Raw genomic sequence first — 72,089 nt, 5'->3', positions numbered from 1 at the left:
ACAATTTGCTTGATGAATTCAATGTATTTTTAATCCGAGTGTAAAACTCTAAGGACAGCCAAGGTGCTGACTAGAGCATGAAAATAGAAATGAATGCTCGACTAGAACGACAATACTTAAAACCCAGATATCACTCTGACACCTGAAGCTCTCCGAGAAATAAATGTGTGTATGTGCATATATAAATAAAATAATTCACAAATGTTAATTACTCTGCATACCAAACAAAAGAGTTGGTAATTCACAGAACACTGTATTTGGAAGGACCCTTAGAGAACATTAAGTTCACTTCCCCTCACTTCTCTCCTCCCCCATTTCTTTCAACCTGTCATTTTATTGTTGTTATTCTGTGGTGTCTGACTTTTTGGGTTTTCTCAGCAAAGATAATGGAGTGACTTGCCATTTCCTTCTCTAGCTCACATTGCAGACGAAGAAACTGAGTTAAACAGGGGTTATGTGACTTGTCCAGGGTCACCTAGATAGTAGGTGTCTGAATCTGGATTTGAACTCTGGTCCTCCTAACCCCAGGACCAGAGCTCTGTCTGATGTATCACCTAGGCGCTCCATTCATTTTATAGTGGAAGGAGTCGAGGCCTTAGAGAGGTTGTTTTCTGAAGACCAAGTATTTAAAATGTTCCCAACATATCTCTCTGTTCCTATAAAGTAGGACTTGAGTTCAAATCCAGTCTGACATTTGTGTTGCTTGTGCCATCTGTGATGTTGAGCAAGTCATTTAACTTTTCTGGACCTCAGTTTCCCCATCTATAAAATGAGATTGGAGTTCTCTGAGATCCAAACCTTTTGATTCTAAAGCTATGAACCTGAATACCTTAATAAACTTATTGAAGAAAGGAGCATTGTCACTTTAATCACACATTTAAAAATTATATTTTATCAAATTAATAACATTTATGTAGTGATTTAAAGTTCCCAAAGCATTTTACTTACATAATTATCATTTAAGCCTCACATTAACTCTGTGAGGCTGAGGCTAGAGCTATTATTTTTCACATTTTATTGATAAGGAAACTGAGGTACACAAATTTGCCCTTAAGCAAAAGGCTACTAAGTGTCAGAAATAGAATTTGAACTCAGATCTTCTCATCATTACATTCAGTGCTGTTCCCTAAACCATGTTGTTTTTCATTTTCTTTCCTTTTAAAAGAATGCTGGGATTAAAGGGAAAAATTTTTTTTGTATTCAGAATTTTCAAGATTAAAAAAAAAGAAAAAAGAATTTGTAATGTATTCTCTACCCCCACTCCCATACCTTTTTAGAAGCTATTTATTAGTTTGTTTTTGTGAACAGACTAGAGCTTTAAAAAATGGTGCCAACTCTCAATTATTCAGGAGCTGATTATCCAGATTTCAGATTATTCCTGCCCTGGCTTCTTGCATTAATCTCCTACTATGGCTGCCATTTGGCTTCTTCTTAGTTTCTCCATCAGGCTGTTCAGGGAGGGAAGAAAAAAAAAACCCTCAAATTGGCCAATTTTATCACTTGTTAGCTGCTCCAGTAAAAGGTTTCATGGGGGAAAAGGTTGAAACTCCCAGGTAAAATGCAGTTTGGTGGTGTTACTTATCCATGTTCTCCGTGAAAGCATGTGAGACCACCAATAAAGGAAGAAGAGACATTAATGGCTGATCTAAAATGCTTACTTACATCACATGAGTATTTCATTTACCAGATTCCCTTGTGTGAGCAACCTGGGGGGCTTGAAAGGTGATTATAACTCAGACTTCAAAGGGCTGTGATTTTGAAGGTGTGGGTGTTCCTTTCCCTGGTGGAGAGTCTGCACCCCCTCTGATGCTTTAGGGAGCTGCTGTGCTCCCCACCCCAAAAAATGAATCAACCAGAGACCAGCCTGTAGTGAAAATAACTCCTTGCATTGTTATCTCCATTTTATAATGAGGATTTTGAAACTCAGAGAGTTTGGGTGACTTTGCATCAGCTGGCTGGAAGAGTGGATAGAGGACAGTTCCTGGAGTGAGGAAGATCCAAGTTCAAATCCAGCCTCAAATACTTACTAATTGTGTAACCCTGAGAAAATCACTTAACCTCAAACCTAAACCTCAGGTTTAGGATTATACCCATTGACTCCAGACCTGAAGCTATATCCACTGAACTTTCTCTGCCTCCAATTTCTGCCTCAATTTCTTCATCTGTAAAAGGGGCATAATAATAATAATAATAATAATAATAATAATAATAGCAGCTATCACTCAGAGTCATTAGGAATATAAAACAAAATCTTTGTAAACTTTGAAGTGCTTTATAGATATTATTATTATTATATCTTGGACTCTTTGATCACACCACGTTGCTTCCCCTCAAATGCTTTCTCCCTACTTCTTGCTTTTGACATGAACAGCATGAACCTAAGAAATATCACCATTTTCTGGGAAGAAACATTGTACTTTTACCTCTCTCAGGTCCAGAATAAAGGGAAAATGAAAATGTTTCTTGAGGCATTCTCTTGTATCATGCAACGAGCCCAGTCCTTTGTCCATTGAGAGCAATTGTGAAGTTACATCCATATTTATAAATTATCCCAACATCTGAGCATAGTTAGAGTAAAAGAAAGAAGAGTCCAGAAAGATTTGCAACCCAACTTGGCACTATTGTTTATTACACCCCTTTAAGATAGGTGCTACTATTATCCTCATTTTACAGTAGGGGGAACTGAGGCAGATAGGTGGAGTTTTTTGCCCAGGATCACACAGCTAGTAAAGTGTCTGAGGCTAGATTTGAACTCAGGTTTAGGATTATACCCATTGACTCCAGACCTGAAGCTATATCCACTGAACTTTCTCTGCCTCCATTTTCTGTGTGGTACCTTAGAAATGCTTTAGGACTCAGAAAGTGTTGATTTGTTTGTTAACGTCCAGTTAAAGGGAGAAAAAAAATAGGTGCTAGGTGTACGTGTTGTGTTGCATCTCATTGACTTAAATTTCAGTCATACTAAGTAAAAGGCAAGTTCCTCCTGTGAAGCATAAGTATATTGTCCTGCTTCATGACTTTTTATGTAATATTTATAGAACTGGATTGGCTTCCCCTGGTCCCCCATTTGAGGAAAGTTTTTATAAGAGCCCATCTTTTCAATGGTATCCCTCTGCTTGGTGAGGCACTATTGATTGAGTGGACACCGCTTACTGTAGCTGTCTTGAGCTGTCAGAAGCAAAGCTTCATGTGATTGATTTTATAGAGCACCTTTTATACTGGAGAAGTCCCAAAGCACTTAACAGAGCAGCGAGTGAGCTTGAGGCTGATAGGGATAGTACAGGCAAACACGGCGGAAATCACGCGCACAGCAGTAGCTCACATAGCTTTGGAAGTTTAAACTCCCTGAAGGAGCTGGGGGCAGGGCCACCAACATTCTGTCTTGACTTTATAGAGTCCCAGGGATGAGTAGGGCTGTGAAGGTCATCTGGTCCAGCTCTCTCCCTAAAAACAGGGACATGTACACCACTCCAGATATTGGCAGGCAATCAACAAGTAGGGGGTGAAATCAAAGTTCCAGCTTCCCTTCTTTCCAGGCTTCCTCACCTCCAAAAAAAGAATGTGCCCAGCACTGTATGCTAATTATTTCCCCAGTCTTTCATAATTTCTAGAGAAGGAGATTCTGTAGTCTACTTGGCTAATGGTTAAGTACAAAGAAAACAGCCATCTCATTGATTCCCAGGAAAAGAGAGAAGGGGGCACTTAAAATGTTTCCTCATCCGAAGGAGAACACATTACCTCCCCACTGTGATACTGCCAGGGCATGGGCCAGGGAGCTTTGACTCCAGATTGTGGTATGGTGGTGAATTGAAGGAAAGGAAGGGAGCAGTTTGTATTCCATTTAGAAAATTCCACTCACTTTCAGTGATCCTAAATGGTTCCCTGGACTCTCTCTCTCTCTCTCTCTCTCTCTCTCTCTCTCTCTCTCTCTCTCTCTCTCTCTCTCTCTCTCTCTCTCTCTCTCTCTCTCTCTCTCATTCTTTCTCCCCCTCTCTTTCTCTCATTTTTTCTCCCTCTCTTTCTTTTTCTCTGCCTTTTTCTTTCTTCTTCCCTCCCTCCCTCCCTCCCTCCCTCCCTCCCTCCCTCCCTCCCTCCCTCCCTCCCTCCCTCCTTCCTTCCTTCCTTCCTTCCTTCCTTCCTTCCTTCCTTCCTTCCTTCCTTCCTTCCTTCCTTCCTTCCTTCCTTCCTTCCTTCCTTCCTTCCTTCACTTTTCTTCTTTTCATTGTATTCCCAGTACTTAACATAAAGCCTGACACAGAGTATGTTTTTAATATAAGCTTTCTGACTTAACTATTAAGTACTATTAATAGGGACTTAAAATCTTGCTGACTTGACTTCACTAGAACAATCCTTTCCATCTTTGAATCTATGATCTTGAGTGTAAGCAAATTCAGTCTATCTAGAAAACCAGCATGGTATAATGGAAGAACAAATGATTGGAGGTGAGGGTTCCTCTCAAAGCCAGACTGTTAGCTTCTGTCTCTTATTTGGGGCAAATCATTTCCCTTTGGAGTCTCAGTTTCTTCTTGTGTAAAATGGTGAGGTTGAATCAGATATTCTCCAATCTTCCCTCAAAAATTATACTCTTTCCCTCCCTGTCCCCTCTTCAGGTTCTGGTAAGTAAAACCAAGCATCTTCATCTCACTTGGAAGGTTAAGTATTGATGGTGAAACAGACACAATGGCATCCAAGCTTAGGAGGGACACTCCTATCAAATGGCAAGGAAATGGATTTGAATGGTGTACCAGGCACGGAGAAAGACAACCCAAAAGGTTAATAACAGAGAAAGGGAACGCTGGGAGAAAAGAAGTGGGGATTGCTGAGAGGCAGCAAGAAATTATAAAAGAACTGGTTGAAGCCAGATCTGTAGTGAAAGTTGACTATGATTTTGGGGTCTCCAGAATTGCCTTTGGGGCCCTTCCCTGATAGTTAAAGCCTTTTTATATTCTACTCCTATTTATTTCCCATTTAAAGAAAATCTATAAGATGCATTCTTTGCAATGGCTTCTGGTGGTTTATTCAAAGAAAATCCCAAGAAATGGTAGCAGTTTAACACCTTCTCAATAAGCAATGAACTTGAAATAGATCATACTAATTAGGTAGATATTGAGTAGATCTAGAAAATCAGCCAAGCTGAATTCTATAAATCCTCCTTAGAGAAAAGTGAAGTCCAGATCCATGGCACTGCAAAAACCTTGCTTAATCCCTGGGAATGGAAACCAAGAAACTATTATTGCACCTGCCCCAGTGGATTCCTACTAACCTAAGGAGAAGGTGCTGGAAGAAATTTAAGGTAAGCAGGTCTCTGAATAGAAAGACTTTCAGGGAGGAGAGGCCACATGGCAATGCTATTCAGGGAGGCTTTGTAAGGCCAAAGGAGAGGAAGTTATTCCCTTGGAGGGAATGGTTTTTGGAAAACAGAAAATCCCTTCAATAATACAGTATGTGAAAATCCTTTTAACCAAAATGAATTACAATAAGTCTCTCTGTTTGAAGGCTTCTTCAATATTTTACAAATCACACAATCATCTCCAGCATTTGGCACAAAGAAAAATCCAACTACAACCCTTACGGAACATTAGTGATATCAAGATAAGCGACATCTCTGGAATACCAATGAAAATTCCCCATACCTGCTGCTCATGTTGATGAAAATGGGATGCACATTGTTCATTTTTTCCTGTTAAAAATGGAAATCTGTGTTCAGGTATTCCTGGAAGTTCTTCGGGTTCATTAACAAGGTCAAAATCAATGTTATTTTACTGTTTGGAATCATTTTTGGCGGAACAATGAAAAGAAACCATAGTAGAAGTAGTCTTAATATAATCATTTTCTTTTCATTGTTCTTTATGGGAAAATAATTTGGCCCGAAATTTAGTGGTCCCATCAGGGAGGTGATATCTTTAAAAAGGTGGTCTGAAGGACAGGTTTTACTGTACTTTAATAGGCTTATAGATTAATATAAATCTTAATATTCATAATCTTTACCATTCCTTTTCTCAATATCTGTTCCATCTATACATCTATTTGTAATGTATGTTTCAAACAAAAGATATACTCGATTTTTATGGAATATCCTGATGGTGCAATGGGGACAGCCACTTGACCTAGATTCAAGAAAAAGCCAGGAGGTCAAATTTATGGATACTTGCCTATTGAAAACAACTTTTAAACCAAAAGAAGACTGCTGAGGATCAGGGCTGCCTTTGCAGATTTGACATAAGGTACTTACTGGTTGTGTATACCTAGGTCATCAAAACAAATATGTATTAATTAATAGTGAAAAATACTCACTGTGTGACTGAAAAATTAACCAGAGAAAATTCTATACTTCTCACCTTCAGTTTTGATTCTCTAACCAGGGGCATGAAATGTTTTTAATATATAAACATCACACAAGAGAAAATGAAAAGTAACTGCTAAATAGAAATTATTTTGTTGGGGGTTGGGGGGACAGAGGGAAGGAGAACATGAAGGTATGTGGTGATTACTGCATAGACCAATTTATGTGGACTTCTTCCTACTACTTAGAAAATTGGTATTTTAAAATAAGAAAATCTAATTACATGATTTTGCAGCTTTGCAGTGTTATTTTGCCATTTCATATTTTTCCATAATAATAGAAATAATAACAACAAGAATAATAGCTAGCACTATCTCAAGGTTCACAAAGCACTTTATGATTATTATCTCATTTAGCTTCTGAAAGAGTTAATAGATTTGGATAGAATTTGAGAGATGTCCAATGGATATCGGGGTATACCTGTAAAGTCAGTTTGTGGTTCAGTCTGCCATCTTGAAGCAGAGTGGCTTTCGGGTTTTTGGATGGTCAATCTGTAAGTTTGGATTGGATTTCAGTGAATTGGGCTATCAAAATAAAGGTGACACAAATAAGTGATTATGTTGAGGAAGGTCTACTGTCTACTGAATTCTGGTTCAGATGTAAACAGGACCACTAAGCCTCTAAGGTCCCTTCCAAGTCAGAGATTCTGATTCATTGAGGAAAATAAAAGAGTGGAAAATCCCACAAGATGCTAATAGTACTTCTACTAAAGGAGATCATAGAGATGATGTTATTTATAGGGACCTCACAGAAACTTTTTTCAAAATAGATCATTTTAGAAGAATTCACAGATTTTTATATTTTATTTTAATTGTAATGGGAGAAAGCATATATTGGGAATTTATTACTAGAAAAAGGGAACCTTTTGGAAGTTGTATTTAAATAACTACATTTGGCCTAGACTAAGAGAATTATGAAATAGAAAACTGACCTTGGAGCCAGGAAAATCTGGGTTCAAATCCTGCCTCTGATACATACTGGCTGAGAAAGCCACTTAACCTTTCTGTGGCCTGGCCAACTCTCTTAAGACTTGAGGTTGCCAGAGAGGAGAGGTACCAGTCTGGACTGGTAGAGGGAGTTTCTTCACTGGGAGTTCTTTAGACCCATAAAATCTCAGGTCTAGTCTTATCTATACTTGTAGAGGCAGTTTGACTAGTAATAGATGAAAAAAAAAAGCTCTAAATCCATTAAACTGGGGGCAAATTAAGCCTGGAGTCAACTCTCTAAGACTAGATATTTTGGAGAGGTATGATCTAGACTGGTGGAGAAAGTTCCTTACCCCAAATGGAATCACAGGTCTGGTTCCCAAAATCCTCAAAAACAAAAACAAAAAAACCCCCTTCATCCATAAATCTGGGTTTTCCCCCCCTATAAAACTTTTTTTTTTTGAAAGAGCAATAGTTTCAGGAACATGGTGGTACACACTGGTCATCTCTCTTACTGAGGAGGCCAAGGCTAAAGAATTTCTTGAGCTCTGGTGTTCTGAGTTGCAGTAAGGCAGGGACAATAAGTCTAGCACCAATATACTGAGCCCCAGGACCTTGGAGCCACCAGGCTGCTAAAAGAGGGACAAACAAGCTCAGGTCAGAAACAGAGCATGTCTGAATTTCTGTACTGGTCTGTAGTAGCCACTGAACATCCAAGACAGGGAGATCTGGGCTCAAAAAAAAAATAAGTGGTTAAATATGATAATTATTTAAAATGGATGCCTTCAAAATAATTAGTTGTTAAACTATGATTTTTGTTTGTGTCCTTATGAATGCGATTCTTGCAGCATCTACTTGGCTCACTTCATTCTAATGACTTTGATCTCTTTTCTCTCCTATAATTTTACCCTCCCAACTCAATGGGTTCTCATTATTGATTGTTATAGCTCTCATGGCTGTATGTGTGTATATAACACACATATATATACTTATACTACATATAGATCATGTAATATAAGATATGACATATATAGAATATACTTGTAAACCTATAAAGCTATATATGCTCATGCACATATAAAATATATACCCACACATTTCTATATATACATGGAATATACATGCGTACATATGTGTATACAGACCTATTTTTCATCATTTGGTTTTTATGTTTAAAGGTTTGGGTTTATCTTATATCTCAGCTTACCCTGAAGATAGGGAATAGGAGTGTGTTCCACAAAGGTATGTATGAATGCTTGTAGCATTTTCACTGAGTATTAAGTTTCACTAAGTTTTTTGTATTCTTTAAGAGGTAGAAGATGCTAAAGTGGTAAGAAAATAGATCTAGAGTCAAGGAACCTGGGCTCTTGGGCACACTGGGCCTCTCTGGAACTCAGTTTTCTTCTTTATAAAGTGAGGGAATTGATCTAGATAAGCCTTCAGGTCCCTTCCAGCTCAAAATCTAGGATCATATGAAAATATTCACTGTTCCAGGATTCTTCACCATGGAAAGTTATGGAATCAAGTTTTGCCTCTGACATTTAACTGACTTTCTAAACCTTAGTTTCCTCATCTATAAAATGAGCTGGAGAAGAAAATGGCAAACCACTCCAGTGACTCTGTCAAGAAAATCCCAAATGGAGTTATGAAGACTTGGACATGACTTGAGCAACTGGACAACAACAAAAATGTGGTGACTTTTTTTTAAGGTTCCTTCATCATCAGTCATCAGCCTGAGGTTACATAGAAGGACCTAAGAAAGAGAGCTAACTTGGCTTTGAGATTTGTATGACCTATTAGTGAAGAGTGCAAAGAGCTTTGCAGTGTCCCTAGTATGGGCTGATGTCAGTGATGGCGAACCTATGGCATGAGTGCCAAAGATGGCACACAGAGTGCTCTTTGTTGGCAAGCAGCCACCTTTCTTACATCTCTCCCCCACCACACCCCCATAGAGTTCATTACTAGAAAAGCAGAGGGACTCCCCCTCCCCCTCTCTACTGTGCCTGACCACATTTTTTCACACCATCCATTCCTCTGCCCAACAGTCCAATGGGAGCATTTCCTCCCTTCCCTATGTGGGATATGGGGGAAGGGTGTCCCCAGCACTTGGTGGGGGGGGGGCACAGCATGTGGTCTCTAAAAGATTTGCTATCACTGGTATAGTGTCTTTTATTTGAAAAGGATCTCACTATATTTCAAAATGGATTACAACTCCATATAAAAGAGATTATGTCTATTGTGTGAGGACACTGGATGATATGGAAAGTGCTGACCATTAACATAGAAAGTCAATCCTTTGGTCAAAGTAACTGGTGAATATAGGACTGTCATTTGCTTGCTAAAAGAATTTAACAGTGATTTATAAATAAAATAAAGATATCTGTGGAGTATCCCAGAAATTAGTTTTTCTTAAATAGAATATTCCAATCAATCTCTCTCTCTACATATATATTCTATACATATAGGATATATATCCAATCAATCTCTATGTATAATAAAAATATATAAACTTGTATTTTATGAGCCACATATTAATTACAAGTTCTTCATTTCTACTTCTACTGCTTATCAAGGATCCCCACCCAGTAGAGATATTCTATCAATCAATAAACATTTATGAAATATCTACTAAGTGTCAAGTGCTGTTATAAAATTAACATTTTCTATTATAAAATTAGTGTTTCAAAATGTACATTCTTTTAAAATGTATATTTACATTAATTATAAATTCCAAATATTTATATATGCATATATTCTTCATATTTGCATATTTGTGTTTTAATTTTACATTCTTTTTTTTTTTTAAGCCCTTACCTTTTGTCTTGGAGTCAATATTGGCTCCAAGGCAGAAGAGTGGTCAGGGCTAGGCAATGGGGGTCAAATGACTTGCCCAGGGTCACACAGCTGGGAAGTGTCTGAGGTCAGATTTGAACCTAGGACCTCTGGTCTCTAGGCCTGGCTCTCAATTCACTGAGCTACCCAGCTGCCCCCTTTACATTCTTTTTAAGAGGAAGGCATGAAAGGTATGCAGCTATATGGAGTTCAACAGCTCAAATGCCTTCTGCAACATCTTAGTGGCTAAAATGTAATGTCCCCTGAAGAGAATTGTTGAGTCATTAGGTAGAAGAAAAATGTAAAGTCAATTGTTTCCTCATCTGAAAAAATAAGGGGGTTAGGGGGCAGTGAATTGAGAGCTAGGCCTAGAGAGGGGGAAAGGGAGATGTCCTAGGTTTAAATCTGGTTTCAGACAGTTCCTAGCTGTGGGACCCTGGACAAGTCACTTAACCCCCATTGCCTAGGTTTATTACTCTACTGGCTTACAACCAATACATACAGAGTATTGGTTCTAAGGCAGAAGGTAAGGATTTAATTTTATTTTTAATTTATTTTTTAATTAAAACTCTTACCTTCCGTCTTGGAGTCAATACTGTATATTGGCTCCAAGGCAGAAGAGTGGTAAGGGCTAGGCCATGGGGGTCAAGTGACTTGCCCAGGGTCACACAGCTGGGAAGTGTCTGAGGCCAGATTTGAACCTAGGACCTCCAGTCTCTAGGCCTAGCTCTCAATCCACTGAGCTACCCAACTGCCCCCTGAAAGTAAGGATTTTAAAAAAGGGTGTGTGTGTTTTTTTTTTAATTAGGGGGTTAGATTAGACAGTGTCTGAGGTCTCTTCCAGCTCTAGATCTAGGCTTCTAGGATCCCAATGTAAGTCCTTTAGATCGTAATACTGATAATCTTTCTTGAATGTTCTGGCATCCTCTAAAGTGGTTTAAGACAACACCAATGAAGCCAAAGGCTATTGGTTAAAGAGTTCAGCAGATTATATTTTACACTGCTCTTTTTACTGTGGCCCTTCCCATTTCCACTCCATTTTCATTGTTTTAGTTTACAAAATTATTTGATCCTGGCCCTTTTCTGAGGAAACTTGTTTTTAACAAAATGGTGGCTTGGCCTTGGGTTGGGCAAATGAAACAAACCAGAATCTGTCCGATACTCGACCAGGCTTTCCTGAAGCCTGACCCGGCTTATCCCACCAGTGTTCAGGGCTCTGTGGTCATTGACACAGTACCCCTCCCCCGCCCATCTCAGGCACTGGCTTTCCGAATCTGCATGAAAATTGGGAATTGCCAGAGCAATTTGCCATTTACCCACTGGCTCTCCATGCCTTCTGTGTTTTGATCAATAAAAACTTAAATCTTTTACCCAGTTTGTTACAACCTCTTCTAAGGCATTATATTCTCCCTAATCTTTTCAAGTTCTGGTTGTACAGTTCCCCATTTTCAATGATATTCATTTTAAAAGGTTAACAAACGAGAAACTAAACCAACCATACAAATAACAGCCAAAAGAACAGTTTCCAAAATGTGTTGCTGTAGCGCCGTCTCAAATTTAATATTCAGACGGAGTGGAGCTAAAGGCCACCAAACCAGGTGGATAAAATAGTACAGCATTTTATGACTCATTCTTAAATGAAATCTCTTAAATATTGCTAATGAAGCCAGTTATCCTACACAGGCCTGTAATGCGCCCTTTCTAAGCTGGTTCAGTTACATTTCCCTGTCTAGCAATTTACCCCAGGCCCCTATTAAATGAATTATCACGGCTCCTAAATCATCTCTGCGGGGTTTCCTCTAATCCCATCAAGACACTTACACTCCCTTTCTTCCCTCCTAGAGACATAATGAATTATTATTTCATGGGGAGCTGTTAAAGAGGCCCCTTTGGAAGAGTATAATGTGTGAGGGGGTGGAGGGGAGGGAGGATTGAACTGTGCTTGGTGAAAGCTGTGGTAGGTACATTTAGCCCTGGGCTGCTAAGGATCATAACAGAAACAAAGGCCAACCACACAGCCAACCGCTGTCCCTGGTGCCTCCCCCTCCCCAGGGAATAAAGTGGATTCTCCCACTTGGCCCCCGGCAAGAAACTCTCTTCCTCCCAACTCCGGTGCAGCCAAACCCCCTTCTCCCTTGTCCTCTGCCCTCTGGGTTACCCTCCTAGCCAAGGAGAGTAAAGGGAGAAAGAGAATATAAATGTTTTCCTTAACTGGAGGAAACACCACTCTCACAAACCACTTGCGGAATCCATTAAGCTCATTTATTAAACACAGTTTGCTTTGTGTGACTAAGCTGAACTGAGTAATGATTTTTTTTTTTAAACCAAAACGTAAATAGAGAAAGGCAAGGGACAATAGCGTCTCTTATTTTAGGGACCGAGGCTTTTCTTCGGCAATCTGGGGGAGTTCAATAGATTTGATGCCCAGAGTGCAGGGGGAAGGCGTCAGAAACATTTATTCCGACAGATTGCCTTGGAACGATCCCAGCTACTAGTCGGGGAAGGATTTCGTATCTGACAAAAACTACTAGGAGAACTAGGAGAGCAGTCTGGCAGAAATGAAGTACAGACCAACATCTCACATCACATACTAAGAAAAACCCCAAATGGAGTCTGGGACTTAAACACAAAAGCGGACGGCGTAAGCGAATTGGAGAAGTAAGGAAGGGATTACTTTTCTGATGTAAGGACAGTAGAAAAAGTCATGATCAAATCAGGGATAGAGAAGATATCAGAAAATAAAATGGACAACTTTGATTTATTTGGAATAATTTCCCATGGTTCCATGATTCATGATATTCCCCCCCCCCCCACCCAGCCGACAAGCAGTTCCACTGAGTTATATGTGTATCATTGTTCAAAACCTACTTCCATGTTATTCATATCTGCAGTAGAGAGATCTTTTAACCTCAAAACCCCAATCATATCCCTATTGAACTACGTAGGTTTGTTTGTTTTCTTTGTTTTTGTTCTCACAGTGTTTCCTCTGAATGTGGATAGCGTTCTTCATCATAAGTCCCTCAGAAATGTCCCGGATCATTGCATTGCTGCTAGTAGAAAAGTCCATTACATTCGATTGTACCACAGTGTATCGGTCTCTGTGTAATGTTTCCCTGGTTCTGCTCCTCTCACTCTGCATCAATCCCTGGAGGTCGTTCTACCCCAAAAATAATAAAGAAAAAGACAACTTTGATTTTAGAATATTTAAAAGGCTTCGCACAAACAAATCTACGAAATGTAATCCAAAATTTCAGAGGACCAAAGATGAGGCACCTGCTTCTTGACAGAGAAGTGAGGGACTTAAAATGTAGAACAAAACATGCATTTTTGAACATAGTGTGGGGGTTTGTTTTGCTTGACTATGTGTATTTGTTGTGAAGATTCTATTTTCTTTCTCTTCTATTGTTCAGTGGAAGGGGTGAGAAAGAGAGAATGCCTATCAGAAAATAAAAAAACAAAAACAAAAACACAAAACACAAAAAACAACATAGTCCCAGATCACATTAGCTGCCTGGTGGCCATTGACTCATGGAGCTTCTACTCCCTTCAAACCCTCAGCTCTTCTTTTAGATAACTGCTGTCCAACTCTTCTTCCCCATTCCTAGACTTTTAAAGTTACTTTTTAAAAAAATTAAAGTGAGATTTTACATTTTCCCCCATTCGATTTAATTTAATTTGGTTTGGTCTGTTAAGATCTTTTCAGTTCTTTGGATTTGATGTTAACCTGGCATGGCTGTCACCTGGCATGTTGGCTATATGTTCCAGTTTCAAATTCAATAATAAAATTCAGTAATTGCAAATTCAATAAGCATGCTGTCTATGCCTTTAACCAAGTTACTGGTAAAACAGTTGAACAGCACAATTCCAGTTTCAGATCCCTGGGATATTCCACTGGAGTCATGAATATCTAATATTAAAGATTATATTGTGTTTGACTATTTCAGTTGGTTCCAAATCCATCTAATTGTACTATTATTCAATTCATATCTCTCTATCTTTTCCAGAATAGAATGGAATATTTTATCAAATAGCAGCTAGAGGGTCTTGGGCCTGGAGTCAAGAAGACCTGAGTTCAAATTTGGTCTCAGATATTTATTAGCTATGTAACCTGGGGCAAGTCACTCAGTTTCCATCTCTGTTAATTACCTGTACTGTAAAATGGGATCATAATAGCACCTACCTCCCATGGTTATTGTGAAGATCAAATGAGATAGTATCTGTAAAGTGCTCAGCATATTTGGTGCCTGGCTCTTAATAAATGCTTGTTCCCATTTTCTTCCCTCTCCTCTAGGTGCTTTGCTAAATCTAGTTAAATTCTATCTATTACATTCCCTTCATCTATCAGGTTAGCAAACCTCTCAAAAACAAGATTTAATCTGGCATGTCTTGTTCTTGATGAGATAATGCTAACTATTTACTAACAAAAAATATTTACTAATAAAAAATATGTTCTAGTAATTTGTTGGGAATCAGTCAAACTCATTATCCTATAATTTGAAGATGATTCTCTTCTTTTAATAAATTAAGACATTGTCTCTTCTCCAGGGCCACAGTTCTATTTTCTCCATAATCTTTCAAATAACTTTGACAGTAACTCAATGCTCACATCTCCAGGTTCATTCAGACTTGAGATTTCATTGATTTGAATTGATATAGGACAGCTAGGTGCTCTGTTATTGTTGCCTTCCTTAAATATTGCAATAGCTATTTTTGTTTGTAATTGACCATTTGACAGGGAAAATAGAAGCAAAGGAAGCATAAAACAGGATGGATCTTAGATCCATCCAAAATACCAATTATTCATTCCCTCTTTGATCCCTTCTTTCCCCTATATAGCAAAACAACAACAAAAGCACCTTAACCTACCTACACCCAAATCCTTATTTTACTGTTCTTAGGTATTCTAGGGCCTTGCCATGATTTTGTATTTTCATCTTTGCTTCCCTGCCCTTGCTTCCATCTCTTATCTACATCTTTTTTTTTTTTTAATCTGTACCTACTTGCTGCATTTGACACTGTTGGCCAACTTTTCTTCCTGGATTTTCTTTCCTTTTTGTTTCCCACCCTTATTCTTCTTCTACCTATCTTTACCCCCCTTCTCCATCTTATTTGTTGCATCATTATATATAACATACCCCAAACCATGGGTGGTCCAAGGCTCTGTTCTGGGCTCCCTTCCTTCCCCTTGGTGACTTCATCAGTTCTCATGTATTTAATTACCATCTCTATCTCTTAGATATATTGATTCAGACCCATTCACTCTCCTTAGTTTCAGTCTCAGAGGCACCTTATCATATTCAAACAGAACTCATCTTTTCCTACAAACCCATTCCTCTTCAATGCTTTCTTATTTTGGTTGAAGTTACCACCATTTTTCCAATCTTTCCTGTTGGTAACATTGGTATTATTCTCACATCTCCACTTTACCTCAGCCAATGTGTCAAGTCAGTTGCCAGATTTTGATATTTCTACCTTCACAACATCTCTTGCATATGATCCCTTCTCTATTCACACAATAACTACTTTAGATGAGGTCCTAATCATCCCTCACCTAGATTGTTGCAACAACTTCTAATGGGTCTCCCTGCCTCAAATCTTTCCCTATATTCTATCTATCTATCTATCTATCTATCTATCTATCTATCTATCTATCTATCTATCTATCTATCTATCTATCTATCTATCTATCTATCTATCTATCTATCCATCCATCCATCCATCCATCCATCCATCTATCTATCTATCTATCTATCTATCTATCTATCTATCTATCTATCTATCTATCTATCTATCTATTTCCTCCATATAGTTGTCAAACTTGATTTCTCTTGGTTTCTCACAAAGAGCATTTATTATCTCCCTGCCTTTGTACTCACCACCCCCAAGGCTAGAGTACATTTTCCACTCATTTCCACCTCAATATATCTTTTTTTTTTTGCTTTTTTCAAGACAAAACTCAAGCATGATCTTCTACAGGCTTTCCCCAAGCCCTCTCAATTCTCTTGCCTTCCCTCTTTTAATTATCCTGTTTATCTTATATATACCTTGTTTGTACACATTTGTTTGCTCATTGTTTCCCCTAGATTGTAAACTCCTTGAGGAAAGGGATTGTCTTTGGCCTCTTTTCAAAGCCCCAGCAGTTAGCACAGTGCTTGGCACATACATAGTAAGTCCTTAATAAACACTTGGTGATTGATTAATTAAAATTTAAGTCGGCTACTCAAGGTTTTATGCATTCACATGAGTATATTCAGATAGCACACTTAGCTTTTCCTCTTCATCAGAATTGTTTCCCTTTGGATTATACTTTTCCAAGTTGCTGAAAAACATATATACTTTCATTCATAGGAAATAAACCCACAGCATCACTATGCATATTAATTTGCTGGTAAGGCAAAAAGAAGTGAGAATAAACTAAAAAATATAAAAAGCAAATGAAACTATATCTTCTTTGTATTTTCCTTGTGTCAGTCTTTTATGACACATGATTTCTTAGTGTGCTTGATCTGAATCCTACACAAATATTCTTGTATTCTAGGGATGTGAGAGTCCCAGGGAAAACATTGAAGGTGCTTGACATACTTATCCAAAAGAAATTAGACTACATGGGCAAGTGCTGACTGATAAATAAAATTTTGTTTTCTGTGCATGAAAAAAACCCCCAATGTTTTTATCCTTATGATGATCACATGGTTATTTAGATTTGTCTCTATAGTTCTCCCACTACATAGCTTTTTGGTAATATGTTAATTAGTAAGATTAATATCCAGTATATATTATATTCTTAAGTACCATAGAGAGCAGATTCACTAATAATAATTGGCTGTTTAGTAACTTGCATCTAAAGAAGGATCAATTTGAAGGGAACACGGAATGGACATAAAAATAAGTAAATGTGAACAATATACAACTGGGGAGCATCTTGCAGGATTTCATGTCCAATTCCCAGCAACTACCAATATGGGAAAAGTCCCATGGGAGAGTTGGACTTTTTGAAAAATTTAAAAGAAGAGGAAGAATGCTCCGATTTTAGCTTCAACCAACACTGTTTAAGATCATGCTTTGCACAGAGCACTAGACTAGACCCTTGAGGAGATTTTTCTTTTCTTAAATTTTTATTACTATCTCTTCTTTTTTATATCTTCCATTTTATAATATAGCCCTTCTTTTTCTCTCTGTGTAGAGAATCATCTCTTATAACAAAGATTCAAAAAGAAGGAGGAGGAAGGGGGAAGGGAAATGTAATTCAGTAAAAAAACAAGCAAACCCATCAACTGAATCCTCCAGAAAATTCAGTTTTCGAGGATTTTTGAATGGAGCCATGATTTGATCAGTGTGGTCACTCCCTCCACTGATGCAAATCTCAACCCATATATACTTTCACATCCTATATCATCCTTGTCCACATCCTTCCATAAATTCTTCATGGGAGAATTGCTTCATGTACTATAAGCCTTTCTTGCTTTAAGTCTTTTAATATTTCATGAGCACTAGTGCCACACTTAGCACATGCAAGTGTGTATTTCTTATCCCCAACTCTTATTTCAGAACTGCCTCTCCCCCTCTTTTTTTTTTCCTGGCTATATGTGTCCTTGATAATATCTTTTAATCTGCTTCTTGTGCAAAAGTAATAATTAGGAACATGCAGGTAAGAGACGGGCTTTGAGAATTTCATGAAGCTGAAATGCTGGGAAGTATAGTAATGGACAAGTCTAATTGTATTTAAGTTTTATTCTGAATTAATGATTTAATTAATTGTCCTTTTTGGGTGTCCTTCCTAATCCAAAGAGAAACTGTGACAGTGGAACCTTGTTCCTTGGGTCATTTTTGCTTTTAAATCAGGGCAGCTAAGCCAGAGGAGATGACTCTGCCTTAGATTATTAAAAGGACCAGAAAGAAAAGTATTTCTTTTGGGTCCCTCCATTCCCCACTGATATGCTTCTTCCCCCCCCTCCCCAAAGTCCCTTTACACAAATTCAAATCTTTTCTTTATCTTTTTCTGTTTTATAATACTAACACGACAGAACGAGAAGAACTGAAATAGACCTAAGAAATCATTTCAAAGGGAGTAATAACAAAGTCAAGATTTGAATCCAGGTCATTTAACTCCATGTAGTGGTATGCTGCTGTTAGCTATAGGGATGAAAATGATCAATTGACTTGGCTTTTAGGGGCCTCAGGCAGTGAGCTAAGCCCTTGTTGCCTATTGAACTGATGACTTTTCCTTAGTGGTTAATCACTTAATGAGTAATAAACACATTCCATTGGTTAAGGAGTTACCTCTGGCTACTAGATTTTCTAAAGAATCTTTTTTTCTGACTTCCTTGGCTCCACCAGAGGAGTTATAGAGGGGAGAAAAATCCACACCCCATCCTACAGCCCTTGCTGAAGCGAATCCTGCCTCCATGGTCTGATTTGGAACTCCTGATCCTTTTCCGCAAAGGCTATAGATCAGAAATATTTGATCTTACCAAGATGAGCCTCTGTGTTCAACTGTTTTGCCCATACAAAAGGAGAAGCTGTGAGCTTGGGGAGTGGGAAAACCCAGGACATTTCAATGTCCTGATGATTTATTACCAGGGCCAATGGAAATATTGCAGACCACAATATCATTTATCATTTAATTATATATCTCACAGAAAAATAAAGTCTATGACCATGAAAAAAAAATGTGGGCTGATCCTTGTCTTACCCCCTTCAAGGAATGGGGCCCAGCTCTAACCCTGAAGAGCCCTTGTTGAGCCTTTGTATTTCAGTAGTAATTATAGATAGAAGGCTTTTTTCTATGAGAATATTTTTTTTTCACCCACTTCCTTCCCCATGGCATTTTTCTCAACTGGTCTCTTTCTACTTTAATCATGATCTACCCTGCCCCACCATTTCCATGTTTCTTGTTTTTATTTTTTGTATTCATTTCTACCTCTGGAGGTATCTTCAAGAATTAAACTTAGAGGTTAATTTTCAAGTTAAACTTGGAAAGGGATGTTATTTACAGGTCAGAAATGAAGACTTGGCACCAGAAAGTCAACCTGGCTTCTAGCTCAGGTATTTTCAAAGAGTTTGAGCAATTCATTTCCACCATTTTTTATTGCATGTGCCAATCTAGTATCCTGGTAAACATAGCAGCTAGCTCAGTGATTAGATCACAGGACTTGGGATCATTAAGACCAGTGTTCAAATTTGACCTGGATTACCTACTAGCTTTGTGACCCTGGTCAAGTCACTTAATCCCTCTATACCTCAGTTCCCAAGCCCTCTAAGGTAGAAATTATAGTAGTGTCTATCTCAGGAGGTTGTTGTGAGGACCAAGAGAGTTAATGGTAAAGTGCTTTTGCAATCCTGAAAGCACGTTGTAAATGCAAGCTATTAAAGACATAGAGATATTGTGATGAGACTTAAGATAGAAATGCATAGGCATTGCCTTTGCATTGTGGTAGCTAGCTCATTCCTACAAGAGTCAGAGAAATGACAGGAAAACCGTGATTTTTAAAAAAGCAAAGATAAATGTTTTTCAGTTTGGGCTATCAGAGGTTGGATAAACATTCCTATAAATAATCTCTCTTTAAAGGACTTATGTTTTTTCAGTCTCACATACCAAAGTAGAACTTCATTAATGTCATTTGCTACAATATGGGTCCAGATAATTTCTAGACTGCCAAGTCAGAGTCAAAGTTCAAGCCACCATATGTTGAAAAGGCAGGTCTAAAAAGCCATTTTCCCAGTTGCAGAAGCCATGGTTCCTTGGTTCCTTATGTAATTCCATGTTTTAATGAATGCATTTGGTAGAAGCTTCTTTTCCCATTGGCTTTTCATCTCCATTTGTAGCCATGTTTGGCTAGAACATGAAAGTGAGAAAATGATCCTTTGTCCCAGTAGCTCTTTGCTCTGGTCATAACACTAAAACACCAGATACCTGATTTAATCTGTGCCCCCCCCCCCCCAGTAAAAACGACCTACTGCGTATACAATAGCAGCTTTCCTATGATAATCTTAAAGTCCTTTTCAGGTAATGTCATTAACGGTCCCCTTTCTAATGACTGAAACTAAAGAACCAACCCAATAGGAGCCCAGTCAGTGAACCAAAAGTCAATGTGGTAACAGAATTCAGATTCTCAATCCTGGATCCAAAACAGAAATTTTTTAATAACTGAGTTCTTTGTTTTCAGACATAAACATGTAACTAATTAGTTCGGGGGGGGGGGGTGGTGGAGTTTCCAGATATTTTCAAATTTAGTCCTATCATTAAATCACTAAGATCTATTCTTTCTGTTTCTCTGACAAGAGTGAAGATGTTCCCCCTCTTTTGTTTTTAGCCTCATCTTTAGAAAATGCTATGGAAAATAGGTTGTTGTTGTTTTTTTTACTGTATTCTTTATGGCAAGTATTGCATCTTGCCCCTTAGACTTTACCCTTAGAGTTATGGCCAGTGTGTGTTACTTATTCTTTGCTGGTAGAAGGGAAGATCCCTGATTAGAACTAGATCACTACCCCCTCCTTCCTTTAAATCCAGAAAAAATAAGATGAGGTTTTAGTTCATGACTCTTTTTTTAACCCTTAACTTCTGTCTTAGAATTAATAGTATTTATTGGTTCTAAGGCAAAAGAGCGATAAGGGCTAGGCAATGGGGGTTAAGTGACTTGTCAAGGACACATAGCGAGGAAATATCTGAGGTCAGATTCGAACCATGAGCTCCTGTCTATCTGTCTAGGTCTGGCTCTCTATCTAGTTACCTCGTTGCTCCCTGGTGTATGACTTTTAATTGCTTACCACTATTATTTTCTAATGCTATGACATTGAACATATTAAATTACTTGCTGTGCTTTTGAACATCAGTTAATATTTGGAAAAGAATATCAGTATGTGAAATTTTTGGAAATGAATACTGAATTTCAGAAAGTTCCATGAAAAAGAATCAATTTATGCATCTGGACTATGTGATTGGACAAGTCACTTAACTTTTTTGTACTCTAGTCAATTCTCTAAAACTGCAAGCAGCAGAGAAGAGGACAGCCTTCATTAGTAGAGTGGCTTTCTTCATGTGGAAGTTTTCAAGATCAAAGATCTGATCACTAGTTCCCTATCCCTATGTGATAGTATAATAAAAGAGAAATTAACTGAATTTGCTCTAAGTCTGGTTGCTTGATCTTCTGAGGTGTCTGGGTATGTATCATCAGCACACATACATACACCCATCCATCCTTCCATCGATCCATATATACACATATACCTCATCAGGTTTTGTACATATATATATATATATATATACATACATATACACACACACACACACACACATACAAGTACATATTTAAGGGAACTAGATGGCACAGTGGATAGAGGGTCAACCTGGAATTAGCAAAACTCATCTTTGTGAGTTAAAATCCAGCTTCAGATACTTACTAGCTAAGTGACATTACTTAACTGTTTGACTCAGTTTCCTCATCTGTAAAATTACTGGGGAAGGAAATGACAAACCACTACACAACTTTTGCCAAGAAAGGTCACTAAGAGTTGGACTCAACAACAACAGTATCTATCTATCTATCTATCTATCTATCTATCTATCTATCTATCTATCTATCTATCTATCTGTCGGTCTATCTGTCTCTCTTTATCTCTTCTCTCTATCTGTCTGTCTGTCTAGTTATCTAATTAGGGTTTTGCTTTTTTTTTTTAACCTTCTACTTCCAAGAAATTTTAATACTATGTTTTTTGTAAGTGAGTACTAAACAGTCTTCTAGGTGATGACAGTAATTGGAAATGGCCATCAATAACTACTCTTTCCTCAAGTTATTCAAACTATGATAACAATATTTGATTTTTATTCATTTTACTATTCCTCTAAATGAATCAAAAGGATAAAATAGTACTTTCACATATTAACACTATTCAAATTCCAGCTATTATTATTGTTTTTGTTGTTGAACTATATAAGCCATAGGAAAAGATGTCTTTTCCAGGACTTCTCTCTCCGTCTAATATAAAGAAAGGAATACTATATGAGAAACTGAGCAGAGGCTCTGGTGAATCTAGGTGAACCCACTCCTTTTGGGGGATGAACTGTCCAGTGAGATGAAGGAACTTGTTCATGTTTCTAGCTAGTCATTTGAAATTATTTTCAAGGTACAACATTATGACTCAATTTACCTCATTTAGGGAAGCATTTCTTTCAGGAATGGAGTTCATTTGAACTGGCTTTATGATAAGTTTTCTGTTTATTCCTCAAATTCAAGAAAAATAAAACTCAATTCTATTCTGATTGTGATGGGCATGTCCAATGTTACTTTATGCTGACACCTCAAGGGAGACCAAGAAGAATGGAAGAGACTCTATCCAGTGTTAGTGTCTCACTACTATAATTTCAAATTTAACTTGCTTTTCTTAAATGTAACCAGCCTTATCTCCAGTCCCATCACTGGCCTGTTAAGTAATTTGCAAAAAGCTAACAAAGTCTGGCTACATCCTCATAGCGACTGTTTAAACCCATTACTTTCTCTTTTAATCAAATCACGATTGTGTCAAAATATACCATTCTGGCCATGAATCTCCCTGGCTTGTTACAGGTCACCGGTTGCACCTTGAAAATGTTTGCTCTCCTAAGCGTCTTCTCTCCGGCCTCCAGCTAAATTGCTCAAGACCAGACCTGATCATTTTTCTATACACATAGAACTCTAATTAACATAAACAGAGAAGCAAGGAGATTCTCAACAGTAAAGAAAGAAAAAGGAGGGAAATGCTTTGGTTTAACAAATTCTTCTGGCATCCTGGGACTATAGTCAAATAGGGATTTACATTTTACTGCTTCTGGTTCTGCTTTTACAAAAAAGAAAAATCCAACCAGCACCATCGCATGGAATTTCTTTCCCCTGAATTACAGAGAGATTTCACCCCCTCATTCTTTCCCACTTTTAGAAATATTTTATCTAAAACTGCCAGAGGACCAGGAAGGGAAACAGTAATTATATTTAAACAGCCCACAATTCACTAACATAAAATATTTGTACAGGCTCTTAAATGGGAAGCTAAGTGCCAGGGGCTATTTTCATTGTTTAATGTATTAAGTAAATAAAAATGTATCTAAGATGTGGACATGCAATTAGTTTTGAGTTATTTATCCTGGAGTTTGTATGGTTTAGAAAAACTCCATCTTCTTGGCTGATGCTGTCCTAATGCATTTAACTTCAGCCATCAGCTATGATTAAACACCTGCTGTTGTGGGGAAACAAAGCACACTAATCCAATATGTATTTCTGACATCTTAAATATCACCCAGTCCCCTGACATCAGGCACAGCTTTTCAGCGGGATGGAATTCCAGAGCATATTTTTCTAATTTATGGATGGACAATAAATCAAAATTAAGCCTTGGGCAATGAAATATACATCAGTGCAGAATGAACTGACTGCAAACTAGGGCAGCGCACAGCCGAGGGGGAGAGGGGTCTATTAATGGAACCCTAAGCTGCAAACATTGAAGTGAGAATTAAGGAAGTTTATATCGCATTTTGCCTCTAGGAAAAAGAAAAAAAAAAGAAAATGAACTAACTAAAAAAGCAAAGGCAGAAAATGGGGGGAAAAGTTTTCCATTTTGCAGAGTAGGAAGCTATGCAGAGGATTTTTAGACCCCAGTGGAATTGCTGTTTTTAAAGACTTGCATCTGAATGATTTAGACAACTAATTTCCAGGGCTTTCTCGATCTCTTAAATATTTAAAGCTAGTTTAACATTTTTATGATTGATCTTCTACTTGGCTCTGATAAAGGTGTGAATAAAGGACGAGTGGGGGGCATTGTGTGAAGGTTTTGTTCTTTCTTTAGAAGCAGGAAAAGGAAAGGTGTGAAAATAGCAATCCTTTCCATTTATACTGTATCTGGATTGAGGAGCTGTCCTACTGCTGAAGGTGCTTCAGTTTTCTGTTTGACCTCCAGATATGCTGAAACATGGAAATGATATACACTTTGCCTTTTTCTCTAAACAGAGATACCTAGGCACTCTTCATGCATATGCCCACAGCCCCCTTTTATATCCCCTTTCTTGAGGGTCCAGAGTATTCCTGACCTATGATGTTCTCTCCCCACCCATGACCCACCAGTCTCATACCTACCATGAAACTGGCAGTTATCGTGGGCTTTTAATAAAATCCAACATCATGATTTTTAGCCATAACATTTTCTGCCTATGGGTGCATCAAGAGCCTTTGCAAGCAGTGTCTCTTGAGTCTTTATGGCATCCTTGTAAAGGGACATATGGAATGTATTATCTTCTGCATATTAGAAATGGAAGTAGAAAGGCATAAAGAAATTGAATGGTTTGGCAGGAGTTACACAACAAGGTCATGGTGGAAGTAGGGAGAGATGCCTTCATTTCTTATTTCCAATATTCTGGTTTGTCTCCTGGTGTCCAGAGTCCTTGGGTCTTGACTGTTTCTAGAAAATTTGTGTAACTAGTTCTTTGTGAGCTTTGAATGCTACAGACTCACATTGTCTAGAAGGACTTAAATGTTTAGAATTAATGGCATACAAACACAATTCCAAAGGATTCATGATGAAAAATACCAACAGAAGTGATGTACTTAGTGTGCAGATTGAAATGTACATTTTCAGGACATGGATAAAATGTATTAGTTTTGCTTGATTATGCATATTTATTATAAGGTTTATGTTTTTATTTTTTCCAATTAAGAGAGGGTAAAGAAAGAAAAACGGACACCCCAAAATGTTAAAATAAAATCAGTGATACAAAAAAGCATATAACGAAGGGGATTTTTAAAAAAGCACAAATAACCTGGAAAGAAACAACTCTGCCCAGTGGCCTCCTTGACATACCAGATCATATATTTTGAAATACCAAAGATATAATCATTTTGAATCATCAGTTGATTTTGTTATTCCTTTGAGGAAGCTGCTGCTGAGATGGAGCCACTGGCTGCTTCAGAACTTTGAAAATTAGGAATATTATCCTTTTAAGTAGGGAATGGTTCCTTACATCTCTGACTGTTCCTCTTCTTTTCAAGCTCTGGCTAGAGATGAATTATGGACATGGATAAATCAGAGAAGAAATTCTTAGCCACATTTTAAAATTTTCATAGTAAGTTGATGTTAAAGATAATAGCTAACATTTGTGTAGTGCTTTAAGATTTGCAAAGTACTTTACAGAAACTGTCTCATTTGCTCCCTCACAACAACCCCAGTGAACTATTATTATTCCCATTTTTCAGATGCAGAAACTGAAGCTGACAGAGGGTAAATGACTTGTTCAAGGTCACACAACTAGTAAATATGTGAGAAAGCACTTGACTGAATCTTCCTGACACCAACTCTGATGCTCTATCCACTATTCCACCAGAGTGTACATATAAAAGACAACCAAAGAATATCTAAATATATCACCTACTATGATTCTGATGATTATAAAAATATATGAAAATTAACTTTTAAGGCAATCAAATAGTTACAATTGATTTAAAACAACAAAAACCTCTAGCACCCTGAGCATAACACAGCCAAGGAAAGACCTCCTCTCCCATTTATTGTTCAAAGATGCAGAAAACACATTGCTCATACCACATTGATCTCTCTTTGCAGATTTTGGGAGTTGCCTCTGATTTGACAAAGTTGAAACATATATAATGTGACTAACCTCGCTATATAGATAGCTTGCATACAAACCACTGAGAAGCCCCAGTTATGTGTTTATGGTTACTATGGCATGACTCTCCCATTAGAATTTTAATGTAAAAATGAATGAATTTTCATACCCACAATATTCATGCTAACTCCAAAGAATGTAAGTTTCAGACTATAGCTATTAGAGAAGTGAATCTGGCCCAGGTCTGTCCATGCTAATAGAAACCTGGTACCTCTAGCTATCAAAATACAAGATTGTTTAATGGAACCTTTTTTTCCCTTTTGCATATAATTCAACAAACAAATTCAGTTTAGATTTCAATAGGCTATTTAACCCCTATTAGAAGTCTGCTTTGGCATTCAGAGATGGCTGGGATTTTAAAAATGTATACACTGTGCAGGAACAGCACAGCAATCCATTATAGCTGCACCATGGGAAAAAAAAAACACAAGATCAATTTAAGACAAAATAGAATAATCTTTAGTCTGAGTGTTGTTCCAGCAACTTCCTCCATGTTTCTTCAAATGGAGAGAAGAGTATTAAACTTTATCACCATCAGATGAAGACAATAACAAAGGAGGAAAGAGATATTTTTTAAAGGTGAGGATTTTTTGAAATTGTCTTCCTCCTTGCTTTCTGATCCCAAATACTGCCCTACAAAAATATTTCTTGTGGTCCCTGGTGTCTCCTCTTCTGAATTATCTGCATTTTTCAGCCTCATCAACTTACCTTCTGCCTTCTTTATTAGTTTCATTTCTTGCTAAGGTCTGGCCACTCAGGTTGGTCTGAGAGATCAGATCTCTTCTGTCCTGATCCAAATCAGTTGGTTTGCTCTCTTCCTTGGTTAAGAATAATCATCTCAGACTTTGACACAAAAGCATAGAGGAGAAAATGAATGATGGAGGCAGGGATGGGATTTGGAAAACTTAGAAAGCAAAAGAAGTTTGGCCTTCATATGGAATAGGGTAGTTACAAAGTTACAGATATGGTCAATGGTGAGGGGCAGCTGGGTGGCTCAGTGGATGGTGAGTCAGGCCTAGAGACAGGAAGTCCTGGGTTCAAATTTGGCCTCAGACACTTCCTAGCAATGTGACCCTGGGCAAGTCACTTAACCCCCCATTGCCTAGCCCTTACCACTCTTCTGCCTTAGAACCAATACCAATACTTAGAACCATTGATTCTAAAATGGAAGGTAAGGATTCAAACAAAAAGAATGCTCAGTGGTGGAGTGTATATGGTCCTGATGTACTGTTTCTGGGTGATATTAGTTGAGCATAGATGCAACAAATTTCTCAAATAGCATTTAGTGAAAAAAAAGGTTTGGGAGAAATTCTTGCAAGTGGGCACATTGCGGGTTATTATTATTCTTATGGTCCTCTATAAAGTGAAGAATGAAGAAATTATCATCAACGTATTTTAACTTACACTTAGATTCATGAAAATACTATTTTATTCAGTACTTCTTATCACAGAATTTGAGATGCAGAAGGAACCTTCCAGCTTATCTAGTCCAAAACACCTTATTTAAATACCACAGCCAGTTCTGCTATAAAAAGACATATGCATTCCTAAAAATCACTGCTCTGTACAAAATTGTGCCATAAAAATTGCAGGGCTTATGGGAAAAGTGAATCAGGGGCAAAATGGTCAAACTTCATCAATGGCACATTAAAAAAAAAGATAGGATCCTAATCAAAATAGTCGCACAGTTTTATACATGTTAAGTGGTTAATGAATAAATAAATAACTAACACAGCAGTGTTCTTGGCCTCAGTCTTAAGTTGGGAGCTCCTGGTGAGAGGGACTCTTGCCATAACTGGCACAGGAAGGGGGTGAAGCACATGAGCACAGATCAGCTCTCTTCTGCCCACAGGATACCCAATGCATATGGCATTCTTCCTTGAAAGAGAACCAAAGAAACTGAAGCCCAAAGAGTTTTAATGACCTAACTCAAAGTCATATAGTTAAAAAGTAACAAAGCTAGTATTGATCTTATGACCCAGAGAGATTGAGGGGCCATCCTCAACGTCCTATGGAGAGTTTGTGATACCCAAGTACTGGCAGAGTGGTTTAAATCCTCCCTGATTAATAATTAAATAATTAAGAAATCATAAAAATTCTCCCTGAAAAGTCGTGATCTGCTCAAGGTCACACAGCTAATTAGTGAGAGATCTGGGAACAGAACCCTGATCTCCTGGGTTCAAAGCCATGATCTCTCTTCTTTTTAGACAATAAATAAGTTCCAAGACCAAGGCCAAGTTGAAAATCCTGCATGACAATGAACCCCATTATTTAATAAGTATTTCCTACATAAACATCCCTAGGCACTTTTCAACTTTTCTTAGGCTCATCTGAGCTATCAGCATCACTATTCTTGTACTTTTGGGCCATTATTAATAACTAAATAGCATTCATAAAGCAAAGAGAAGTGCTGCTCTGATGAGAACAAGACTTTGTACAAAAGACAACTCCAGACAAAGGCTGATGGAGGAGCTAATGTGTGACAAAAAAACATTGTAACGACTCTCACAAATACCACTTAGAACGAGGATGAGTGTGATTGGGCAAACTACTGTTGCCACTTGGGAAAATGGAATGAATTCAGCAAATTACTAATTTTTAAATTTTATGTATATTTCTGCATTTACTTTTTTGAGCGTCAATCATATACCTGAATTCACTAGTGTTGAATTCATGTAAAACTACTGTATTAAATATATCTATGGAAATAAAAATTGTACTTTGCCCAATGTATTTTGTATATATATGTATATACTATATATATTTAATTTTAATGCTCCTCATTTTTAGGAATTTAGTAATTGGTTTAAAAATACATCATTGGCATTTTCATTCTGGCAAGATAGTCTTTCCATTAACAGAGTCTTTTAACTTCAAATCGAAGTAAGTATTCTTCCCCCCGAAGCACACTGACATTCCATGACTGAGAATTGAGTTGGAGCACTTAAATGTTTGTGAATGGATTTCATTATGAATTAAGTCAGCAAATATTATTTATTAAAAACCTACTAGTACTAGGTGATAGGGATACACAGTAGATAGAAAACTGAGTCAAGAAGTTGTTGTTCAGTCATTTTCAGGCATGTTCAACTCTTTGTGACCTCTTTAGGGGTTTTCTTGGCCAAAATACTGGAGTGGTTTGCCATTTCCTTCTCTATCTCATTTTATAGATAAGGAAACTAATGCAATCAGGGTTAAGTGACTTGCCCAAGATCACATAGTAAGAGTCTGAGGCCAATAAGCCATCAATAAATTCCCTAAGAAAAAATCCCTAGGCCTAGATGAATTCACAAGTGAATTCTATCAAACATTTAAAGAACAATTAATCCCGATAATTACACAAATTATTTGGCAAAGTAGGCAGAGAAGGAATCCTACCAAATTCTTTTTATGAACCAAACATGGTAGAGTTACCTAAGCCAGGAAGAACAAAAACAGAGAAAGAAAATTATAGATCAATTTCATTAATGAATATAAATGCAAAAATTTTAGATTAGATATTAGCAAGGAGCCTACAGCAATATATCACAAAGATCATTCACTATGACCAGGTGAGATTTATACTAGGAATGCAGAACTGGTTTAATATTGGGAAAACTATTAGCATAATTGATCATGTCAATAACCAAACTAAAAGAAATTACATGATTATCTCAATAGATGAGAAAAAAAGCCTTTGACAAAATACAACACCCATTCCTATTAAAAACACTAGAAATCACAGGGATAAATGGGTCATTTCTTAAAATGATAAGTAGTATCTACCTAAAACCTTCAGCAAGTATCACTTGCAATGGGTTAAGTTAGAAGTTATCAACTATCACTATTGTTATTTAATATTGTAATAGAAATTCTAGCCTTAACAATAAGGGGGGAGGAAAGAAATTAAATTATCTTTGCAGATGATATGATGGTATACTTAGAGAATCAACTAAAAAACTAGTTGAAATAATTAATAACTTTAGTAAAGTTACAGGATACAAAAAAACCCCATTAGCATTTCTATATATTTCCTACAAAGCACAGCAGTAAGAGTTAGAAAGAGAAATTCTATTTAAAATAGTTCTAAACAATATAAAATACTTGGGAATATATTTGCTAAGGCAAACACAGGAATTATATGAACACAATTACAAAACACTTTTCACACAAATAAAGTCAGATCTAATCATTTGGAAAACCATTAATTGCTCATGGATAGGCTGAGCTAATATAACAAAAATGACAAGTCTATTGAAATTAATTTATTTATTCAGTGACATAATCAAACTACCAAGAAATTGTTTTATAGAACTAGAAGAAATAATAACAAAATTCATCTGGAAGAACAAAAGGTCAAGAATATAAGGAACTAATGGAAAAAAAATGTGAAGGATTACCAGATTTCAAACTGTTCTATAAAGCAGTAATCATGAGAACAATCTAGTACTGGCTAAGAAATAGAATGGTGAACCAATGGAATATGTTAGATAAACAATATATAGGTGCTAAATGGCCTTAGCAACCTAGTGTTTGATAAACCCAAAGATTTGAGCTTTTGGAATAAGAACTCACTCTTGAACAGAAATTGCTGGGAAAATTGGAAAACAGTGTGGCAGAAGCTAGATATAGACAATATCTCACACCCTATACCAAGACATGGTCAAAATGGATATATGACTTAATGAGTGATACCATAGCTAAATTAGGGGAACACAGAATAGTTTATTTGGCAGATCTTTGGAGAAGGGAAGAATTTATAACCAAACGAGAGAGAGAGAGAGAGAGAGAGAGAGAGAGAGAGAGAGAGAGAGAGAGAGAGAGAGAGGGAGAGACAGACAGACAGACAGACAGACAGAGAGAGAGAGAGAATTATAAGATGTAAAAAGAATCATTTTGATTATATCAAGTGAACAAGCTTTGGTATAAACAAAACTAATTTAACTAAAATTAGACAGGAAACAATAAACTGGGAAAAATATTTATAACACGTGTCTCTGATAAAGGTCTAATTTCTTAAAATTATAGAGAACTAAGTCAAATTTATAAGAATACAAACCATTCCTCAACTGACAAATAGTCAAAGGATATATAGGTTGTTTTCAGATGAAGAAATCAAAGCTATCAATGATCATATTAAAATGTTCTAAATCCCTCTTTATTCCTCTTTATTAGAGAAATGCAAATTAAAACAACTTTGAGGTACCACTTCACATCTATCAGGATGGCCAATATGACAGTAAAGGAAAATAATAAATGTTGGAGGGCATGTGGCAAAATTGGGACACTGGGGCATTGCTGGTAGAATTGTGAATTGATCCAACCAGTCTGGAGGATAATTTGGAATTACACACAATTGGCTTTAAAAGAATGATCCAGCAATACCACTACTAAGCCTGTATCTCAAAGAGATAAAAAAGTGGGAAAGGACCTATTTGTACAAAAATATTTATAGTTACACTTTTTGTGGTGATAAAGAATTGGAAACTAAAAGGATGTCCCTGAATTGAGGAATGGCTGAACCAATGGTGGTATATGGTGGTGATGGAATGCCATTGTGCTATAAGGAATGATGAACAGGATGATTTAGGAAAGAACTGGAAGGACCTATATGATATAAGGCAGAGTAAAATGAGCAGAACCAGGAGAACATTATATACACTACCCGAAATATTGTGGTACAATAGAATGTAATAGACTTTGCTACTAACAGTAATATAATGATCCAGAACAATTCTGAGGGACTTATGAAAAAGAATGCTCTCTAGCTCTAGAGAAAGAACCCTTGGATTTGGATTGCAGATGAAAGCATATGAGTTTTCACTTGTTTATTTGAGTATATGATTTGGGGTTTTGGTTCCATAAGATTATTTGTTTAAAAAATGAATAATATGGAAACATGTTTTGTGTGATAATACATGTATAACCCAGACTGAATTGCTTGTCAACTCTGGGGGGGGGGAAGACAACATGAATCATATACCTTTGGAAAACTTATGTGGAAATTTGTTATTAAAATAAAATAAAGAAAAGGTAAGCAAGATGATTTCAGAAAAAGCTGGAAATATCTGCAGGAACCAAATGCACAGCAAAATAAGCAGAACTGGGAGAACCTTGTAAACTATAATAGCAATATTGGACAATGATTATCTGTGAAAACTCGGCTACTCTCAGCAATGCAATGATCTGAGACAATCCTGAGACTTCTGCCTGGGAATGCTATTTACCTCCAGAGGAAGAACTAGTGAGTTATCTTGCACATCAGTGTATTTATGGTTTTATTTTGAGGTTTTGTTTATGTATGACTTTACTCTTACAACAATGACCAGCATGGAAGTGTATTTTGCATGACAATAAATATAAAATTTAGAAAGGAGTCTGAGGCCAAATTTGAACTCAGAAAGACAAATCTTCTTGATTCCAGAGTGGGCACTGAATTTATTGAGCCATCTAACTTCCTCGAATCAAGAAGACTTGGGTTCAAATATGACCTGATACTAGCTGTAAGGGTCAACTGAGATAATATTTGTAAAGCACTTAGAACAATGCCTGGCATACAGTAGACACTATATAAATGCTAGCTGCTATGACAACAACTATAACAATTACAACTATTACTACTACCACTGCTACTACTACTATTATTACCACAACTATTACTACTACTACTAGAAGATGAAAAATAGTTCCTGTATTCAAAAATTTTATAGTCTAGAGGTCTATGAAGTAAACTCTCAATAATTTTCCATTGAATGATAACTTCATTTAATAATGTCTTGAAAGTTATATTTTTACACGATGACGTGAGAACCTATCAGGAAATATTGAAGAAAAGAGCATTATTTCTTCTATCTACAAAATATACTGGAAGCCTGAGAACACCACTAGATCACTTAGTAATGTAGGGTATAAACTGAGTATAGAATCCAAATGTCCTTGAATGTTGGTGATGTTGTTGTAGTTGGAGAACATGAGCCCTCAGGAAAATATAGTTCATGGAAAACTACAGCTCCATTGGAAGCATTCTTCATTCCAGTACCACTCTCTTACCACACCCATTCTTTACTTAGAGAGGACATGTTAACAGTGTGTAAAGCAGTGGATGACAGCAAAGATACCTTCAATGGCATCCTGGCAACCTCAAGGAGCTAATCTAGCTCTTCGAACATCAAATTTTCTAACAGAAAGGAGGCTTAGGTGTAGGATAAAATCATTTTTTTTCCTCTAGAAAAGATGAGGCAAACAGCTGTCCTGATCTTTATTTCACCAAAGAAAGCCTGGTTTAGAGATAAGACAGTAGAATCAGAAACCACGTACTAGATGCTGACTTAGGTATATGACTGGCCAAATTGCTTAAGTGCTCAGCCTCAGTTTCTTCACCTAGAAAAATGGGGCTAAGAATATTTACCCTATTTACCTCATTCAGGTGGCAAGTGACAGAGCTAGCATTCTAATGAAGATTCATGATTCTAAGTTCTGCTTTCTTTCTGATACCTCAACAATGCTAGCCTTGAAGCTAGGAGGGCTTGGGGTTCTGACATGCTGTTTCTAACATATCTTGGCTAGGTGACTTGGCAAAACTTTGAACTTTTCAGAGCTCCTGGTGACTCTCAAAGGTGCCAACCTGCACTGGTAGCTGGAGTTTTCACATCTGAGAGTTCCTTATCAATGCAATCTCAGCTCCAGTCCCTATCCCTATGGATTTCATAGGACTGTTGGGAAGAATTCCTTTTGTCAAAGACATTAAACTTTATGTTATTGTTGTTAAACAAGGTGACTTGCATTTATCACTTAAAATGTATATTACAGTAGGACCAGTTCTCTGCAGACACATTCTTTTTTTTTTTTTTAAACCCTTACCTTCCATCTTGGAGTCAATACTATGTATTGGCTCCGAGGCAGAAGAGTGCTAAGGGCTAGGCAATGGGGGTTAAGTGACTTGCCCAGAGTCACACAGCTGGGAAGTGTTTGAGGCCAGATTTGAACCTAGGACCTCCCATCTCTAGGCCTGGCTCTCAATCCACTGAGCTACCCAGCTGCCCCCTCTGCAGACACATTCTAAGACTTATCATGGACAGCTTAAACTGTAGATATAAGTGAATACCTGCTGACCCAATATATAATTTTCATATGCTTACATATAATAAAATTTAATTGACAAACTAAACACAGAGGAGGACATTACCACCATTAAGTACAGTTATAGCAAAGTATATTGCAGCACTATATAGTAGACCTCCCTTATCCATGGGAGGATATGTTTCCAGAACTACAATGGATTCTCAAAACCTTGGATAGTACCCAACCCTATAAAGACAGTTCTTGCTTTAACTTTTAAGACTTATATTAATATTTGCTGTGTAGTAGTATTCTCTCTCTCTCTCTCTCTCTCTCTCTCTCTCTCTCTCTCTCTCTCTCTCTCTCTCTCTCTCTCTCCATCTGCCCATGGCTTAGCACTTCCTGGCTTCCTCTTCTCCCATCACCTCCTAAAAAGCCCAACCTAAAAAAGCCACTCAAGTTGAAAGCAGAATGGACCTGCTCTCTGCTGCTTCAGGCAGACAACTGCAATGGGTAGACTTCTGGGATAGAGAGAGACCTTTCCTCCACTCTGGCTACTCACAGCTTGAATAACTGACGCAGATAAGGGGGGGGGGGCTTGCTATATAATGAAATATATGATTAGGAAGGAAGGGTACTGAAATATGATAAACAAGAAGGAGACTGGTTTAGATGATGGAACTGACAGCCATTTAGAATAGATAGGTAGATAGATAGATAGATAGATAAATAGATAGATAGATAGATAGATAGATAGATAGATAGATAGATAGATGGGTACAGGGATGGATGGATAGACATAGACAGACAGATAGATAGATGGATAGATATATAGACAGATAAAGGGTGGATGAATAGAAGGATACATGGAAAGGGAGAGAGAAAGAGAGAAATATTGATAGATATGGCAGAAAGACTGATGGATAGATTTAGATAACTAGATTGATGTAGATATATTTATCTATGTCTATATATCTCACTTTGAAAAGTTTCTTATTGTAAATAAATTTAGAGAGAGCCATGGTATTATTCAAAGAGAGCTAAATTAGGTGTCAGAAGACGGGGCTCGATTGAGTTCAAATTTAAGTTTTTCCACTTATTAGCCATGTAATATTGAGCAAAACATAGAGAATCATAGAACGTTAAAGTTAGAATGCATTTTTAGACAGTATCTTATCTAACCCCCTCATTCTATAGATAAAGTGAAATGATATTTCTCAAGGTCCCACAGCTAGTTGGTTACACCTAGATGGTAGGAAATAAGGGAATCAAAACTGCGACTCTTGAGGGTTAAATGCCTTGCTCAAGGCCATACTAATAAATGAGAAAGCTGGGATTCAAATCCAAATATTTTGGCTTTGTGTCCTGTGGCTGTTTTATTATCTCAGTAGTTTTCAAAGCATGGTCCATGGACCCCTGAGGGTCCTTGAAACCCTTCCCAGTGTTCCTTGAGGTCAGAACTATTTTCATAATAGTACAAAGATGTTTTTATTTTTACTATGGTTAACATTGATAGGTACAACTTATCTATGTCTAAAGGGGTCCTAAGACCCCAAAGTCTGAAATCTGCTGCTCTATATTCTTCTAAATTGTTACCTCCTAACCCCTCCAGAACACAGTTTCCTAATCTATAAGGAAGAATTAAACTGTTATATTTACTTCAGAGACTTGTGAAGGTCAAGTGTATCTTAAATCTGAATCTTAAAGAGTATATAGAAATTAAGAAAAATGTTAAGCACCCTATGAAAAGAAAGTAGTATATATACCTACTATTATTGTTTGAACTATTATCACACATATGTCTTGGGAAGTTGCCAAAGTAATTTCCAGCTCAGAAGGTCAGGAAATGCTATCTCTATTATGACCAGAAAAGAGTTTTCACAACTGCAGAAGGTATAACAGAGTGGTTGGACACTAGGAAAGGAGTTTGACAAGGCTGTCACATCTGTTCAATATTTATATGGAAAGAATAAAGTGTATCGCTGTTGATGGTTACCATAGTGGTATTAACATTGGCAGAAGGAGATGATGTAATTTCAAGTGTTCCGATGACATCCTTATTGCTGAGTCTGGGGTTTTGAGCACTGGGGAAGCTGTTGTCTTAACCTAGTGAAGATTTAGACACTGCTATGGAGAAAGAGACTATTCGGCAACATCCCCAAATGGAAATGAAGAAGAAAAACAAATGAGGGATTATGATGCCCAGTGTTTTATGGTAGAAAAGCTCTGTTCCTTCATTATAGAAGAGATGGAATGAGATCTTAGCATGATGCATGAGGATATCAATGAATGAGCCAACAAGCATTTATTAAGTCTCTAGTCTATGCCAGGCACTGTGCTGAGTGCGGGGGACACAGGAAAAGCCCAAAGACAATCCCTCTTCTCAAGGAGCTCATAGTCTAATGGAGGAGATAACATTCAAACAACTATGTACAAAGAAGCTATATGTAGAGTAAATTAGAGATAATTTCAGAAGGAAGGAACTAAGATTAAGCAGGATTTAAGAGAATTTATTTTCAGAAGATGGAATATTAGCTGAAACTCGAAGGAAGCGAGGAGAAAGAGATGGGGAGAGAGCATTTCAGGCATAGGGGACAGCCAGGGAAAATGCCTGGAACTGGGAGAGGAAATGTCTCTGTGTTAGGAACAACCAGCCAATGTCACTAGATCACAGAGATGGGGGTTGGGTGGGGTTTTCAAGGAATATGAAGCCCTGAAAGGGAAGAGGACCCAGGTAATGGAGGGTCAGAGAATGAGAAGTCTACCTTCTCATTGGGTGCAATTTCTTGGTCCTAATTTAAAGTCAGTGTTTGATGAATGTGAAATAGCAGCCAAAGAGCCTCATTTTACAGACTTTAACCAAAAATGAGGATGAGACCTACATATAGATGCAGTCACTGTCAGACTGAGTTACACTTAGCATGATGACGACAGTATCTTAGCAAAGGAAGAGAATGACAGCAGATTGAAAGGAAGCATCATCTATTCCCACAATCCTGAAGTGTTTCCTTTTGAAATAACTCATTCCATGTGTCTTCATATCCTGACAAGTAAATCTTGAAGAATGAGAGGAGGTTTGTCTCTGGGTAAATGCCAGTGAACACTTCGAGGATATATCTGTGGGAGTTTTGTTAAATTGCAAGGTTTTGCAGTTTGTGTTTCCCCCCAATCATCTTTGTTATTTAGAAGTTCATCTAGTCATTTTTTTCCTTTTGAGGGAAATGAAAAGTAAAGTCTTAATTGGTTGAATGATAATGATTCTCCTTTGCCTGGGAATCTGATGGCACAGGAAATTTAAACAAGTAAAGAGTAAAATTATGCCCCACGGATCAGGCAGTTTTATGCAGTCCCTCTGTGCATTTAAGTTTGACCCAGGATTTCCTCAGTACTTCTAGACACATAATAATGAGAATTAACATTTATATTGCACATAGTATATGCCAAGCACTGTGCTAAGTTAAGTGGTCTACCATTATTATCTTCTTTGATCCTTGCAATAACTCAGGGAGATGAGGTGCATTTATTACTCCCATTTTACAGGTGAAGAAACTGAGGAAAGAAGAAATGAAATGGGTTGCCCAGGGTCACACAAAGTCAGTAAATATCTGAGACCTGATATCAACTCAGGTCTTCCTTCCTCCAGATTCAGCTCTTTATCATTATTTAGAGTCACCTACTGCCTACATCTTCATGTCTGCCTTTGAGTATATTTAAATTTAGTCCCATTAGGGAGGAAGAATAATGTGGAGAAAGAAAGAGGATGTTTTTAGTCAGGGATTGTTCTAGAGTAAAAAGAGGCTTCTCATCCTGATTTGCCTTAAGGTCATTAGCCAACCCCTGAGCCTTTCACAACAGCAGTGTTCCCAAAGAAAAATTTAGGTTAATGAGCCATCCATAACTTCAAGATATGGTATGGATGTTGAGACTACATATGCATTAATGTTCTCAACATGCCTGTTGGAACTGTAATTTTCATTAAATCTATCATGCAGGATATAAGAGATTGAAACCTAGGTAGACAAAACCAATTAGTGGCAAAGCTTGGAAGAGATCCAGAAAGCCTGTCTGACTTCTCTTTTTCTATCCATATCCTGCCTATTTTTCTAGGCTGAGCTTCTCTCACATCTACCATGAAGTCTTCCCCAGGTATATTAGACTACATTACTTTCCCTTTACTTTCACTTCAACTGCCATTTACCTTTGCTACACTTAAATGGTGCTGTGGTGTTTGTTGTTGAGTCATTTCAGTCATGTCTGACTCTTTGTGATCCCATTTGGAGTTTTCTTGGCAAAGATACTGGGGTGGTTTGCCATTTCCTTCTGCAGCACATTTTTAGATGAGGAAACTGAGGCAAGTGGAGTTAAATGACGTGCCCAAGGTCACACAGCTAGTATGTCTCTGAGATTATATTTGAACTTGGAAAGATGAATCTTCCTGAGTCTAAGTCCAGTGCACACTTGTGTGTGTGTGTGTGTGTGTGTGTGTGTGTGTGTGTGTGTGTGTAGGTGTGCAGATGTGAATACACATATACATGGTTGTGTCTTATTAGCCAAGTAAGTTCTCTGAAGGTAAGGAATTTGTGTGCCTTCTAAAGTGCTTGGCACCTCTCTGGATACCATATATTATTTACCATAAATTTGCAAACTTCTTTTATATTTCCATTCAATTTAGCAGCATGATGTATTAGAAAAGGGGACTTGGATTCTCATCTCACCTCCTTACTATCTGACATTAAGGAAATCACTTAATCTTTGCAGGGACTTCATTGTCCCCATTCACACAAAAGAAGTTGGGTGGATGATCAGCGAACTCTCAAATTCTGAGATTCCTAGCTTCTAGCTTGTTATTTGAATCATTGGTTTTGCTACAATCCTTTATATACACTGAACATTCGAGTTCCTTGATGAAAAAATAATTTTATTGCTGTCTACCACTCCTAACTTTACATGTCTATGTTCTTTGCCTTGGAATTAAATGCTGGGTAAATGTAAGTAAGGCTGTCTTTATTTTCCTCATCACGGTTGATCAGAAACCGGGATGAGTAGAAAGCACAGAATGTAGCAAATGACATTTCATTAAAAAAAAAATAAACACTGCTGGTGAGACCAGTGTCTCCTCAGAATATCATGTGTCTGTATTTAATATTGTAATTAAGCTTATCTGATTCCTTAAAGAACATGCTTTAAATGGTAATTGTGCAGCCTTTAATGTTTGTCTTGCCTGGAGCAGCACTGAGTAAATGCATTCATGAATGAATTAGCAGACCTTTGATTTTTAAAAGGACTTTTCAGTGATCTTTTATGGTAGATTAAAAAGCAATTTGCTAATTTACAGTTCATAGGAATTCCTTGCCCTGGTTGAGGATTGTAAAGCAATATTTGCCTAATAAAGGTGGGTCCTTTCTGGGGACAGTTAGAGGAGGGCAGAGCCCCAAACTCAGGACCAAACTGTAGTACAGTAGTACCATAGTACATGTGATTTCAGGAATACATGGCAAGCAATTGAGGAAAAAAAAGTTTGCCTTTCATATATATATATATATATATAAATATATATATATATATATATATAGAGAGAGAGAGAGAGAGAGAGACAGAGAGACAGAGAGACAGAGACAGAGAGAGAGAGAGACAGAGAGAGACAGAGAGGGAGAGGAAGGAGAGAGAGAGAGAGAGAGAGAGAGAGAGAGAGAGAGAGAGAGAAACAATTTTTAATCTAAATCTGCATCAATTTCCCAAGGTACATAAAGTCTCCCAACAGTTCACCCAATCATGCTCATTCTCACTTAGAAGTGTTAGTGTGAGTTGTTACATTGTTTTGCAACAAACATTTGCTCCCACATTGGTCTTTGTCTGGAGTTCTTGCTTGTAACAATTTGTATCCCCAGAATCCGTGTTTCTTTTGGTTCATTAATTCTATTTCCTTATTAATAATGGCCCCAGAGTTCAAGAGTAGTGATGCTGGTAGCATAAAAAGCTTTAAAAAAGTACCTAGGTATGTTTGTATAAGAAATACTTCATAAATGATGGGTTTTGCTATTATTTGATTTTATTATATGATTTTCATATATTGATGATTATTATATGATTTTCAACTTACATGAAGGATCTTAGAATGTGTTGGTTGCATAAAACAAGGTCCCACTGTGGTCAGTGCCCATAAAGCAATGAATGTCCCCTACTCTATGTCCCCCGCACACAGCAGGAAATGAAATCCCTGATAATTGTCCTTTTTCTGCCCTTATGGGTCCTTTGCAGTTAGGTGACCAAGAGCAGATTGTGCACTGTAAGTCAGACACTTTTCTTTTCCCTTCTGTTCCAAATGTTTCCCTTTCTGTGTCCTAGGCCATAAAGCAAGTGATGGACCAAAAGAAGAAGGACTTCTTCATATGCTACTCCTCTTGGGTACATTCACATGAAGGAGACAAAAAATACATAGATAACTAACTACAGGAAGTTATGCAGGGAAGCTAGGTGGCTTGGTGGATAGAGAACTGAGACTGAAATCAGGAAGACCTGAGTTCAAATGTGACCTCAGATACTTCCTAGCTGTGTGACTCTGGGCAAGCCACTTTATCCATTTGCCTCAGTTTCCTCATCTATAAAATGAACTAGAGAAGGAACTGACAAACCACTCTTTGCCAAAAAACAAAAACCCAAATGAGATCATGAAGAGTTGGACACCACTGAAACAACTGAACAACAACAACAAAATATAAGATATAGATACAGAGTAGATTTAGAGCCTGACCTTATGACTGTGTTTTCTTCATTATACTTCATTTCTTTCACTTTACCCATTGTGCAATCCACAGGCAACCTCCTGCCAGAGTAGGATTTTAATAAAGTTTTAAGTGTGTTGCTCCAAAGTATACCCATTAGTCACATTAAGTGTAAGTAGAAGAAATCAGGAAGAAAAGAATACAAGTATAAAATCATCTATATTGAAAGAAAATGTCTGACAATATTTCCTCCTAAATCTGATCGAAAACGATACCTGAAACTCCAACAAGTCCACTCAGATCCACTTCAAGTGGAACTGAAAGATTCAATCTGCTGATGAAAGGGTGAGCATTTTTCCTCTTCTGTAGGCACACAGGTTTGAACCTGATTTCTTAGGAGATTAACACAGTCCCTGATTGGAGAAGCAGTGAGTTGGGGAGTTGATGAAAGTTGGCACTGAATTTGCCTTACCCTCAATGACAAGACTGTGACTGTGGTCTGAGCTGTCCTCTCAATCTTCAGTCATCATAGAGAGGAAACTCCCTTCACACTTACCCACGACACTTGGTTAACTAAACCCTCATAGCCCCCAGCGGGGAAATAGATTAGGCAGCCTCTTAGATAACTCTACTGTTAGGGTTCAAAACTCTGGGAAAGAGTTGAGATGTAATGAGGGTCTAGAGAGTTGGAATTTGAAACTGAAAAAACATGAATTAGAAAACCAAAAATAATTCAAAGTCTCTGGCATTTTGAGTACAGGGGGTTGAAATTACAAGCTCACATTAGAAATGTGGGAAAGGAAGGAAATCTAGACAAATAGGATAGCTCTGAAAGTGACATGTTGAATTAATTATGTACTTAAAAGGAAAAGCAAACTATGTGCATTATAGAAATCAGCAGTTTCAAGTACCAGCATCTACAGCTCTCTGACTTCATCTTTGACAATGCTTCTCTAGAGCAATTCTTGGTTGGTAAGGGGTTGTGGCTTATTCCCACCTACTATGAGCCTCTCCTTTATCATTGTGTTGATCCTCAGCTTTAATTCTCCAGAGACTATGATATCCCACAGCTATATGACATCACTTGCAGAATATTATTTAAAACGATGGGTTTTTGTTTACAAGAAAAGACCCCTGAGTCATTAAAAACACCACATGGTTTGGGGGCAGAGGTCAGTGTTCATAGGTGTGGAAATTTGTATATAATGTTAGTACTTTAACCTTTAAGCCAGAATTCCCTTTAAAGCTTTCTTCCAACAAGTTGACTTTCACACGCATGTCAGAATCACACAAGGTACATAGTAGGCACTTGACAAATATTGGTTGATTGATATTTGAGGATGAGATGATCACATAGTACAGCTCTCTCTAAACCACTGAGGTAAAATCAGCTTAAGAAAAGTGAAAATGCACGGTTTAACATTTCCAGATATTTTCTCATGCCTAGATTTCCTAGTTGTTTTTTCCCCCTTAAATTTTTGTAGGTCTTTCTTTCCCCTTGCCATAACTTTTTACAGATTTTTATGTTTTCCATCTGGGGTTTCAGCAGCCGACAGTAAGCATACCTGTAAATGATATAGTCAGGATAGATTGTGTCTGAGTAACAACAAGGACATGATTTGGTGGAAACTCTGCAGGGAAATGTAAACCACCCTTTCTCCTGAGGTCAATGCCAAAAATGAATACATGACAGCAATTTTAGAGACTTGCTCTAAGGTCTTATGGGCTGAAAGCAAAACTTGGGGAAATATCAGCACCCTCAGGAATAGGCATCATGCATAATTCTGTCAGAAAGAAACTCTGCTTATCTGTTCTTGTTCTATCCACCCCCCCTTTACTGGATAATGCTAGGGATAGTCAATTTCCATGGAATGATCTGGGTAAGTATGACTTAGGGGCAAGGGTTGTATATGGTGGCAGTGGCCAAGATGTGATGAAAGGTGAACCCTCTGGTCATAATGATTACCTGGGGAGGAGTAAGCATACCTGTGGTGGCTGGTGTTCCAACCAGATTCTTGTCTCTGCCCAGTAATGAAGGCAGAATATCTAATGCTCTCAGAAACATTCTTCTGCTTTGAGATCAAATTCTGGCCAAACACTACAGGCCAAAGACAGGAGTAACAACAAGGACATGGTAGTCTGACTTCACCCCAAAGTATCCGATATTATATATATATATAATATCGGATATATATCGGATATATATATATATAATATCGGATATATATCGGATATATATATATATATATATAAAATGGTCCGTGGCAGGAACAGGGAATTAGAAAAAGTGACCCAGGATTAGGGTAATCTCCCTCAAAAGTTTAGGAACTATGACTGCATCTCCCTCTAATTCCTCTCCTCTTCTATACTTTGTCAACTGCTGTCCTTGTTTTTGAAGAGGACCAATGACATCATGGGGTGATGCCTTGGCTTGAATCTGAATTGGAGTTAAGTGAGGCAGAGTTGCATGAAGTCACCAGATTCATTTTCTCTTCCAGGATCACTCAAGTCCAGTGGCAAGATGGCCTGAGATTCAACGGATGACCTTGCCATCTTTAATGTCTGACCAGATTCTGAACTTGACTAAATTGTTCTCATGTACCCATTTTGCTGGGGAAAGTCTTCATATGCCTAGGGTAGATATCTAATTAATATAAAATGACATAATATACACTACATAGTATATAATAGGTAATATATGTATAATTCCCTAGATCTCCTTCACAGATCCTCCAATATATGTTAAATATGTATATATGTATACAGACACATAAATATATGCATCTATATAAACATATGTATGTTTTTAGGTAATATACATGCAAAGACCATATAGATATTAAGTGTCTAGATTCAGGTAATATTAGAACTGGAAGGAACCTTACATATAATCTTATATACTTTTCTCATTTATTGATGAAATAGCTAGACCCACAGATTATAAGTTACTTGTCCAAGAGGTTCCTTCCCCCTGTGAACTAAAATTCTATAATAAAATGGATCAGATATTCTGGGAACAGTGTATACATAATAGAGATTATCTGACTTCAGGGGGAAATACAGAATAAGTTTGTGGCTTCCCAATTGTTAGCAGTGACTAATTACAAGTAAACTTGGAGTTAGTGGGTGCCCACATTGTGCCTAGGTGTTATATATCTTTTGAGCATTAATTGATTTATTCATTCAATGCCCGCTCCTAAATTCTTTCTCTAAATATAAATATAAAAATTCTACATCTAAATGTAAATAACAATCAAAACTCCCCAGTTAAATCAACACATGTAGTCAGTGGGCTTGTAGTTTTTGCAATGCAATTTATCCCGGCCGTTTTCCATAAGAAATGGCTAAAAGAGGTGCCCCAAAAAACAGAAAACTGTGACCCTTTCTTCAAGAAGTATAGAAGGTAAAAGTAATTTCATAGTGATCTTACAGAATGCACAATGTTCGTCTTTCTGCCATGGCCAGCTACCTGCTACTTAGACTCAGAAGAGCTAGAGAAATGCCTTTCTCTTCACTAGATTGTCCAATATAATGAAATTCTGTTTTAAAAAGAGAGAGAACGGCTTTGGGAAAATAATAAATAAAAAAGGATCAGAAGAGACAGGATGGAATCTTGGTCTGGTAGAGATATTAGAGGGTGTAGAGAGAGGAGGAAGGGAAGAAGATGGACCATTGAATATTTAAAGTTCAAGATTAGCTATCAACTTGAAGTCAGGTATTAGAAGGCTTTATCTTTTGACAGAGGGTGGTGAAGCTAGAGACTCTTGAGAAGAAAGCAGCTGTTTCCCTTCCATTCAATCAGTCAATGAACCAATCAAGAAGCATTTACTGAAGAACTACTAAGTGCCAGACACTGTACTAATGATGCAAATACAAACAATGGTAGTCTTTACTCTCAATGAGCTTACATTTTAGTGGGGAAGATGAAATGTATGTGTAATAAATGTGAAGAGACTCTACTAAGTACAATACAAGGTAGTTAGGAAGAGAGGCAAGAGAGTGCTATACTATATATATATATAATATATATATATTATATATATATATGTATGTATGTATGTATATAGTCTATACTGACTCCGAGAAGTGATTGTACCTTAGAAATCATCAAATGCTACAAATGATGACTTGATTGATCATTTTATTGCTTGTCTGGACTTAAGAAAATGATGAAGAAAATGTTATTGAAGCAAATTAAAGCTAAAGGAATATATTTTGTGTATCCCCTTCCTCAGAGAGCCTGTTGTTAAACATTTCCCAGAACGCCACTGGGAGGGCACATGCATTTATCTTATGTCTGTGGGAGAAATGGATCAAAAAAGGCTTCATGTAGAAGGTGATGCTTGAGTTGCATCTCTAATAAAGAGATTTCTATGATGCAGGAGTAAGGAGAGAATTAATTCCTGGAGTGGGGGGGGGGTCAGTGCACAATCATGGTATTGTGAATAACAGAGAGAGGACAGCTTAGCTGAATTGTGGGATGTAGGAGTGGGATCCATGTACTACTATGTTTGGAAAGACAAATAATTGTGTTGGATGCAAAGGCACCACCAGGACCAAGAAGAAGGAGAAGGCTGTGGTAGAGGCTGTTGACTCTCTTCTAGTGATACAAAAGCAGTTTTTGTTTTTATTTTTATTAAAAACAAAACATGTTTTGGTTTTTCAATGAATCTAAAGGGTAGGCTCATCTATTTTCTTTTATGAGTAAAATGAAAAGAAAATTGGCTAACTAAATTTTTGGAGGCTAGTGTTTTAGGGCAAACATTGTATCATAATTAATTTTTCAACATGCAAGCTGTTATTCATTGCTTAGTATTAATTAACATGTGTGTTTTCCTCAGGTAGGAGATTTTATTTAAAAACCGATGGCTGAGATATTTCCTTTTGAAGACAGATGGCTCATTTACAGAATGGAAGGAGAAACATGGTTTTACCTTATCCCTTTCACAACTTTTCAGAGGAAAACAAGGTAATTCTAATTATGTTGTGCAATTTGAAAGAGCTTATCGACTTTGAATGCCTTAGCATATGCTCGAAGAATATGTAAAATTTTGGTTTGGATATTATAGCCACACACAATTTAAAACCAATTTAATTTCTTTCTGACCTTGTTGATATGCTCTGTTAAGACACTTCAGAAACTTCTAATAAATCCAAACTCACCCCCCTTACGAGTATGTTCCCCACCAACAGTTTGTCAATTGTCCACAGAAAGAAGGAATGTGCCTTTTAACTCTGAGAGTATGAATTAGCATTGACCAATGTATTTGACCAGAATTCTGTTGTCTCTCAGTGTCAACACTATTTACATTGTTGGAGTCACTGTGTATATTGCTCACTTGACTCTGCTTTTCTTGTTCTGCATTTGCTTCTTTGAATCTGCAATTTTCTCATTCCTTGGAGTGTAGTAATTAATATTCAGCTGTGAATCAATCATCAAAAAGTACCTACTACAAAGCAGACATGATGCTCCATATAGTTACATTCATATACCAACATTTGTTTGGCCATTCCCAATTATTGAGAACATATTCTATCTCCAGCTTTTTAACACAAATAATGCTGCTTTTGGGAATATAACCCAACAGTAGATTGAGTCAGAGACGAAGAACTGAGGTAGCCATTTGCTGTCTAAATGTTAACAACAGAGTGCACTAATAACTTCCCAGGGAATATATCCTAGTGATGACAAAACATCCTGAGATTTGTGAAATGTGACAAGCCCTAACAATGTGGTGATTCACAAGGATAAATGATGCTTCCAGAGGGAACCTAGAAAGCATTACAAAGGATTAGGAAGTCTTGAGTAAGAAACTAAAGATCATAGGGGGTATACGTGATCCTTACACACAACACAAAAGAAAGGTAAATTTAGGTAATGACTTGCTAGTTGAAAAAGAGGGTATTTGACATATTTCTGGACTCTGACGTAATTATCAATTCTTGGAAAGGGATGGAGTGCATCCAGTGAGAGCTGGTAAAAATATATTTACCAGGGGGCAGCTGGGTAGCTCAGTGAATTGAGAGCTAGCCCTAGAGACGGGAGGTCCTAGGTTCAAATCTGGCCTCAGACACTTCCCAGCTGTGTGACCCTGGGCAAGTCACTTGACCCCCATTGCCTAGCCCTTACCACTCTTCTGCCTTGGAGCCAATACACAGTATTGACTCCAAGACGGAAGGTAAGTGTTTAAAAAAAATATATATATATATATATATATATATATATATATATATATATATATATATATATATTTACCAGTAATCTTGCAAAGCTAAGCAAGGGAGTTTTAAACTAAAAAAGGAGAAAGGTAGAAAACTGCCAAAACATATTTATCAAGCTAGACACTAGCATGAATGGTACTTGTAGGAAGAATAGTAGTAGAGAAATCCAGTAATTTCCAGGAGACAAAATCCAAGAAAGGAGCTAGAAATAAAATACATTGTCTCAGATCTCTCTACACACATATGCAACAATCAAAGTGAATTAGTGATACTAATGCTAGGAGGCAAATTAAACGTCATAGTCTCTCTTGAGATTTGATGGAATGAAAACCAAGAGTAGAGTATGGATGTGGAAGGACCTCCTTTTTAATATAAAAGGTATGGTGAGAAACAAGTAGCAATGAGTAATAGAGCTCGTGTCAGGAAATTTGGGAACCAGAATTCTCAGTTGGGGATTCTGGATGGCATTTGGGTGATTATAAGCAGAGGAATAAAGAGAAGCAATATCACCATGGAATTAGACTAAAAAGCTCCTGAATAAAAGGAGAAAACATGAGGATTTGGGGAAATACATCACAAATCTGGATTCAAAGCATTTAATATTGGTAATAGCCAACTTCAATTGCCTCATTATCTGCCAAACCTCTTTCTCTTCCAACAGCAGAGAATCTAACCCATTCTTGGCTCAACTTAAAGATGAATTGCATAATTTAAAACTTATAGGAAGTGATGAGGAGAACTGGTATTCCAAAACTCAATGGCTCTGAGCAACGAGGAGACAGTTGGTACTTGACACTTTGTAGGCTTTGATACTCACCCTTCCTCAGAACCCTCAGGAGCTTCTGCTCCTCTGTTGGGAGGGCTAAAAGGGGGAACAGAAATCTCTCCCAAAGTCTCCATAGAAAGAGGACTCAGAAGCCCACCGAATTCTTTACTCTTTGAATTCTACTCAACTATTATCATGCCCACATTTTAGTACTTTCTTCCTCCACTTCCTCTCTTTTAGTTTCCTTCTGTTTGTTGTCTTCTTCAATTAGACTATAAACTCCATGAAGGCAGAGGTTATCTTTCCTGTTTTATTTGTACTCCCAGTGCTTAGCACATTGCCAGGCACATAGGAAGTGCTTAATACAAGTGCATTGCATTGCATTGTGTTGTATTTTACTGTATTGTGTTGTAATATACTATGTTATGTTGTATTATATTGTGTTGCATTGCATTATTGTACTGTACTGTTGTGTCATATTGTGTTATATTGTGCTGTTCTGTACTGTTCTATTGTGTTGCGTTTTACTGTATTGTGTTGTGTTGTGTTATATTGTACTGTGCAGTGATAACAGACAACCCAGAGAAGTCCAAACTACTCAATTTTATTTTGCTTCTGTTTTTCTACCAAGGGGAATGATACTTAGAATAGAGAGGAAGGGAGTTGACAGGAAAGATAAATAAGCGAGTACCTAGAGGCAAAGGGTGCAGTTTCAAGAAAAGGAAGAGAATAGAATTTGCCAATTTGACACCAATGAATTTTTCACTCCTGACAAAATCCTTTAATAGGATTAAAGTGATTGTGAACATCAAGGGGAAAAAATGGTGATCGTAAAGAGCCGGAATGATATCATTAAGACAAGTCATACCAGATAATTCTCATTTTCTTTTTAAACAAAGCTTTACAGAAGCTTCAGGTTCCTTGGAGTTCACCAAAGTATTTGACAAAGTCTCTCATGCTATTCTTAAAGATGAGCTGGAAAGCAGTGTAGATAATTAAAGATGGAACTGATTTTATGACCAACCTCAAATAGGTCAACATCAATATGGAGGGTGTGCCTCTAGCACAGTCACCCAAGGATCCTTCCTCAGTCTGGTGCTGTTCAGTACTTTTATCAATGACTTGTTGGCAGTCTTAACAAATTTGTAGCTGAGAGAAAGCTGTGGGCAAGCAGTTGGTGGCTAACACACTGGGTGAGAGATTCAGGATCCAAAAGACATTTTGACACACTAGAACAATACCAGATCCTATTTGCAGTTGTGGTTGAACCATTTCAGTCATGTCTGACTCTTGATGACCTTATTTGGGATTTTCTTGGCAAAGACACAGGAGTGGTTTGTCATTTCCATTTCTAGCTCATTTTACAGAGGAGGAAATAGAGACAAACAGGGTTTAGTGACTTGCTCAGACTCATAGAGTTAGTTATGTGTTTGAGGTCAGTTTTAAACTCAGGAAGATAAGGCTTGGCACTCTATCCACTGTGCCACCCGATGCCTCATAACTGAAATAGTGTGTCCAATTCTTGGACTCTTATTTTCAGGAGGATGTGGGCAAAATGGAGAATCTAGAGGAGAGTGACCAGGATGATGGTTACATGAGACCATGGTTCATGGGGATCTAGTGAAGCAATTGAAGGTGGATGTTGGGGATTAGCCTGGAGAAGAAAAGACAATGGGGGAAGATGAGAACTGTTTTAAAGTTATTTGGGAGAGGAATTTGTTTTGTTCTACTTGGCCATGGAGAGAGTTTACAGCATTGGGTTCAAGTGATATGGAGGTTAGAGTTAGACTTATGCAAAGACTTTCTGATAATTAGAGCTGTCCAAAAGAGGAATGAGATGGATTCTTCAGGAGCCAATGCATTCTACTTCCTTTGGAATCTTCAGGCAAGGGTTTGATGGCCATTTCTTGTGACGTTCTTGGTCCTTTTAGATTGGACTGAGAGGTCTGCTCTGAGATCCTATGATTCTGTGATGCTGATACACACAATTCACTGTACTGAAATGAACTTTGATAATACATGTTGTGCTTTTAGTAAAATTACATTATTATTAGAAAAAAAGTGGCTCCATATGCATTTTATGGGATTATTCTTAGAATATGTCTCCCTGCTGGTCCCATGTTGTCCTGATTGGTTGTTTTTGCTTAGTCAGTTGTGTCTGACTTGTTGTGACCCCATTTTGTGGTTTTCTTGGCAAAGATACTAGGGTACTTTACCTTTTCTTTCTTCAACTCATTTTACAGATGATGAAACTGAGGCAAATAGGGTTAAGTGACTTTCCCAGGGTCACATAACCAGTAAGTGTCTCAATCCAGATTTGAACTCAGATCTTCCTGACTCTAAGCCTGACACTCTGCCCATTGCACCACCTAGCTGTCCCATCCTAATAGGTACCACTGATCAGCTATTGGCATGTACTATAATTAGAGACATTGAACCTATGTAATAGTAAACAACCTTAACTGAGTGTGCTTTGTAAATCCCACCTCAAAAGGGCTTGAGTTTTGAATCTACTCTCATACTAGTTGTATGATTGGCTTGTCATTTAACAGCCTTAGAGTGCTCATCCTTCAACCTGAGACAGCATCTACCTCCTAGGCTTGCTGTGAGAATCAGAGAGAATATTTATAAAGTAATTTGTAAATTTTAAGCATTATGTGAATTCTAACTATTATTTTATTTTCATCATTACCCTCTAATTTTTGATAGGTGAGGAACATGAGGTGTAGTTTTAGCAAAAATAAATGACTAGAGGTTGCTGAACTAGGTGAGCTCATGCTGAGCTAGGTGAATAGAGTGGATAGAGTTCTGGGCCTGGAGTCAGGAAAACTTCCTGAGTTCAAATCTAGCCTCAGACAGTTTACTAGCTGTGTGACCTTGAGCAAGTCACTTAATCCCACTGACCTCAGTTTCCTAATCTATAAAATGGGTTGGCGAAGGAAATGGCAAAACTGCTCCAGTATTATTACCAAGAGAACTCCAAATGGGGTCACAAGGAGTCAGATATGATTTGAAAGTGACTGAATAAATGACTTGAACAAGGACAATAGGACAGGCCTTGAATTGAGAATTCCAAATTCATTGCTTAGTTCAGCGATTGATTGACCAATTTCTGACAAGTTTGGTCAGTGATTATACAAATGGTCAAACAGCACTGAAATTTCTCAATTGCTCTTGTCTTAAAGGGAGAACCAAGCAGAATCTTAGTGCCTCTACCTTTGCTCTGATTCTTGTTGCCGTCAATTAGCCTGAGCATTGCTCTGATATGCTAATTTTTAGCACAAAGAGAAAATTGATTTATTTCAGGGTGGATATCTCTTAGCATTTAAGTGGAAATAATTTCATTGAAAATATGAAAAATGAGCATTCACCTTAACAATTGAATGAATGGCTTGACATTTGTGAGACTAAAATATTCAATATATAAAAGAATTTTCATATTGAAAAATAAATCATTAGCCTAGCTATTTCTAAGCTCGATTTTTAAAAACTTGGATATGTCATTAATACATTTTTTCCTTTATTTTCAATTGACTAGGGCAGCTACTGTCAGAGGAAAGCAGGCAATTGCTTCCCCTGACACTTGACAGATTCACATTCACAATTCTCCCTCCCTTTCTTACTTCCTCACCAGGCTAAGATTCTGACCCATAATGAGCAGAGGCAATAAGAGAGAGACAGATTGAGTCACGTATCTGATGTGGTCCACAGATAGCAGACGCCAGGCATATCAGAAATATTCCTGATGTCTCACAGCTCTTCTCAGATCCGAATGTATATACATAGGAGGCAAGTAGGGCAAAATAATTCAAAAGCACATTGACTGTGGATTTTTGCCTTGCAAATGAATTTGAATTTTGATTTGGCTGTGCATTAAACAAATGGATTTGCATTCATCTCTGCAAAGCAACAGTTCTTTCCCAGGCCAAGCATTTCGATGGATCCAGATGACAAGACATCTGGACTTTTTTATTTGCTTGTTTGGCTCCCCCCCCTTTTTTTTTTTTAAGAGATTAGAAGCAAATGCATTTGAAACATCTGGGTCTTTAAAGTGAAAAAATTCTGAAATTATTTCTGAAATATTGAGATCCATTTGAGTTAAGGTATAGCAAAAAGAGCACCAGAATGGAAAGACATTTAATTTCATTATACCTCAGTTTCCCTATTTGTAAAAAGGGGACAGTATGATTTACATTACCTACTTGTTATGACTGTTGTGAGGAGCTTTGCAAATTGTGAAACGCTATAAAACCCTGCACTTTTGCTCTCCTAAGGTCAAAGACCCGGGATACTTTGGGGCATTGTAGAGGCAGCCCCAAGTGCTGACTGTTCTCAGTGGGGGCAGTGGAAGGAGCAGATTTTCTTATAGAACATATGTTCCATCATAGTTTGGAAAACCCATTTCCTACCATTGGAATTCCACCTTTACATAAGTTCTCTACTTCCTCAAGTCAGATAATTCCTTATTTTGTCTCCCCCCAACCCTGTTCTGCTTCCCCCTTCCCCTGTTCCTCTTTTGTTCCCTTTCTCTAGGGTTCTTTGGTGGGTTTGGAGCAGTTGATGTCTTATAGAAACCCTCTAAATTAAAACTTCCTAGAATCAGTATCTTTTACCTCCAGGCTTCCCTCTTCTCCTCCCTCTCCACTCTGAACCTGTGTTATGGTAGAGGGATGCTTTGGAGTCAAAGGACCTGGTTTCAAATCCCATGTCTCTTTCTTACTATCTAAATGACTTTGAATGAGCCTCTTAACCCTTATTGGTCACAGTTTCTTATATGTAAAAAGAGGGGATGAACTAGATGGCCTTTAAGACCCTTTCTCTAGCTATAATAATTATTATAATTTTAATGATGACTGTAGCATTCACATAGGGCTTCAAAGAACACTGTTTTTAAGGGTAACTAGGTAGTGCAGTGGATAGAGGGCTGGAATTGGATTCATAGAACTAAGTTTAAATTTGACTTCAGATTCTTACTAGTTGTATGACCCTGGGCAAGCCACTTAGTCCTTATTTGACTCAGTTTCCTCATTTGTAAAACAGGGATAATATTGGTACCTACCTTCCATGGTTGTTAGAATTAGATGAGAATATTTATAAAGTGACCAACACAGTGTCCAGTACATAGCAAATTTCAGATAAATGTTAGCTCTCATTATTATTAAAGTTGGTAAAGCATTTTACAAATGTTCTCTCATTGTTCCTTACAGCAGCCTTGGGAGGTAGCTGCTGCTATTATTATCCCTATTTTAAAGATGAAGCAGACAGAAGTTCAGAGACTTGTCCAATATATCTAAGTCCTGATCCATGCTCTAATGTTCCAGGGGGGGGTGGTGGTGAGGGGTAGATACTACATATTCCTTCCATGCCACCACTGGCATTCTTCCTTAGGGATGGGAACTAGGAACACTCTTGGATAGTAAAATTCACAGAGTGTTCAGAGAGGACAATCACTTCTGGCATGAGGACTTCTCAAGCCCTTCTCAGGACTCCTCATCTTCCTTTGGTGCCTACCTGCAACCCAGCTCTCACCTGTGGCTCCAAGAAGATGGAGCATGCATAGTGACCACACTCCAGCAAACCATCTTGACAGATGGGGGAAACCAAGCTGAGGTTAATGGACAGGCCTCAAACCAAGTGAGTTTGGGGAATGTCTACCCCAAGTATGTGAAGACTTTCCTTGGGAATGGACAGATGGGAAAATTTTGTTTCAATCTCCATGAAGGTGGCTGAATCAGGCTCTGTGGAGTGCTTATAGCTTGGTCAGACATTGAAGATGCCAAGGTCATCCACTGCATCCCGGGCCATCACCAGTCATTTTGACTTTTATCTTGCCACTAGGCTTGGATGACTCTGGAGGAGAGAATGAGGTGGATGACTTTCCTCACTTAAATCCAATTCATTTTCAAGTCAAGACATCACCTCATAATTCATTGGTCCTCTTCAAAACTAAGGATGAACAACAACCACTAGAAATACAAGGCATAGTCTAAATGGTGATGCAAGAAGAGGAAACTCAAGACTAAATAAACCACATCACATCTCCTAACCTTCTCCTAACCCTTCCTCTCTTGAATTACCAAATGCTCTCTCACTAGTCTAATGTTGTGGCTAGAGACTGTCCTCTGAGTCATGAAAACCTGGGTCCAAAGTAATCCTTTGACACATATTGACTGTGGGACCCTCAGCAAGTGATCATCTCCAATTGCTCTAAGCAACTCAATTCTATGTTACAGAGAAGGTGACAACCTGCACTTGTAAAGAGGGTTTCTTTGCTAGGGAGTTCTTTGTTCCAGAGAAATCAAAGGTCCAATCCTTATCCATATCCTTCACTATCAATGCTTACTACTGCCAACTACCCATATTCCCTAAATAATCTTATGGAGGGCTGCCAGCCATTAGCTTCCAATTGCCACTGCCATTCTTGCCAGTGATGAGAGTGCTCAAGGGCAGTGATTCCTACATAGCACCTGTGATCACTCTTTCTTTCTAACACCCTAATGAATAAATTAAAAAAAAACATTGAGGAAGAACCTAACTGTATGCCAGACACCAACACAAGTGTTAGATGGAAGAGAGGACTCATTTGAAAAAGACCCAGAATGAAAGATACTCTTTTCTCCCTTAGTCCTCTGAAGAAACCCAGGTCCCAGGACAGTTGCTTCTACCTCCTTCCCACTAAGATATCTCTTGATCCATGTCTATTTTTCTTCATGTTCCAGAAGTCCAGGGAAAATATTGGCTTATTTACCCTAAGAGTCCTGAGTCTGCCATCATTTTTGAAAACTAGGAATGTGGAGGGATAGAAGGGAAGGAAATTCAACATCTTAAGTCCTTTGAGCTTAATGGCAATAAAGACAGTAAGAGTGTCCTCATTTGAAGGTGTTTAAGGAGAGGGATTGAATCTAAATCTCAGGGAATTATCCTGGCTCTTTAGAAGGACTAGTGAGGCCATGTGTGGAATACTGTGCAAGTTTCCATCACCTTATTATAACAGGATATTACAGAAATGGAGAAGGTACAACAGAGGGCAATGAGTACCACACAGGGATTTAAGGATTTTAGTTATTCAGAGTGGTAGTCTTTGGCAAAGAAGAGATTAAGTGGGAACCTCATTAAAGTATATACAATTCCGAGGGGAATAAAGAGGATAATTGTTTCAAGGCTATTTGAGCCAGTGTCAAATACAAGAACAGGGGTTAGTAACTTGGGCTAAGGGAGTGAATTTAGACAGGCAGGCTATCTCTTACAATTGGGAAAAAATGACATAAAGCACATACCAAGGATGATAAGAATAAGACATCTGGAATTTCTGGAGGAGAAAAATAGTAATCTTTTCAAATTTGGTGCAATTATTTGACATCACCGGAGTGGGTTTCTTTTTAAATTTTCCTCTTTGAAAAATGATATTATAATAAGAAGGAGTTAGTTATAGTGTTTATCATTTTTAAGAATTTAGAAGGTAAGTCATTACCTCCGGAGAAGGGATAAATGATTAAGAGCTTCTTGGCTTCCCCTTACCTCGAAGGTCTTAAGTTTCTTGAGCTGAAACTGCCAGAATGCCCTATTACCATTCATTGTCACATACCACCTGCCGTTCCTGGCGGAATACCTACTTTTCATCACGCTATTTAACTTCCCCAAAATGATTTCCAGTGTGCTAGTTACCACTTTAGTAGGTAAGACGTGTTTTCTGGAAAACAAATACAGAGTATTTTAAAGTATTGATTGCAAGCAGTGGGCTGTTCCAACGTGACCTTCAGGAATGGCATTTAGAGGAGCTGAAAGTGTAAAATGGATATGGAGGATCTCAGCATTGGCTCAGAGAGGGAAATGCTGAATCTGCTTTGTTTAAAGGAAGAGAAAGGGAGCGGGGTATGATATGGATTCAGCCGCTTGTGGTCCAGAATTCACCTTTCCCACCTGACTATGAAAACTCTCATTAGTGCTGTTCTGCTTACTGAGAAGGCTATTTCAGAGGAGAGAATCCTGCTCTCACCAAAAGACTGGACACTTGATAGATGGAAGGAGTTCCAATTATTCTTAAACATCGGGGAATTATACCGATGATAACCTGCTACCCTTCCCCCTTTAAAAAGAGAAAGGTGTTAAGTTCTATTAAGATGATAGATTTGGTAAAAACTTTAGCCTTGTTCTAATGGTCCTGCAGGAGGTTCATTCAGATAGTCTTATATTGATTGGCTTGGCAGATACACTAGAAGAGGGTTCATTATAAAAGGATTTAAGTGAGAAACATTGGCTACTCAAACCACTTAGAAGGTTTTTTTTCTAGCTCTTATTTCTTTTTTTGACAATTTTTCTTATATATTGCTAAATAAATGATGAAAAATTATCTTGGGGAAACCCTAAAAGCATACCAATAGTATGCCATATTAGAGCTGATTTTATTTTACTAATGTTATTTTAACCACTAGGTGGTGTTGCTAGCCATTAACCTGATCCTATTCATCAAAGGAGATAATAGATGTAAAGTGCTTACTTAGCACAGTGCCTGGCCCATAGTAGGCACTTAAATGCTTGTTACCTTCTCCATCAAACAAAATGGAGCACTGGGAAGTTTCATGCAGACCCTGGCAATTATGAGTTCCCCTACACTGAGATGGAGGGCTAGGGAAGTATCGAGCTTTCTGAGAGAGTGGATGAGTTTATAATCCCAATTTCTGCTTCTTCTTGGGTGGCCACATTCACTTTCTTAGTCAAAGGAGCATCATTAGTATAGTTTGTGAAATCCAAATAACGTTAAGATTCTACTTAGTAGGAGTTCTCCTCCCTCTCTGACTATGTTATATTTTCCTTAGTCCCAGCCATCTGACCTTGTTGTAATGGAGAATGTCCCTCCACAGAAATAGACAGGCATTCTTAAATACTATATAACAGATATCCCTTCCACATTGTGAGGGTTAGAGGGACAGTGCTCCCATGATCTGGAAAATTCTTAGAAAATGTTTTAGTTCTCTCTTTGTACCAGAGAAGAAGTCTGAATTTTTTCTTTTTTCTTTTATGGGATGTTTATAGTATGTTATTGTAAAATTTGGGTAAAATATTTGGTTATAGGTGACATGTAAGTCAATGTTAAGATATTACTACATTTCTCACATTTGTGTGTCATCTGCTGGCTTTTGCTTTCTTTTCGCAAATTTTAACTTTTAACTTATTTTAACTTTAACTTTAAAAAAGAAACCAGGTATATTTATGGTATTAAAATATAAAATATGCTGATATTAGATAATACTATATATATACACACACACATATATATATATATACTATGTATTTCTGAATTTCTAAACTTTTTCTGTATTATCCTCTGGTCTTTGTGTGTCATCTGTGGCTTCTGCAAAACTCCCCCCAAATTCCCATTTAATTTCTTATACTGACCAATGATATATCAAAGCCATGATGGGGAAAAGTCATACCCTATGGTTGAAGAGATGTATATGTGGAAGGAATATGGTGTTTTATTTCTTTGCATAAAATCAATAAAAGGTACAAAGATGCCAGATGACTCCCTGAAAATACATGGTTTGGGTGTACATGGTGTTCAGGGAAGACTAGCATATAGGCATGCTCCAAATCCAAGAGTTCCAAGAAAGACATAGTTCAAGATGCTTAGACTCATGACGACTATTCCTATAAGTGGTTGAAAATGTGTAGATAACACAACTTAGCTTGAAAATGATGCTTGGCTCACAGCATTCAGTAGGGCCAATTGCTAGATAAAGGTATTAGGAAACAGAATCCAAGACTTGGCTTCCAGGGTGGCAATGAATATGTCTAGAGACTCCTCCACCCACTCTTCTCCAAGGGAGACTTTAATTTCTAACTTTATTAGGGTGCATGCAATTAGGGCCACAAAACTAGCTATTCTGCTCTCATAAGAGAAGGGGAATGGGGCTAGAATTATATCTATCTACTCAACTAAATGTAATTTTTCTAGAGGAGATAATATTTTAAGTTCAACCCACTCTCTTGATCACTTTCCCTTGATAGGAATGGAATGTTCCAAGATTTCTCCGAAGGCTTGACTTCCACTGCAAGGGGAACAATGAAGGTACCCTGAAAGTGGAGATGTAGGGAAGTATGGCCTAGGGACAGTGAGAGATATCCAGCTGTGGCATGGTGGAACTCACCTAAGCTGTACGGCAGCATTTAAGGCAGTACTGGAAGCTCCTCTCTTTAACCCAGGACTTGCTTTCCCCCTTCTCTCCCTTCCCTATCCATTTCCATTTGTATGATAGAGAAAAAAGAATATTTGGTAGACACTTTGGACATTTTGGGGAGGAATGTATTGTTGTACATTTTCCCCTTTAAGTTAATTTTACAAAATATCTCATAATGACTACTCAGTCTAACTGATGTTATTTCAAAGTGTAGCATTTTCAAAATAAAGACCAAATAGAGATTAGGTAGACCCTGCAGTGTTCAAATGATAAAAGTCCTTGTTGTCTAAAGACCAGACTAGAAGATATTGAAAATATGGGAAGATTTTTGTCCTCAAATTCAATATTCTCAAAGATCAAGGTTTTCAACTTTGCTAGTTCCTTCCAATTATTTTTTCTATTCTAGGTTATTGGGAGAGAGGGAGTACAGGAAGTAAAGATGGAAAAGAGGAAGGGAGGAGAGAAGAAGGCAGAGATGAAATGGAGATAAAACTAGAAAGAAGATAAATTGAAAACAGAAGACAGGAAGTGGAGAAAGAAAGATAAAATGGATATAAAGGATATTAAAATACAGTCTGCTTTATATCTTTTACCTATAGCAAATCTACTTGTTGAAAATAAGGCCAAATATGATCTTTTTTAAAAACCCTTAACAGATTTCCCTTTCTAGGTGAGCTGGGAAGGAAGGAAAGAGAATAGAGCAAGGATGGACTTCTTTGGTACTTTACCTACCTAAAGTCAGATCTAGTGTGTTGATCCTACACCTGATAGTGTAGGATGGGAAATATGTCACACTTCTGTATTGGTCTACACTAAGATAGGGATGGATGGGTATGGTCTTTGGCAATGATCCTTTTCATTGCCATCAGAAATAGAGAGCTAGTAATAAATGATGAAAGGTATTGTTAGAGAGAAACCTGGGAGAATTTGTATAAACCAACTGAATGATGAAGTGAGCAAAAACAGGAGAATGATTTATACCATAACAATCATATTGAAAGACATAAGAACTCTGATCATTGTGATAGTTGGCCGTGATTCCAGAAGACCAATGATGAATTGTGCTATCTACCTCCTGACAGAGAGATGATGGACTCAGTGTGCAGAATGAAACTTGCATTTTTTGGAGATGGCCAATGTGGTGTGGTCATTTATTTTCCTTAACTAAGCATATTTATTACTAGAGTTTTTTTTCTATTTCAAATAGGAGAAAGGAGATATAAAATATAAGACTTTTATGAATTAAAAAGTTAAAATTTACAAAAAGAAATGGAGTGCTAGATTTCTTTTCTGAGAAATAGCTACCATTTGTTGTATGGGCATAATTTATCCATATCCTTAACTAATTCAAGAGAAACAAGATGAGCAAGAGATTACAGAGGGCTATATTTGGTTAGTTCATAGACTCAAAGGATCACAGAAGTAGATTGGGAAGGGAATCTTAGAGATTGATTCCAGTGGTCTCATTTAACAAATGAGGAAGCTGAGGAACAGAGAGATTAAGTTATCTGCCTAGGGTCACACAACTAAGTGTCTGAGACAAGATTCAAACTCAGATTTTCCTGGCTCCAAGTTGATTATTCTATCCATTATGTTACCTAGCTGATTCTCAAGTTCCATGAGAATAATCCCATAAATGGTTTAAATGGGCCTTATCAACATCACCTTTGGGTTTTATGAAGTCGAGTCATCATTGTGAAATAATAATACGTTTTTGGAAAAGCATCATTGCAAAATTACATTGACTGGGAGTTGATATGAGGAAGGTAATATTTATACCTTCAATTCAATCACCTGTGTCTGTTTGACAAAAATTATCCCCCCACCATTCCCCATTGATTAAAGACCAGTTCCTATAGCCATTGAAGCAGGAATGTAGGGGATTTTCAAAGTGGTTACAAAGCAATTGACAAAAGGGGAATGTGACATTGGAGCATCTCTTTTTTTTATGTTTATGATCCAGAAGGAGCTCAACCTTGAGTGAAATGAATACCAAAATAATTGCTGCAAAATTGCTTTTTTAAAAAATGTAGACCTCAGTTTGGAAATGGACAGATTTGCTCCCCTTCACCATCATTCCCCACAGACAAATATGTTTCTCATCATTTGAGAGAGAATCTCTGCTACCATCCTTGAGAGAAGAGCCAAGTCAAGTCCTGAAATAGAAAAAGGGTAAAGAGTTGCAAGTGAATACCAGGGTCTTTCCCCAACTAATTATAGTTAAGAAAATGAGTACTATTCATTAGAAAAATCAGATACATTTTCAATGCAAAGAGGCCAGTAAATGTCCAAAGTGAGCTCTTTTTCCATTGTTAGGAATGCAGAATAAAGAGGAACTCTCTACTGCATGAGCTTATTATTTCTTTTGGAAAGCTGAAAAAACTCTTTAATAACTGCAACTAGAGATAAAGGTTCATCCTATAAACACCAGTATTCTACAGGCTTCCATAGTTGTGAAACGTGGAATACTAGTCTCTGAAGAATTGAAAATTAGTATCACCCAGAAGGCAATAGAGAAAGGGCATGTGGTAGGTAAGAGCAGGTTGCAAAATGTAACAAGGAATTACAGAGAGACAGAGAACAATATGTCACCAAAGAAATACACAAGTGAAAAAATTTGGACATGTCACTTAGTGATGCATAGTTAACTAATAGGTAGTTCATGTACTCCACTGGATTGTCATAATATGAAAGGAAAGTGAGGAAGCCTTCCCAATCATGTCAGGTGGGCTTCATGAGTAGGGGGACATAGATAAGAGTGGCACAGGTTGGGCAGCCATGAAGGGTCCCAATCTGTATCATTAGATGGAGGACCCAAAAAGATATGATCATGTTAACTCATCCAACCATTTTGGAGAATAATTAGGAATTATTCTCAGAGTTATAAAAATGTTTAAACCCTTAGACTGACCACTGTTAAGTCTGTTTTCCAAGGAAAATGGGGGAAAATACTTATAGCAGTTTTCTTTGCGATGGGGATGGCAAAGAACTGAAAATTGAGGGTATGACCATCAACTGGGGAATGGTTTGGTTAAATAAGTTGTGAGAAATGATGAGTGGATTAATTTTAAAAAAACTTGGAAAGACCTATATGAAATTATGAAGAGCAAAACACGTAGAACCAAAAGAACATTATATACAGCTATAGAATTAATATTTGAAGAATAACTTGTAAATGTCTATTCCAGAGAAAGGACAAACAGAAACATGAAAGACATTATATATATATATGTATATATATATTGGTCCAGTGATACCTTCTGTGCTGGGAGGGGGGGGATAGAAAGTATTTTAATGTAACTAATAATCAAATTAATTAATTAAAAGAAACAAAAGGATGAGACTGTAGACGCAGATGAGCATTTGAATATGAATGTATAAACTCTCTAAGAATGGAGGCTCTGGAGAAGCTCGATATGTCTCTTTGTCTCTCTGAGATAGATTAAGCCTTATAAAAGAAACTATAGTAAAATAGAAAGAGCAATGGAAAAAGCCCAGGCTCCAGCCACAGTTACTTGACACTGTCCTTCATCAACTACATTTTCTCAGCCTCAGTTTATTCATTTGTAAAATGGTGATATGGTAAAATGGTAAAATGCCTCTACCTGTTTACTGATCAATAAATAACAAATATATATTTATAAAAGTATCTACTATGTCCCAGGCAGCTAAGTAGCACAATAGGGAGTGCACCTAGCCTGTAGTCAGGAAAACTTTGTGAGTTCAAATCAGGTTTCAGACTGACTAGCTATGTGACCCTGGACAAGTCACTTAATCCTGTTTGCCTCAATTTTCTCATAAGCTGGAAAAGGAAATGGCAAACCACTCTAATATCTTTGCTAGAAAAAATGAACCCCAATGAGGTCATGAAGAGTCAGACAAAACTGAGATGACTGAAAACACATATGCCAGGCACCCCAAGAGATACTAGACATACAAATACAAAAATGAAATAATTCCTACTAACAATGAGTTTAATTTTTAATAAGGGGGATAAGTACATATAAAATACATGAATCATAAATGTAAAATTAACAAATACATATTTATACCTGTTAAGTACAAAGGAGTTTGAAGGACACTAGCAGCTGGGAGAAGAGGAAAGATTTCATGGGGAAGATAGTGTTTAAGCTGTGTCTTCAAGAAAAAGAGGGACTATGAGAAGGAAGGTAAGAAGGGAGTACGTTGTAAGCATGGGGGATAGCCCTGTATCATGAGATTGTTGTGATTCAATGAGACAAAGGTTGTGGGTACACTTTGTAAACTGTAAAATATTATAGAAGTGGGAGATGTTGGGATACTCTAACCCACAGACTCAGAGACTAAAATATTTGGAAGAAACTTAGAGATCATCTCATAGACACCTTCCAATGCAGGTGAGGAATTTGAGACCAAATAAAGCAAAGGAACTCACTCAACATCATATAGCTAGCATTTGGCAGAACTAGAACTTAATCTGGGTTGCTGGATAGTGCATTGGATAGATCACTGGGCATGGAGTTAGGAAGACCTGCATTAAAATCAACTTTAAACACTTACTAGCTGTGTGACCTAAGGAAGTCATTTAACCCAGTTTGCCTCAATTTCCTCATCTGTGAAATGAACTGGAGAAGGAAATGGCAAACCATTCCAGTATCTTTGCCAAGAGAACCCTGAACATCTGAACATCTGAAAAGAATTTGAATGTAGGTGTCTCGATTCCAAGTCCATTGCTCTTTTTACTACATCGTGGTTATTCTCCTTGACTGCTTCCCCTGTTTAATGATGGGAGTAATGCTGTGGTTATACCCATAACTCTGTGAACATCATTTACTGAACAGTCAACCCTTCTATCATTCTAGAAGTACCCAGCCCCTTCTGTGGGCAGCGGGTGCAGCAACACTGATTCTGATGAATATAAAGTCTATATTCAACATCTGGTTGGTGCTCAATGAAATCACATTGGGAAAAGCATATTTATAGGCATGGGTCGGAGGCAATGACTAGTATTTGGAAGAATGGTGATTATTCACATCTTTCACATTCTACTTTTGGTACTTGGACCACCCTTCCAATGGGGGAGCCAATTGCCATTCTACTGGAGAACAATGAGGACAAGTAAATAAAAATGGGTCTGAGAAAAGGCTTTCCTTAAAATAGAAAAATAAAACCCAAGCTAGCACTCCAGGTGACAATTTATGGGCTTGCAAATGTTTTCAGAAGTCTTTTTAGAGTTTTGTGTTGAATCTTTATGGAAGGTGTAAAATCCTTCTAATGCCAGCATTTTATGAACAGCATCACTGGCGGCTGCTTTTACCCTGAGCCCTGCTTTCAGGAGACGTGGCTTTTCCTTCATTTATTCATATCTTTTCCAGTCCATCAAAAATAGACAAGATGTAACAGGACAGTCCATTTGTCCTATTCTTTTGGAGGAATAATTGCCAGAAGCACTTTCCGGTTGTCAAAGCCCCATCAATGTGACTCTTGAGCCAATCTCAGAGTGAAAGAGCTCACTGTTTCCTCCTCTCCAAGGATTCCTCACCCATGGCCCCCACCACAAGGGGAGTTGGGTCAGAGGGAGTGAGTCTCCAAGATTCAAGGCTATTCAAAGGGCAAAGACAGAGGTGCCAAAGAGCAGCCAGGAGGCATCGACAATAAAGAAGCAGGGACAATCTTCCTCAAACATCAGACTTCTGAAAAGAGTAGAGGAGGCTCTAGTTTACAAGATATTCTGAGCCATATGTATGCATTAATTAAAAGAATGGGAAGGAGGAGGAGGGGATCTGAGAAAATAACAAGGCTGCAGTGTATGCGTGCAATGATTTTTCATTCTGTTTCGCTTCAGCTCTGCCCCTGCAACAGAGGATCTAATCAATCTGCCGGCTATTAAGTTTGTTAATTGATAATGCATACTAATTAGGCTGTGCGCAGTTACTTAAGAGACTTTGCTAAGGTGATTGTAGGCACAAGTCCAAATGGAGTTTAAAGTATTCTGTGTGAGGTTAAAACCCATCAACCAGAATAGATGGATTTTATATTATAACAGAAGGCACAACATACCCATAAGTATTTAATGTATTGCACAGTTATCCATTATTACATATTTTAACTCTACAAAATAATTAAAAATGTAAAAACAGCTACTAAAAACTCGAACAAAATCACATTGGTGGGGGGAGGTGTTTGGAAGTGTCAATAAGAGAGTGCTGTTTTCTCATCAAGGTAAATGTTTAATTTTCTCATTTGTGGCTGGGAGTAGTAATTGTTAGCAGGGAAGGAGGCTCCGGTAGGCTCCACACCTATCTACCCATAGGACCTCTGGAGAAACCAGTTAATTAGAAGGACAGATCTCCGTGTTCTTTCATTGAGGCAATGCTCCGTAGGCTACGGTGTTGGCTCATAGAAGCATGTCTCTTGGCAACCCACTGCAGGCACACTTATCAATAGGATAATATTTATTTGTTCCTCTTGACCATTTTCTTTGGAAATCTACCACTTTTGAATGGCCTAATGTAGACGTTTAACCCGTAGAATCAGAAAAACTGTCTTGGACGATGCCCAAATGGCAAAAACCCAGATTCTGGCTACCTCCTACTCTTAAAGGCTGAGAGGGTTGTATCTCACATCTAAGGGGGTACAGGTCTAGGTCTTACTTCCTAGTTTTGTAGAATCACTAGAAGGTCAGAGGGTATCAGGGCCATCCTAGTCAATTTAGGGTCACTCTGGGGCTGGATCCATGGCTTGGTTCAAAAAGAGAGTCCTTAGGCTAGTTTTGAACTTGCAAAATAGGTTGGAAACTTCATACTTGGATCTCTTTGGACTAGGAAGACCTTGGACTTGAGTCTGATTTGGGGGGCCATAGAAGATCAAATCCTGGAATTGGGTTCAAATTAACGTCCTCTTCTGAAAAAGAGGTGAAGTGATAAAACTGAACTATTTCCTTCGGTGAACTACACCATGAGATGGGGATTTTCTGATACCAAAACTTCCCATCTCTCCTCCCCAACCTCCACCTCACCCTAATTCTGAATAGATGCATTGACATTGGCCTCTTTTCTCTTCCTTGAAAAAGGCATTTCATTTCTAGATGCTGGACACTTTTACTAGCTAGTTCCCTCTGTCTGGAATTCTCTCCTTCATCTGTCTCCTCTACTTCTCCTGCTTCCCTGATATCTCAGCTAAAATCCCAACCTTCAGGAAGCCTTTTCCAGCCCCCCTTAAATCTGGTGCTTTCCTTCAGTTGGACATCTCCAATTCACCCTGATCACAGCTTGTTTGTACATAGTTGTTTGCATGACATCTCTCCCCCATTAGACTATGAGCTTCTTGAAGGCAAGAATCTTAGCTTGCCTTTCTTTCCATCTCCAGTTCTTGGGCACATCATAAGGGCTTACTAAGTGTTTATTGACTAAGTAAATACCATCTTAACAATGAATAATGGTGAATTATAGCTTTTTCAGACCTTGAGAAAATCTTGCACAGCTCCATCATTTTAGAAACTAAGATTCAGAGAAATTAAGTGACTCACCTTCATACCTACCTAATGACAAGGCAAGAACTAGAAAGGAAACCTTCTGACTTCTAGTCCAGTACAATCTTATCTTTGCCCCTTCTTAGATTAAAAAAAATTATTTTAAAAAACAAATTGCTCTGGATTATAGGGAGACAAGATGGGAAGCTTAGTGTTCATAAGAATTCAACTAGACAAATGCTGAACCGTAGTTTAGGGGCAGTGGGATGGGAGAGAAGCAGGACAGAGAATGAAGACAATGAATCTTGTGATCTAATGTGGAGGTAGGGTCTTTTGTCTGAGCTCCATCAAACCCCAAGTTTTATCAACAGAAATGTGGAATTGGGAAGATTTAGAGAGGGAACAGAATGCTTTGTGATCCCCTAGGGCCATCATTGGCTCCGGCTCCTTTGTTTGAACTATTTTTAGATGGTCAAGTTTAATAGCTGAAGGTAGAGAAAATTAATTTCTGAGTAGTTATTTGCAGTCATCTGAGGGAAAGAATAATTGGAGGGACCCTATGCGTATGAACCAAACATTTTTAACTTAGTACGATAACTTTATTCCATACTGGGGAGAGGGAAGCCTGTGAGATGAAATAAGCCATTTCCAAGGATGATTTGTTCAAGTTAGGATTTATCTGAGTGCACTGGGTGCATATATTTAAAATAGGACATTCATGGCAATGGAGCATACCAAGCAATAAATGGCATTTAACAACCACCAAAGTATTTATTGCAAGCATACATCAGTGACACAAACGTTTATTCTTATTAAAACCAAAAGATGAGTGCAGGCAAAAAGAATTCTAAGCACTTTGAAAAAAGGAAGATGTGCTGCTATTTTTCCCCCCTGATAAGAGAGCTTGACAGGGCCTCATATTCTGGTATACCAATAATGTCATTTAGGGAATATTGAAAAGGATGAGTAACTCATTAAGAATCTGCTTCATTTTTTTTAATGAATAGTTTTCCAGAGAAGTTGCATACATAGGAAATGTGGATGAAATAACAAATACATAAGATTTAATGCAATAGCATATAAGTAATAAATTGAGAACCTGACTCTTAGAAGGACTGTAGAATAGGAGAGGCAGGATCACACAATGGAAAGAAGCCTAGATTTTTGGAGTTGGAGTAACTGGGTTCAAGTCCTTCTTCTGCCACTCATTACTTGTGTGACCTTAGGCAAGTCATCTGACCCTTCTGGAACTCATTATCATCATCCATAAAATGAGATTGGACTAGATAACTTTTTAATGTCCCTTGTAGATTTAAATATATGATTCTGGATGTCAAAGCCTATTAAAATCAGGAGGAATTCTATAATGGTATCAGTTTTTATTTTTTAGATTTCCAGTGAATATGAACCCTTATACTCCTATATTTTTCTTTGTATTCAGTTGTTTTTCAGACATGTCCACCTCTTCATGACCCTCTGCATCAATTCCTGGAGGTTGTTCCACTTCACATGGAATTCTTCCAGGTCATTATTCTTTTGGTCACAATAGTTTCCATCGCCAACAGGTTTTCTTGGCAAAGATATTGGAATGGTTTGCATTTCCTTCACCAGCTCATTTTATAGATGAGGAAACTGAGGCAAACAGGGTCCTAGCTGGTCCATGCCCAGGGTCACCTAGCTAGTAAGTGTTTGAGGCTAAATCTGAACTCAGGAAGATAAGTTTTCCTAATTCAGACCCTGTGCTCTCTCCACTGGGCCATCTAGCTGCCCATATTTTTCTTTGGGTACATATGCATTAAGGAGATAATATACATTAAGAAGATAATAATAATTTCTTGTTCCTTTCACCCAAGGCTCTAAAACCATAAAAAGAATAATAAAATCTCAGAATGAAGTCATCTAGTCCAACCCTTTGCCTCTTCAATGATGGTTTTGAACACCTTCAGTGATGGGGAATTGACTTCCCTATGAAATAGCTCACTATTCTGAACATGCATTTATTAAGTTCTTACTATGTGCTAGGGGCTGTGCTAAGTGCTGGTGATACAAACATAATCAAAGACAGCTCCTACCCTCAAGTAGCTTATATGCTTTTTAACCCTTACTTTCTGTCTTAGAATCAACACTAAATATCAGTTCCAAGGTAGAAGAGCAGTAAGGGCTAGGCAATGAAGGTTATGTGACTTACCCAGGGTCACACAGCTAGGAAGGCTCTGAGGCCAGTTTTAAAACCAGGATCTCCTGACTCTAGATCTGGTTCTTTTCCACTGAGCCACCTACAAAATAGCTTATATTCTAATGGCAGACAACAAAACATAGAAGAGAGATGAAGGGAGAAGGGAAAGATACTCTTGTAGTAACATGGTGGAGGAGTTCAGAGCATCAAGAGAGAAGCCAGGAAAGGAGGGAAGGAGTGAGCACAGCTGTCCTGGATACTTTCCTGAATTGGAAGTTTTGAGAGGAATTTATTGACTGAAGGAAGGAACCAGACTTATAAGAATACTCCAGGGTGAGAAGGCTGAAGAGGCATCTTCCAGGACTGTTGGATTGAGCTAGTTATTAGGATATCCTTTCATATATATATATTTTTTATTTTAATTGATTAAGAAAATTTTCCCATGGTTACATGATTCATGTTCTTTCCCTCCGCTCCTCCCACCCACCTCCCGTAGCCAACACACAGTTCCACTGGGTTTTACATGTGTCATTGATCAAGATCTATTTCCATATTATTGATGTTTGCACTAGGGTAATCATTTAGAGTCTACATCCCCAATCATATCCCCATCGACCCATGTGATCAAGCAGTTGTTTTTCTTCTGTGTTTCTACTCCCACAGTTTTTCCTCCGAATGTGGATAGCATCTTTCTCATAAGTCCCTCAGAATTGTCCTGGATCGTTGCATTACTGCTAGTAGAGAAGTCCGTTACATTCGATTGTACCCCAGTGCATTGGTCTCTGTGTACAGTGTTCTCCTGGTTCTGCTCCTCTCACTCTGCATCAGTTCCTGGAAGTTGTTCCAGTCCTGATGGAATTCCTCCAGTTCACTATTCCTTTGATAACAATAGTATTCCATCACCAACAGATACCACAATTTGTTCAGCCATTCCCCACTTGAAGGGCATCCCCTCCTTCTCCAATTTTTTGCCACCACAAAGAGCGCAGCTATGAATATTTTTGTACAAGTCTTTTTCCTTATTATCTCTTTGGGGATAAACCAGCAGTGCTATGGCTGGATCAAAGGGCAGGCAGTCTTTTAGAGCCCTTTGGTCATAGTTCCAAATTGCCCTCCAGAATGGTTGGATCAATTCACAACTCCACCAGCAATGCATTAATATTATCCTTTCTTATACTGAGTCAAAATCTGTCTCCCTGGAGTGTCTATTCATTGGTCCCAATTCTCCCCAGTTAAGTGGAACAGAATAATTCTAATTCCTCCTCCATGATAATCCTAATAAATATGAGGACAACAATCCTGTTTCACTAAATCTTCTTTCCTCCTGGATAAGTACCTCAGTTTATTTTAACTGGCTCACATATTCACATAAGGCATTGTAAGTTCCCTGGCCATCTTAATACCCTTCCTCTGGACAAAGTCCAACTTGCCAATGGTCTTCCCATGGGGTTGACAAAGACAAGGTTAGTTTTATGGTACTTTGCAGGTATTTCATTGATCTAACAATATCTCTTCTCACAATACTTCTATAAGAAAGTCTGTTATCTACTCAAGGTCACTATGTCCATAGTGTTCATGAGAACAAACCCCAAAAATCTAATTTTAGAAAGAAATTTAATAAGTTTTCCTGGCAGGAGAGAGATGGAAAGGAAGTGCAGCCCCTTCCCATTCAGGCTCTGGAAAGCTTACAATAAAATTTAGACGAGGGTACACACACATGAAACCCATGTATGCAGTTAAGCAACTTTTCCAATATGAAGGTAAATATAAATATAAACATTCAATAAAATTTAGGCAAAACCAAAACATAGAGGAACTGAAAGTTCAAACTTAGGTGGACCCCAAACAAGACTGGGGTGTAGTACCCCAAAACAAAAATGCTTTGGATGGATCCAAAGCCTGGAGGAACCCAAAGTTCCTTGTAACCATCTCTAGCATTCCTTGAGCATTAATAAGGTCAGGATGACATTCTGGGTGCAAATAGTCTCTAATCACATAAAGTTGGTTTTAAATAATATAATAGTTTTTCAAACAGTATATAATAAAGCATTCTTTCCATATCTATTTCATGTTTGGGGGAAATGGATGCACTGATCCAAGTTAAATTTCTTGATTTAGAAAGTTCCAAAATAAATAAGCAGTTGAAGGATAAGCTGATATTAGACTGAAATCTCCATATCTGCCTAATAGAAATGCCCCAAAATGGTGCAAGGTGTTATTGAACCATATGCAGCCAGCATAACTTTTCAAGCTTTATCCTCTCAATCTTAGTGCAGATGAATCATCTCACTAACATACTCTCTCTCTCTCTCTCTGTCCTCTTCTTAAATATGTATTTAATCTTTGTATTATGAAGATAATTGCCCATGAGCAATACCTTTGAGCTATTTTCCTGGGGACTAGTGGTACGTATCTGTGGATCCTGACTGGAGTAAATGGGATCCCAGGGGCCCATGGGACAGAGACTAAGGACAAATAGGGGAAGAGCAGAGTCCTGGCAACCAAGAGATGTGTCCCAGCTTTGTCTTTCATATGTAACTCTGTGATCTTGGTCTAGTTAATGCGTTTGGGGTCAGATTAGTTCAGTGATTCTCAAACTTTTTGGTCTCTGGATCCCTTTACACACTTAAAAGTGATTGAGAAGTCTTCCAAAGGACTCTTGTTTATGTGGGTTTTATCTATCAATATTTATTGTATTAAATAAAAATATCTTTGCATAATTACAAAATAATTCTGATTTCTCAAACCCCAAGAAAGGGTCCAGGGGACCCTGGACCACATTTTCAGAACCAGTGGCTTAGATGATCTGGTTTGATGCTTCATCATAGTCTTAGGTTCTCAAAGGCAAGGTCTGCTGAGCACAAGGTCTAGCAAGTCTTACCAACCCTTCATTGTGGGTCCACTAGTGAACCATGTATTTGTCTTTCAAAGACTAGTCAATAAACATTTATTAATTGCCTACTATGTGCCAGGCACTGGGGACTCAAAGAAAGGTAAAAGACAGTCTCTGCTTTCAAGGAGCTTAAAAATTAATGGGGGAAATAACAAACATACACAACTCTGCCCAAATAAGATATGCCCCAAATAAATGAGAAATAATTAATAGAAGGAAGGCAGTAGCTTTTACAGGGTATATAAAAGACTTTCTGTAGAAGACGGGGTTTTGTGACTTAAATTAAAGGAAATCAGTGAAGTTGGGAAGTAGAGTTGAGGATGGGGAGCATTCCAAGAATGAGGGACAGCTAGAGGAAATGCCTGGAGGTAGGAAATGGAGTGTCTTGTTCAAAGAATAGCCAGAACATAAGTGATTGAAGCCTGACTAGGTATGAAGAGGCTCATTACCAAGATAGTATCAACTAGTTGATTGACATTTTTTCCCACTTCAAAGCACAAAAATCTCCTACTACTGCAAAGAGGGGGTGTGATCCACACCAATGGAGGGTGTGCAGGCACTCATGAAACGATAGAATCTTGGGGTATTGCAGTATGTAATGCCATAGCTTATTTATCCCAGTCCCCGACAATGGAGCTATCTTAAATGAGCCGGAAAAATGAGTAAAAACTCTGGGTTGCTGGTCAATTAATGGGCAGATAAAAGAAAAATTATTAACGTACAGCTTGTTACTACTTTGTCAATTAAATTAAATTAATTTAAAAAAATTAGAATGAAGATGAATGAATCTCTTTTGTCAATTATCTAATATTAAAGAGGAGTTTTTCTAAAAGGATGAGTATTTTGTAAGTTTATCATTTATAAGTAAATGATTTAATAATAGCATGTCTGTCGAGGGGCTTTGGTATGATACTTTTCTTTATGACAAGAAATGATAGACTATCTAGAATGACCTACTTTCTTCTTCATAATAGATGCAACTGCAAAGTACTAATTAAACACTATTTTCAATGTAATACATTCACTCATTATTCAAAGTTTTGTCATTATTTTGTCATAAAGTGAAAAATTTTTAAAAGTTAATAATCATAGCCTAATTTAATGGAAATAAATTATCAAATATTTTGTAGATTTAACATTTTTTAGAGAAGATGCGAAGCTTTAAAATACTCACTTCTTTCAGTTCCCTGAAGAAGTAAGGACAGTTGTTTAGGCTTTACCTCATTTGAGGTGACTTCAGTTGGCAGCAACATGGCTAACTGCATTTCTAATCAACTACTTGGCCCTTAATTTTGGTCAGTGATGGGCCAGTTGGCCTAGCTGTTACCCAAGAGATGATTGGATCAGACTGAAAGTAAAAACCTGTCCAGAAAAAGCTTCCCATTTTGTTAAATGTGATAACCTGAAATGGAGATTTCCATCCAAAGGGAGTGGCCCAAGTGTGAAGATGGATATACAACTGAAATAAAAAATTCATGTGCCAGCATTCTTAATATTAATCTGTGGGCCTTGAAGGGGACCTATTGTTCTGTGAATGCTGTGGTAAGGAAGGCACTATTTTAAAAACATTAGCTTTCTGCCCTTTATTTGTGATTGTAGCCTGCCAACTCTTCTAAGGGGAAAATGGAGATAAATGAGACTTCTCTGACAAGCAATCAGGTCTTTGGGTTCCATATTTCAAAGATCTAGTGTCAGTATTTTCACCACCAGCACAGATTACAATCCCTTGATACTATACTGGGAAATCTATTGTTTCTGTGGATGAAAAATTCATGAACCTACAGCCATGAATCTTTGTCATATTAATTTGCCATAAGTAGTTAATGTCAATGAAAGTCTTAGGGCTTAGTGAGATGGTCCTCAACTGACAAATATACACTCCATCACTGGGCTAATAC

Source organism: Monodelphis domestica, chromosome 3 (assembly GCF_027887165.1).
Source record: "Monodelphis domestica isolate mMonDom1 chromosome 3, mMonDom1.pri, whole genome shotgun sequence".
Lineage (NCBI taxonomy): Eukaryota > Metazoa > Chordata > Mammalia > Didelphimorphia > Didelphidae > Monodelphis > Monodelphis domestica.
This window is presented reverse-complemented; position numbering follows the sequence as displayed.